Source organism: Balaenoptera musculus, chromosome 1 (assembly GCF_009873245.2).
Source record: "Balaenoptera musculus isolate JJ_BM4_2016_0621 chromosome 1, mBalMus1.pri.v3, whole genome shotgun sequence".
Classification (NCBI taxonomy): domain Eukaryota; kingdom Metazoa; phylum Chordata; class Mammalia; order Artiodactyla; family Balaenopteridae; genus Balaenoptera; species Balaenoptera musculus.
The window spans coordinates 137944380-137997326 of NC_045785.1; the positions used below are offsets into that span (position 1 = coordinate 137944380).

At 36.0% G+C, this 52947-nt stretch overlaps 1 protein-coding gene across 1 annotated transcript; it reads right to left on the reverse strand.

Annotated features, from left to right (window-relative positions):
• Positions 1-4820: 4820 nt before the first annotated feature.
• Positions 4821-49170, reverse strand: SHCBP1L (SHC binding and spindle associated 1 like). Its single transcript, XM_036870833.1, has 10 exons — positions 48726-49170; positions 47036-47185; positions 38762-38976; positions 37752-37838; positions 37456-37674; positions 27136-27241; positions 8732-8885; positions 7256-7506; positions 6278-6400; positions 4821-5113 (listed from the first exon to the last, which is right to left on the reverse strand). The coding sequence occupies exons 1-10, from the start codon at positions 49131-49133 to the stop codon at positions 4862-4864; spliced, it is 1965 nt and encodes a 654-aa protein (XP_036726728.1). The 5' UTR covers positions 49134-49170; the 3' UTR covers positions 4821-4861.
• Between the last annotated feature and the right edge of the window lie 3777 nt (positions 49171-52947).

A 52947-nucleotide genomic window follows, 5' to 3' on the forward strand; every position in this document is an offset into this window, starting at 1 on the left:
ATAATTTAACTTTTAAGAATCTATTTCCTAGGAACTAATTAGGGTGACCAGATGTTCCCAGTTTACCCAGACTGGTTTTCTGAGACATGGGAAATGCTAAAACAAAGAAAGTTGTAGGCAAACTAGGATGAGTTGGTCACATTAACCTTAATGGGGGAATCCTTCAGAAATTTCAAGACTTTGAAATTGCATATTTCTTTCAAACATAGAAATAAATTTAGGGTAAAGGCAACAAAGGATTTGGCTACAAATCCAGTATTTTAATGTTTCTCAACTGGTAAACCTGTATAATACTTTTCATGTTAACCTGTAAAAATGTGAAATATATACTTGGTGGTTATTTTTAATACTATAGTAATTTTAACTTAAATAATTGAAAATTTTAGCTCTTTTTAAAATAACAGGAAGCATAAGAGGCTTAGGTTAACCTGCTGAGCTAAACAAAATCTAAGTTTTAGGGCATTAGTAGTTGTTCTAAGCATTTCCAAATTAACCTAGTATTCTAATGATACCTGCCAATGGCTTCAGAATTTTATTAGGAAATAAAGTAAATTTATCTGTGCAACTGCAAAATCTGAAAAATATCAAATTACAAAAAAACACATGGCATAATGTTTAGTATTAAAATAATGATATAAAGTTGCCTGAATTTTCTACAGAACAAATCAGAGTATTCTGTAGACAAAGCAACACATTTTGTTAAAAGCTGTTTTAGGCCTCAATTGAATAGTAATAAAGAATATGTAAAAGGAAACTTAAATACTATCTAGTTCAGTTGGCTTAAGCTTTTGGGGACTGAGAGCCTCCTTTGAGAGTGTGAACGTTACGGACTCTCTCCAGCAAAGGGCATGTACACAAAGTTTTTTACTTAAAATTTCAGGTAGTTCACAGACTCTTGGAGCCTGTACTTCAGTTTAAGAATGGCTGATTTGATTCAATCACTGAAAATATAGTATATTTGTATGATTTTCTCATTTTCTACTTTAATACTTTGGAAGAATTAGACCCCTGTCATCAAGTTTATTGCTTTCTGATTATAACGTTAAATCTATAAGATAACATGCATCTTGGGTGTCTCACAAAGAATAGTAACTTGCTCCTATTTTTTTTTTTTTTTTGGCCATGCCGGGCAGCATGTGGGATCTTAGTTCCCTGACCAGGGATTGAACCCATGCCCCCTGCAGTGGAAGCACAGATTCTTAACCACTGAACCACCAGGGAAGTGCTCCTATTATATTAGCAACTTCTCTGTACCTTGTGCTGCTGAGGAGTGCCTCAGTCCCTTGGTTTGTAGCCACCTGCCACTTTCACTGCTTCTAATAAACTGACAAGAGGCTCTAGCATTATAGTTCCCATTCTTTTCTTCAGTTGAGACTTTACCATAGCTGCTACTGGCATTGCAGTGGAGCAAAGGAAATCTCCACTCCTACTGCCAGTTCCTTACAAAAAGGCAGAAAGGGGTTCTAATTCATCCCTTTTCATTCCACACCAAGGCCACTCTTCTAATCTTGATTTGTCCAGTCCTCACCTCCAGAATCCTAACATTTCCATCCCCAGCAACTGTGATGAAATATCCTTAAAAGTCCTAGATTGTAAATCTCATTTCAGTCTTTTGCATAAGCAGAGACCCATTGGTCTCTTTTAAAACTGTCAGCAGTTACTACTTGGAATGCACAGTACAGTGGGGAATATAATGGTTACTAAGACCCAATGCCTATACTATAAAATTACTGTCCAGTAGGCAAGCCAGATATGGGCACAAATGGGAAGGACAGAGCAGAAATACAGACCCACCTCTTCTTTAGATTCTAAATTAGAATCTCTTATTTTATTTTTATACATCTTTATTAGAGTATAATTGCCTCACAATGCTGCGTTAGTTTCTGTTGTACAACAAAGCGAATCAGCCATATGTATACATATATCCCCATATCCCCTCTCTCTTGAGCCTCCCTCCCACCCTCCCTATCCCACCCCTCTAGGTCGTTGCAAAGCACCAAGCTGATCTCCCTGTGCTGTGCCGCTGCTTCCCACCAACTATCTATTTTGCATGTGGTAGTGTATATATGTCCATGCCACTCTCTCACTTCGTCCCAGCTCCCCACTCGCCCCCCCCGCCCCCTCACCCCGTCCTCAAGTACATTCTCTATGTCTGTGTCTTTATTCCTGCCCTGCCACCAGGTTCATCAGTACCACTTTTTTTTAATTCCATATATATGCATTAGCATACAGTATTTGTTTTTCTGACTTACTTCACTCTGTATGACAGAGGTCCATCCACCTCACTACAAATAACTCCATTTCATTTCTTTTTATGGCTGAGTAATATTCCATTGTACATATATGCCACATCTTCTTTATCCATTCATCTGTCGATGGGACATTTAGGTTGCTTCCGTGTCCTGGCTATTGTAAATAGTGCTGCAGTGAACATTGTGGTGCATGTTTCTTTTTGAATTATGGTTTTCTCAGGGCATATGCCATTGTTCTAAATTAGAATCTCTTTTAAATGTATAAAAGCTATGCATTGGTTGGTCCTGGTGGAGGTAACTTCTTAAATCCCATTTGAGGAGTAGAATTAGGATTTGTCTTCCCTTGACCTAGAAAATTGGTTAAGACAAGTGGTAAGCAGAATAATGGCTCCTCAAAGATGTCCACATGCTAATTCCCAGAGCCTGTGAATGCATATCTTACATGGCAAAAGGGACTCTGCAGATGTAATTCAAGTTAAGGACCTTGAGATGGGGAAATTATCCTGGATTATCCAAGTGGGCTCAATCTAATCATGAGTCCCTAAAAGTGGAAGGGAGGGGGCAGAAGAGTTGGCTCAGAGAGATAAGACTGAAGACGAGGCAGAAGAAATTAAAAGCAGAAAAAGGACTCAATCCATTGTTGCTGGCTTTGAAGATGGAGGAAGGAGGACGTAACCCAAATGCAGTTGGTCACCAGAAGCTGGGAACAGCCCTCAGCTGACAACCGTCAAGAAAACAGTCCTACAACTGCAAGGAACTGAATTCTGCCAACAACCCAAATGAGCAAGGAAACAAATCCTCCCCTAAAGCCTCCAGAAAGAAACAAACCCCTGTCAACACTGATTTTAGGCTGGTGGGACCCATGCCAAAACTGCAACCTACAGAACTGTTTGATGATAAATTGGTGATGTTTAAACCTCTAAATTTGTGGTAGTTCGTTATGATGGAGAGAAAAATATAAGGGTGGGAGGGTGAAGGAGGGAGAAAAATAACTTTATCAAAGTTCAGATTTCTTAGAAAATCTTAAAAATGCTTTGTGCATGCTTTAGAGATATGAGAATAGGAGAAAAAAAACAAAAAAAACAAAAAAAACCCTATATTCTGAATGGGCCTGGGGAAAAAAGTAATTGGTTGGAAACCAATGGCAGCAACAGAAAGGAGGCAAGTAACCAATGAATGAGAAGTTTGCTCATGTGAGGCTATTGCTTTCTGCTTACTCAAAAGAGCCTATCTTTGTCCATCACATACTCTTCCTAAAGCCAAAAACAGGGAAGTAGAGGAAGAGGATTGTGAAGGAAAATCCCCACTTTTACAGCTTATCAAATTCATTATAGGGAGATTGTTCTTGTTAAGGCCTCCTCCCTGGAATTATATGTCACCTGGCTAAGAAGACCTTGTGTTTAAAAAAAAAAAAGCTATTCAATGAAACACTGAAGAACAGCTACTATACTTTATTCAACTCTCAGCCTCAAGAGATTCTCTATAGCAACACAGGGTCACCTTTGCTAAGTTACAGATAACACAAAGTATTGAATAAAAGTCAAATTGTGGAAGGAAAGATTAGGGGCTGAAGCCTGAGTGCTTATTTCCTTTTACATCCTAAAGTCAATGTAAGCTAAGCTTTGTGAAAAAGACCAGTTTCTTACAAAACAAACACCCTATTTTAGAGGACACATGGCCATCCAATTTAAAGATTATATTTCCTAGCTTCATTTGCAGTTAGATGTAGCCATGTGATCAGATTCTAGCTGGAGAGAGGCATGAAACTTGAAATAATGTGTGTGACTTTGAGGGAGAAATACATTTCTTTGTTTTTTGCCTCTCTTATTTTGAATTTTCTTGTTTCCTATAGTTAAGCCTAAACATAGTGCTATCTTATCTTATTCCAGTTACCTGCACAGATAAATGGGAATGAATCAGATATTGGCCATAAACTTTTTTTTTTTTTCAATTCTCTACATAAAACACCTAAAGCTTCTTATTGGACTAAGACTACATAAAACAATATTTAAAACCACATTTGTTGGGGCTTCCCTGGTGGCGCAGTGGTTGAGAATCTGCCTGCCAATGCAGGGGACACGGGTTCGAGCCCTGGTCTGGGAAGATCCCACATGCTGCGGAGCAACTAGGCCCATGAGCCACAATTACTGAGCCTGCGCGTCTGGAGCCTGTGCTCCGCAACAAGAGAGGCCGCGACAGTGAGAGGCCCGCACACCGCGATGAAGAGTGGCCCCCACTCGCCACAACTAGAGAAAGCCCTTGCACAGAAACGAAGACCCAACACAGCCATAAATTAATTAATTAATTAATTAAAAAAAAATAAAACCACATTTGTTTTTGGAATTAGTGATGATGGTGTTACCATATACTAAAAATATACTAAATACCACTGAATTATATACTTTAAAAGTGTGAATTTTATGATATGTGAATTATATCTCAAACTTATTTAAAAAAACATGTTAAAATGAATCATTCAGTGAAAGAGCATTAAATATTTAAATTTTTAAATTAAGTTTCAAATTTAATTAAAACTACCATTTCTGTGGGATACAAGAATTATTTATTAAATATCTGAAACATAAAACTTTAACATAGATCCAGATGCTTTAACTTGTTACTATTCTGATATCCCCCTTTAAGTTTGCTTCTATTTTATTATTATTCATTTCCAGATTCAGATTTTGCATTACTTTGGAGAGCATATTATCATCTTTTTTATCTCCTGAAGCAGCCCCTTTGCTGAGGGCTTCTTCTGCTACAATAAAAAACTGTTCAGTTGGTTGAAGAATGCTTACTCCATAGCCATTGTTGTTGTAAATATGATTATTGGTCATCTTCAACTTGGGTGCTGGAAGAACCTGTTAAATTATTCAAGGAAATTAGTTTTTCAATTTCTATAAAAATAAAATATGAACTAATGAACATCTCATAAACTCTAGAACTTATTCTTGAGTTTACACATTTCTTTAGAACAACTGAATCTCTCAGTTTTGAACAAGTATTATTTTCCTCACACTGGATTAATGTAATACTAACTACAAAAAGTTTTAATATTAAATGGAGTTTTCGGGCTTCCCTGGTGGCGCAGTGGTTGAGAATCTGCCTGCTAATGCAGGGGACATGGGTTCGAGCCCTGGTCTGGGAAGATACCACATGCCACGGAGCAACTAGGCCCGTGAGCCACAACTACTGAGCCTGCGCATCTGGAGCCTGTGCTCCGCAACAAGAGAGGCCGCGATAGTGAGAGGCCCGCGCACCACGATGAAGAGTGGCCCCCACTTGCCACAATTAGAGAAAGCCCTCGCACAGAAACGAAGACCCAACACAGCCATAAATAAATTAATTAATTTAAAAAAAATTTTTTTTAAAAAATGGAGTTTTCAATTTTATCCATTATTGATAAAGACAACTGATTCTAGATGGGGATACAGCAATATCCCATGAAGCTGACTTTTAATATAACATGATAAATATGAAAATAATTTCAGATAATGAAAATGCTAAAGATGAAAATAATTTAATGATATGTAAATTAGTGTTCTAGGGAAAACTTCATTAACTATACGAGTCTAGAGAGGGACCTAGAAAGGTAGAATTTATAGAAGTAGAAAGGAATGGGAAGGCATTTCACTTATAAATTATTGCTATTAATGTTTTAATTGGTTAGCTTAAATTATTTTACAAAGTTTGAAAGTAAGACTTAAAATATTTAATATATTTATCCTCTTAATTTGCTTTACCTTGGAAAATGTATTACAAGTCTGCTCAATGAAAAAACATTTATAAGAGAACTTCCCTACTTTCTCATATTCAAAGTTATTTACTAAGAATTTAAGTTGAAATTATTAAATAAGACTAAACTTGTTTCCTATCAACCATCATTTAAACCATATTTTAATTACTTGTACCATACTTTTCCAAATCAACAATAACATTTAGACTAAAATTTAAGACTGAAGGTATCTTTCTAATAATTATTTATAATTCTTACAACAATTCTATGTTAAAAAATATGAAAATACCTTCATATTAACTCCACCTAAGGTGCTTTTTGAACTGTCAGTTGTTCTGAGGTTATTACAGTGATGAATTTCATTCCTTTCCAAAATAGCTATGCTTCCAGGATACAGTTCAACACCAGCACCCTGTAAATTAAAAGCAAATAAAACAATCTATAAAACACATGCACCTCCCCAAAATTTTCTTTAGATTTGAAAACTGTAATTCTATATTAGCAATCTAAACACACTAAGTTATATGAAAATACATGATAGTGCAAACAACAATTTTGTGGAGATAATGTTTAAAACAAACTGTGTCAGAGAATCATTAGGCCTAGAAGGAAGGTTGAAGTCATATGGCGTATAACATTGCTCTCCTACCCAAATCAAGTCTTAGAAGGGAGTCAAAGATCTCTTTAAGCAATTATTTTCAATAGTTATAAAAATTCATTTATATATACTCTAAATCCCTCATAATTCTGCTTAAGTATTTCCTCATTTTAGTGGGAACTAAGAAAAAGTCATTCTATAAAAAGGTCTTATTTTTCTGCTTCCTTTAATCTTTTTTTCATTCAATTTTCTAGTCCTTTAATGGTCTTTGTGATTGTTGTCTTTAGACTCAAGCTGTCAGAACTAATCACAATACCTTACAGCAATGTCTGATAGCTTATAAGTACTTATATCTTTTTAAGTAAACCATCAAGTAACTGACTCATGATCTGTTTTACAGCCACTGATTCCTAGATTTTTAAAAAAATCACACATAAACCAAAACTAGTAATTTCTTACTTTGGACTTAGGCAGATTACTTTTCCTAAGTGTACTAAGTGTATAATGACACACTTATACTTGTCCTCATTTTATTTACTTTTATCAGTTTCTAAGTTTAATTATAATTCAATTCAAAGATAAAATAATTGTTACCCTTTGTTTCCAAATTAAGATCACTCAAAGTTATCAATAGCCAAATAAACCCATAAGTTTTATAAAATAAAATACCTGGGCACCAGTTATTTCACTGTCTGTAATTGTCAAAGCAGCTCCTGTAAGAACACACACTCCTGTTCCTTCACATTTTAATACACAGTTTTCTAGGGTCATGTGACCAGACTCCACCACCACAATACCATCAACTGTCCCTTGTTGTATCAAAGATAGATGCATTAATTTCACATTATCAGCTTTGGACACCACAAAACTGTCGTAAGAAGGTTCAGAAGTAATCATAATTTCCTCTCGCTTTCCAATTCCTGATGTATAAAGACAAAAATACATAATTAAATCAGTACTCCCAAAGCTTAAAGCCCTTTAGTCATTCAATAATATTTGCTCTTACTAAGTTTTTTTCACACATTTTTAATAAGTAACATCTGTAATTATTCAGTCAACTAATTAGATACTTAACTATAATGTAGTCTTTTGTCCTTATTTGATGCCATGATGCAAGAATCTGGGTTTATAATCAATCTAAATGTACCTATGGTACTTATTCAACATACTCCTTCCACTTTATACTTCCCTATATTATATAGTGAGCAGTCATCTACAAAATGTGTAAGATACAAAAAGTATCTTACCAAAACCTGGTTTCAAAACCATTACAAATTACCATAACGAAAAAGACAGGCAGAGACTTGAATTAGGTTACAAGATTAATGTAATCATATCCATAATTTTGTTCTAGAGTAGTCTGAGCAATCATCTAAACTTAACATCAGTCCAAAAATAAGGGGTTGGATCTTTAAGAAGTCTACCAATTTTTAAAATTACAAATATGATCCTTATTACACATATAGTTCAGCAAAATATAACTGATTACAGTCATCAAAATCTAGTGAAAATTTTGCTCAATTTTTGAATTGATAGCAAAGTTTAAGTCATCTGTCTTTTCTTTTGGCTAGACAAGGGGAATAACCTTACTTTAATGTAAAAGGGCAAAATTAAAGTCACTAAATATGTTCAGAACCTAAAAGAAATTTAGTAAACTCTGCTTTTTACTTCTATTTTAGTGAGTTTGCATGTGAATTAAACTTTTTGAGAAAATGCTGAGGATATTTTAATATAGCCTCACATTTAGGTTTTCCTAGTAGAGTGCTATGAAGTGCTATGGAGACAGAGGAGAAAAAAGTAGTTTAGATAAAAATATAGAGCTAATAGAAGATACTGTGAACTGATTTTTTTTTCTGATTTTGATTATTTATTTAGAATCTCTGCTTGTAGTGCTACATTATCATGGGGAAAAAGTGGTCTCATTGATTGATTTGCTCTGGTACAGTATGTCCAAACGAGGTCACCTGTACAGATAATATACTACTGAACAGGTGAGAAAATCTTAATTGTAAAAGGCACATAAGGGATTTTCGTGAAACATAAAACCCTGTTCTAATTTCTAGTAATCTGATTAACCATGTTTATAATATACAGTTTGTCCAGCATACATTGCTGTTAAAAAATTGCAAAGGATGCCTTGCTAACCCTTTATAACGATGTCATCAGTCAATAAAGCAAGATTTACAGCTTGATATTCTCCTGGAAAAATAACTACTGTATCTCCACTATAACAACTATCCAAAGCCAAATCCAAATCATCATGCTGTTGGAGAAGTGTGTCTGAAGATAAGTCCTTTACCTGAAAAAAAGAAATAAAACAATAGGTCAAACTGAAACAGGTCATTTTAATCAGTTAACTCATTGGTAACATGTGCTTTTCCCAAAGACTTACTTTTTATAGGTAGTGCTCTGTAAATACTGTATGTATTTATGTTCATTAAATGCTCAAAGTATCAGTCCATCAATTAAGGAATGATGAAAGGGGATTTTCTCATTACAATTATATTCACTAGTGAATGATTACAATCACTAGGAATTTTACAGCTATTAAATACAGCCAGAAGTCATATTTTGACCTTTACATATTACCTCCTAAGCCTCACAACAGTTCTTTGAGGTAAAGTATTATTATACCCTTGTAATGTTAAGAAATTGAAACTCGGTGAGAGTAAATGATTTGCCCACGGACACGGAGTTAGTGGGTGGTGAAGCTAAGTTTTAGATCTAGGTCTTGATAACACCAGATCTCTTTCCTACTGGAAACTACTACTTTGTTTTAACTCAAACTGACCCTAAAATTTTGGTAAACCAACAAAAATTTATATATTAAAGATTCTAGAACTAAAATCAAAAAATTACCAGAAATTTGCACTGGGAGTAGGAAAGGGGAGAGAACTTCATTATTAGTGCCATGAAGAATGAGGAACTTTAAAAATAAAATCTGGTAACTAAAAATATACTCTGAAAAAATGCCTATTCTTTTATCCCAATAGAAATGGCATCATCATTCATATATTTTTTTCTTATTATATAAGAGGCACTTATTATGAAAAACAGAAAATGAAACAAAGCATAACAAGAATGGAAATTTTAACCTAAATAAAATATATTTATATAGATATTTTCTTCTTGTCTTTTTCCCATGTGTATATTCATTTATTCATAATACCAATGTATCATACCATAGATGCATATGGTTTTGAATCCTGATTTTTCTCATTACATTATATCACATTTCCCCATGTCTTTAAATATTTTTTCAAAGCCTAAATTTTTTTTTTTAATTGGGGGTGTAGTTGTTTTACAATGTTGTGTTAGTTTCTACTGTACAGCGAAGTGAGGTGGAGTTCCCTGTGCCACATAGCAGGTTCTCATTAGTTATCTATTTTATACATATTAGTGTATATATGTCAATCCCAATCTCCCAGTTCATCCCACCCACCCCCTTCCCCCCTTGGTGTCCATATGTTTGTTCTCTACGTCTGTGTCTCCAAAGCCTAATTTTTATGAGTTACATAATAATACATCATACAGATGTGTCATAATTTATATTATGATCTTCTTACCCTCATTTAGACAGCTTACAATTTTTTTCAATATTACAAAAATAATACCACAAATAAATCATTATGCACATCTCTAGTTATTTCTTTAGGATAAACTAGATTGAGAATTACTAAGTCAAAAGGTATAAAACATTTTAAGCCTCTTGGATACATATTGCTAAACCACCCTCCAAGAAAGTTTAACCAATTGAAACTTGGTCTGAGAACTCACTTTTCTGCAAGCTCATCATGGGGTATCTTTTAAATGTATAAAAATATTTGCCATTTTAATAGGCTCACTGCTTCATTTTAATTTTCTTTGATAAGCAGGAATGAACATTTTTTTCCAGATATAGATATGAAACTCTTATAATCCTCACTAAATCAGCAAACCAATACAGTCATTTGTGCTTGTATTACATCTTACATACTCTAACTACTTCTGTAGCAGACAGTACAAGGACTACCTCTGTAAATACTTTGGAAGAACTCTAGAATACATCTCATTTATATATATATATATATATATATATATATATATATATATATATAATTTTTTTTTGCCGTGCCATGTGTGCGGCTTGCGGGATATTTGTTCCCTGACCAGGGATCGAACCCATGCCCCCTGCAGTGGAAGCGCAGAGTCCTAACCACTGGACTGCCAGGGAATTCCCATCATTTATATTTGCCTTATTCACTGAAACAGGAAACACGAGAAAAATGTTTCATGGGGGAAGATAATGAGTTTAATTTTGGTGCCAGTTAAATTGAGGTACCAGTGGAGTCACTCAGAGATATCCAGTAGACCATCTATATAAGGATCTAGAATACAGGACTGAAATCTGACAAGGTATAAAGATCCTAGAATTGGTTACTCGTATGATAATTCAAGCATGGGAATGGGTGAGATTAGCTATAAGAATGTATAAAAAGGAAAAGGTAGCACCCTTGTACAGAACACTGAGGAATAACATTTAAAGGACAGGCAAAAACAAGATGTTACAAAGAAAACTGAGGAGTGGCCAAAGAGGTGGTAAGAAAATCAGATCAAGATGTCATGAAAGGAGGAAGTAGTTGATCATGTCAAATGCTGCTGAAAGATTAAAAGAGATGGTAATTCCTACTACATTTTGCCACAGCTTGGTCCCACATGACCACAAGAGCATTTTCACTGGTATTCTGGAGGCAGAAACCAGATCACAGTGAGTAGAGGCATGAATAGGAAAGAAGGGAAGACAAGTACAGCCAAATATTTCAAGAAGTTTGGCTCTGCAAGGGAAGAGACAAAGATGTGGTATTTAGGGTAGATATTGTTTTGTTATTTAAGATAAAACAGAATTGAGCATCTCTCAATGCATTCAGGAAGGACAGAGCAGAGAGAAAGATACAAGAAAGAGGTGACATCCTGGAAATAGTGGAGTAAAGAGCTCCAAGAATTAGTTCTTCTTCTAAAGCAAACAAATTGGCAAAAATTGACAGAATCAATGTTTTTTGTAACTCTGAAATCTAATTAAACATAGCAGCCAAGGAAGTGCTAGATGAAGAGGTTGTTAAAATTCAGTAAGAAAGTGTTCTGGTGTTTTTACTTACTTGCCTAACCATACCCCATTCTCCAGACTGGCAGCAGTTGAGTGAATAGCAACAGCCCATATTTCTGATGTGGCTTGCTGGCACTGGGATGGGTGAGGGGTGGGGGAAATAGGAACCTTATTCTCAAAAAATTGTGACTGTGCATTTTGACCTGTCTGATGATCAGTATCTCAGGAGAGGGACTGGCAAAGAAACTGACCTTTGTTTCACCTCCCTCAGGATGGAGCAGCTTTATAAGTAGCATCTGATGAAAGCATTTAAAGACATACTCTACCCAAAGCTACCTGGGACAAAGGATGAAGGAAGGGCAAGGAAAAGCCTACAAATGAGGAAGCTGAGGAGGAAGATTCTTGGGGGAATAAGAGCTACGTTATATACTGGGGAATCTACAGTAAAATGCACAATCTCAGGGATGGATGCATACTCAGAAGAGATCTGTAAAGACCTTAGGCTTGTGCTTCTGGCTGATCACTGGGCCCTGTGCAAGCAGGAGGTGAAAACTAAGGCAGAGTTGTAGGCAGCCTGGCTTAGTTTGAAGGAGTGCCTCAACTCAGAGCTAATCTGCAAAGACAAGGAGTTTTTTGGGTTTTTTTTTTTCTTTTTAGCTGCAGGTGTTTAGGGAAATTTCTGTCAGGTCACTGACTAACTGCTGAGATAACAGAGACTTCAGCAGCCACACACGAAAAAGAATAGAGCCTTTGCAAAAACAGTTTGGAAAATTCACTAAACATATGGACAACTGCAGTCCTAAACAACCAATACAGCAAACCCTGGGGATGGGGTAGAATCCAATTTCCAGAGTTACCACATTATAATATTAAAAATACCCAGTTTTCAACAAAAATTATAAGACATACAAAGAAACAGGAAACTATGGCCCATTCACAGGCAAAAAAGAAATTGACAGAAACCATCTCTGAGGAAGTCCAGTAAAGACTTTGGACTTACCAGACAAAACTTTGAATCAACTGTCTTAAATAGCCTCAAAGAGCTCAAGGAAACCATGGATAAATAATTAAAGGAAACCAAGAGAACAACAGATGAATAAATAGAGCATATCCATAAAGGGATAAAACTTATAAAATGGAACCAAATAGAAATTCTATAGCTGTACAGTAAAAGTACAAAAAAGTACAATAGTTGAAATGAAAAACTCACTAGAGAGGTTCAATATCAGATCTGAGCAGGCAGAAGAATAACAAACTTGAAGATAGAACAATTGCAATTATCGAATCTAAGGAGCAGGAAGAAAAATGAACAAAGTTGAAAGGACCAGTGGTATTCCATCAAGAACACCGATATTATAGGAATCCCAGAAGAAGAGAGAAAGAAAAGAGCAGAAAGAATATTTGAAAAAAATAATGGTTGGAAACTTTCCAAATTTGTTGAAAGATGTAAATCAACACATTCAAGAAGCTTAATGGATGCAGAATAAATACAAAGAGATCCACACCAACATACATTATAATCAAACTGTTGAAAGCCAAAACAGAGAATCTTGAAAGCAGCAAGAGAGAAGCAATTCAATATGAACAAAGGATTGGCAGTAATATTAACATGATTTCTCATCAGAAACCATGGAAGCCAGAAACCAATGAGATGACATATTTAAAGTGCTGAAAGGGGAAAAAAAAAAACTATCAACCAAGAATTCTATATCTGGCAAAACTATCCTTCAAAATAAAGAAAAACTTAAGACATTACCAGATAAACAAAGGCTGGATCTTCCCTGTGCTAAAGGGAGTCCTTCAGACTGAAGGAAAAGAACACTAGATAGTAACTCAAAGCCATATGAAGAAGTAACTCCAGCAAAGGCAGCAAATACATGGGTAAATATAAAGCCAGTACTATTATAATCTTGGTTTGTAACTCCTTTTCTTTGTTTCCTGTACGATTTAAAAGAGCAATGCATAAAACAATTATAAATCCATGTTAATGGGCAGACAATGTATAAAGATGTAATTTGTGACAATAGCAACATAAAGTAGGAATGGAGCTGTAAAAGAGCAGAGTGTTTATGTGCTATTGAAGCTAAGTTGGTATCAATCCAGACTAGATTGTTATAAATTTAGAATGTTAATTGTAATCTCCATGGTAACCACTAAGACGATAACTAAAAATAAACGGAAAGGAAATGAGGAGTGAGTCAAACAAAACACTAGAAAAAACTCATCAAATACAAAAGAATATGACATATAGAAATCAAATGGCAAATGGCAGAAGTCCTTTCTTATCAGTAATCACTTCAAATGTAAATGGATTAAGATCACCAATTAAAAGATAGAGACTGGTAGAATGGATAAACATGATCCAATTATATAATGTCTACAACGGACTCACTTTAGATCCAAAGACACAAATAAATTAATAGTAAAAGGATAGAAAAAGACATTCCATACAAATAGTAACCAGAAGAGAACTGCAGTGACTATACTAATATTAAACAAAATAAACTTTAAGTCAAAAGTTTTTACCAGAGACAAAGAAGGACATTATATATTGACCAAAAAGAATTTATTCATCAAGAAGATATAATAAGCACGTATGCAGGAAACAATGAGGCCCCAGGATATATGAAGCAAACACTGGCAGAGCTGAGGGGAGAACTAGACAGTTCTACAATAATATAATAGTTGAAGACTTCCATACTCCATTTGCAATAATGACTAGTACATCTACAAAGATCAATAAGGAAACAGGATTTGAACAACACTATAATTCAGCTAGACCTAATACACACAGAACTCAACACAGAAGAATACATATTCTTCTTAATTGCACATGGAACATTCTCCAGGATACACCATATGATAAGCTACAAAACAAGTTTCAATAAATGTATCCTCTCTGACCACAATGGAATTGATTTAAAAAATAATAACAGCAGGAAAAACTGGAAAATTTACAAATATGTGGAAATTAAACAACATTCTTAAACAACAAATGGGTCAAAGGAAACCCAAAGAAAAAATGAGAAAATGCTTTGAGGTGAATGAAAACAAAAACACAACATACCAAAACTTATGGGATGCTCAAAGCACAGTTTAGAGTGAAATTTATAGTTATAAATGCTTACATTAAAAAAGAAAGATCTTGGGGACTTCCTTGTTGGTGCAGTGGTTGGGAATCCACCTGCCATTGCAGGGGACACAGGTTCGAGCCCTGGTCTGGGAAGATCCCACATGCCACGGACCAACAAGGCCCGTGCACCACAGCTGCTGAGCCTGCGCTCTAGAGCCTGCGAGCCACAACTACTGAGCCCGTGTGCCACAACTACTGAAGCCCTCGTGCCTAGAGCCCGTGCTCTGCAACAAGAGAAGCCACCGCAATGAGAAGCCCGCGCACCACAATGAAGAGTAGCCCCCACTCACCACAACTAGAGAAAGCCCGCGCGCAGCAATGAAGACCCAATGCAGCCAAAAATAAAATAAATAAATTTTAAAAAGAAAGATCTCAAATCAGTAACCTAACTTTATATCTTATGGAACTAGAAAAAGAAGAACAAACTAAATCCAAAGTCACCAGAAGAAAGAAAATAATAAAGATTAGAGCAGAGATAAATGAAATGGAGAACAGAAAAACAATAGAATTAATGAAATCAAAAGTTGATTCTTTGAAATGATCTATGAAATTGACAAACCTTTAGCTAAACTAAGAAAAAAGGGAGAAGGCAAAAAATAACTAACATCAGAAATGAAAGTGGAGGCATTACTACTGAACTTCTAGAAATAAAAAGGATTATAAGAGAATATTATGAACAAATGTACACCAACAAATGCTCCAGTCTCATACCAACAAAATGAAGTGTACAAATTTCTAGAAATACACAAATTACCAAAACTGAGTCAAGAAGAAATAGAAAATCTGAACAGACCTAGAACAAGTAAAGAGATTGAATCAGTAATCAAAAACCTCAGAACAAAGAAAAATCTAGGACCAGATGGCTCCATTAGTAACGACTACAAAACATTTAAAGAATTAACACCAATTCTTCTCTCCAATTCTTCCAAAAACAGGAGAGAACAACTCCTAACTCCTTCTATGATGCCAGCATCCTCTGATAACAAAGCCAAAGACACCAGAAGAAAACTACAGACCAATTTCCCTTATGAATATAAATGCAAAAATCCTCAACATATTCTAGCAAACCAAACCCAACAGTATTTTAGGAGTTATACACCATGACCAAGTGGGATTTATCCCAGGAATTCAGGGGTAGTTTAACATATAAAAACCAATCAATGCTACATTAATAAAATAAAGGGGGGAAAGAAACTACAGGATCATCTCAATTGATGTATAAAAAGCATTTGACAAAATCCAATACCTTTTCATTATAAAAACCACTCAAAAATTAGGAATAGAGGGGAACTTCCTCAACACAATAAACGTAATTTACAAAAAGCTCACAGTTAACATCATACTCAATCATAAAAGACTGAAAACTTTCTCCCTGTATTAGTTTCCTAGGGTAACAAAATACCACAAACTTAGTTAGCTAAACAACAGAAATTTATTTTCTCACAGTCTGGAGGCTGCAAATCCTAGATCAAGGTGTTAGTAAGTTTGGTTTCTTTTGAGACCTCTCTCCTTGGCTTGCAGATGGCCACCCTCTTGCTTCCTCTTCACATGGTTGTCCCTCTGTGCATGTGCACCCTGGTATCTCTTTGTGTGTCCAAATTTTGTCTTCTTATAAGGACATCAGGCAGTTTGGGTTAGGACCCACCATAAGGACTTCATTTTAACTTAATCATTTCTTTAAATACCCATCTCCAAATACATGTAGTTATATTTTGAGGTATGGGGATTAAGACTTCAACATATGAATTCTGGAGAGACACAGTTCATCCTGTAACACTTCCCTATGATCAGGAACAAAACAGACACCCATTTTTACCACTGCTATTCAACACTGTACTAGCTAGAAGAAGTTCTAGCCTGAGCAACTAGGTAAAAATAAATAAAAGGCATCTAGACTGGAAAGGAAGAAGTAAAACTATTTCTATTTGCAGACAACATGATTCTACATATCATATACATAGAAAATCCCAAAAGAATTCACCAAAAAAGTATGATAGCTAATAAATTCAGCAAAGTTGCAGGACACAAGATCAACACACAAGTCAGTTTTGTTTCTATATACCGGCAATGAACAATCTGAAAAGAAAATTAAGGAAATAATTCTATTTACAAGAGCATCCAAAATAATAAAATATCTAGGAATAATTTTTACATACATATAAGGTGAAAGCCTTTATGTAAAAACTACAAAACTTTGCTGAAAGAAATTAAAGAACGCCTAAGTAAATTGAAAGTCTCCATGTTTATGGATTGGAAGATTTTCATATTGCTAAGATGGCAATACTACCCTAATTGATCTACAGATTCAATGTAATTCCTGTCAAAATTCCAATAGCCTTTTTAGCAAAAATGGAAGATCTTATCCTCAAATTTATATGGAATTGCAAGGGACCCTGAATATCCAAGACAGTATTGAAAAAAAAGTTGGAGAACTCACACCTCTGATTTCAAAACTTACTACAAAGCTATAGTAATTGAACTGTGTGATACTGTCACAAGGATAGACACTATCTGAAACAGAACTGAAAGCCCAGAAATAAACCCATACAACCAAGGCCAACTGATTTTCAACAAGGGTGCCAAGACTATTCAGTGGAGGAAAGAACAGTCTCTTAAACAATGGTGTTGGGACAACTGGATATCTACATGCAAAGAAATAGAAATGGACTCCTCACTCACACCATATACAAAAATTAACTCAAAATGGATCAATGACCTAAATATAAGAGCTAAAACTATAAAACTCTTAAAAGAAAACATAAGGTTAAATTTTTATGACCTTGGATTTGGCAATGGATTCTTTGGTATGATACCAAAAGCATGAGTAATAAAAGAAGAAATAGATAAATTGAACTTCACCAAACTTTAAAACTTCTGTGCATCAAAGAACATTATTAAGAAAGTGAAAAGACAACTATGAAATGGGAGAAAACATATGTAAACATACATCTAATATGAATCTAGTATCCAGAATATACAAGGAATTCATAATCAATAACAAAAAGACAAACAACCCAATCAAAAATGGGCATAGGACTTGAAGAGATATCTCTCCAAACCAGAGATACAAATGGCCAACAAGCACATGAAAAGACGAAATGAAAATCAAAATTACAATAAGATACCACTTCATATCCACTAGGATGACTGTAATAAAAGAGACAGATAAGTGTTGATAAAGACGTGGAGAAATCAGAACCCTCAAACATTGCTGGTGGGAATGTAAAATGGTTCAGCCACTGTGGAAAACAGTTTAGTGGTTCTTTAAAAAGTTAAACATATATGGTTTAACATATGTAGTTGACTGGAAGGATATTTAGCACATTAACTCAATAGAGAATACAGGAGGACTAGGGACGGGATATGTACAAAAAATTAATAAGTTCAGGTCGAGGAACCACCATGGCAGAGTAGAAGGAGGTGCTCTCACTCCCTCTTGAGAGAACACCAGAATCACAACAAGCTGCTGGACAATCATCGACAGGAAGACACTGGAACTCACCAAAAAAGATACCCCACATACAAAGACAAAGGAGAAGCCACAATGAGATGGTAGGAGGGGCACAATCACAGTAAAATCAAATCCCATAACTGCTGGGTGGGTGACTCACAGACTGGAGAACACTTATACCACAGAAGTCCACCCACTGGAGTGAAGGTTCTGAGCCCCACTTCAGGCTTCCCAACCTGCGAGTCCGGCAATGGGAGGAGGAATTCCTAGAGAATCAGACTTTGAAGCCTAGTGGGAATTGATTGCAGGACTTCGACAGGACTGGGGGAAACAGAGACTCCACTCTTGAAGGACACACACACACAGTAGTGTGTGCAGTGGGACCCAGGGGGAAGGAGCAGTGACCCCAGGGGAGACTGAACCAGACCTACCTGCTAGTGTTGGAGGGTCTCCTGCAGAGGCAGGGGGCAGCTGTGGCTCACTGCGGGGACAGGGACACTGGCAGCAGAAGTTCTGGGAAGTACTCCTTGGCGTGAGCCCTCCCAGAGTCTGTCATTAGCCCCACCAAAGAGCTCAGGTAGGCTCCAGTGTTGGGTTGCCTCAGGCCAAACAACCAACAGGGAGGGAACCCAGCCCCACCCATCAACAGTCAAGCAGATTAAACTTTTACTGAGCTCTGCCCACCAGAGCAACAGTCAGCTCTACCCACCACCAGTCCTCCCATCAGGAAACTTACACAAGCCTCTTAGATAGCCTCATCCACCAGAGGGCAGACAGCAGAAGCAAGAAGAACTACAGTCCTGCAGCCTGTGGAACAAAAACCACATTCACAGACAGATAGACAAGACAAAAAGGCAGAGGGCTATGTACCAGATGAAGGAACAAGACAAAGCCCCAGAAAAACAACTAAATGAAGTGGAGATAGGCAACCTTCCAGAAAAAGAATTCAGAATAATGATAGTGAAGATGATCCAGGACCTCAGAAAAAGAATGGAGGCAAAGATGGAGAAGATGCAAGAAATGTTTAACAAAGACCTAGAAGAATTAAAGAACAAACAAACAGAGATGAACAATACAATAACTGAAATGAAAACTACACTAGAAGGAATCAATAGCAGAATAACTGAGGCAGAAGAACAGATAAGTGAAAGACAGAATGGTGGAATTCACTGCTACGGAACAGAATAAACAAAAAAGAATGAAAAGAAATGAAGACAGCCTAAGAGACCTCTGGGACAACATTAAACGCAACAACATTCGCATTATAGGGGTCCCAGAAGGAGAAGAGAGAGAGAAAGGACCAGAGAAAATATTTGAAGAGATTATAGTGGAAAACTTCCCTAACATGGGAAAGGAAATAGCCACCCAACTCCAGGAAGTGCAGCGAGTCCCATACAGGATAAACCCAAGGAGAAACACGCCGAGACACATAGTAATCAAATTGGCAAAAATTAAAGACAAAGCAAAATTACTGAAAGCAGCAAGGGAAAAATGACAAATAACATACAAGGGAAGTCCCATAAGGTTAACAGCTGATTTCTCAGCAGAAACTCTACAAGCCAGAAGGGAGTGGAATGACATAGTTAAAGTGATGAAAGGGAAGAACCTATAACCAAGATTACTCTACCTGGCAAGGATCTCATTCAGATTCGATGGAGAAATCAAAAGCTTTACAGACAAGCAAAAGCTAAGAGAATTCAGCACCACCAAACCAGCTCTACAACAAATGCTAAAGGAACTTCTCTAAGTGAAAAACACAAGAGAAGAAAAGGACCTACAAAAACAAACCCAAAACAATTAAGAGAATGGTCATAGGAACATACATATAGATAATTACCTTAAACGTGAATGGATTAAATGCTCCAACCAAAAGACACAGGCTTGCCGAATGGATACAAAAACAAGACCCATCTATATGCTGTCTACAAGAGACCCACTTCAGACCAAGGGACACATACAGACTGAAAGAGAGGGGATGGAAAAAGATATTCCATGCAAAGGTAAATCAAAAGAAAGCTGGAGTAGCTATACTCATATCAGATAAAATAGACTTTAAAATAAAGAATGTCACAAGAGACAAGGAAGGACACTACATAAGGATCAAGGGATCAACCCAAGAAGAAGATATAACAATTATAAATATATATGCACCCAACATAGGAGCACCTCAATACATAAGGCAACTGCTAACAGCTATAAAAGAGGAAATCGACAGTAACACAATAATAGTGGGGGACTTTAACACCTCACTTACACCAATGGACAGATCATCCAAACAGAAAATTAATAAGGAAACACAAGCTTTAAATGACACAATAGACCAGATAGATTTAATTGATATTTATAGGACATTCCATCCAAAAACAGCACATTACACTGTCTTCTCAAGTGCAAACGGAACATTCTCCAGGATAGATCACATCTTGGGTCACAAATCAAGCCTCAGTAAATTTAAGAAAATTGAAATCATATCAAGCGTCTTTCCAACCACAACGCTGTGAGATTAGAAATGAATTACAGGGAAAAAAACATAAAAAACACAAACACATGGAGGCTAAACAATACGTTACTAAATAACCAAGAGATCACTGAAGAAATCAAAGGGAAAATCAAAAAATACCTAGAGACAAATGACAACGAAAACACGACGATCCAAAACCTATGGGATGCAGCAAAAGCAGTTCTAAGAGGGAAGTTTATAGCTATATAAGCCTACCTCAAGAAACAAGAAAAATCTCAAATAAACAATCTAACCTTACACCTAAAGGAACTAGAGAAAGAAGAACAAACAAAACCCAAAGTTAGCAGAAGGAAAGAAATCATAAAGATCAGAGCAGAAATCAATGAAATAGAAACAAAGAACACAATAGCAAAGATCAATAAAACTAAAAGCTGGTTCTTTGAGAAGATAAACAAAATTGATAAACCTTTAGCCAGACTCATCAAGAAAAAGAGGGAGAAGACTCAAATCAATAAAATTAGAAATGAAAAAGGAGAAGTTACAACAGACACCACAGAAATACAAAGCATCCTAAGAGACTACTACGAGTAACTCTATGCCAACAAAATGGACAACCTGGAAGAAATGGACAAATTCTTAGAAAGGTATAACCTTCCAAGACTGAACAAGGAAGAAATAGAAAATATGAACAGACCAATCACAAGTAATGAAATTGAAACTGTGATTAAAAATCTTGAACAAACAAAAGTCCAGGACCAGATGGCTTCACAGGTGAATTCCATCAACCATTTAGAGAAGGGATAACACCCATCCTTCTCAAACTCTTCCAAAAAATTGCAAAGGAAGGAACACTCCCAAACTCATTCTATGAGGCCACCATCACCCTGATACCAAAACCAGACAAAGATACTACAAAAAAAGAAAATTACAAACCAATATCACTGATGAATATAGATGCAAAAATCCTCAACAAAATACTAGCAAACAGAATCCAACAACACATTAAAAGGATCATACACCATGATCAAGTGGGATTTATCCCAGGGATGCAAGGATTCTTCAATATATGCAAATCAATCAATGTGATACACCATATTAACAAATTGAAGAATAAAAACCATATGATCATCTCAATAGATGTAGAAAAAGCTTTTGACAAAATTCAACACCCATTTATGATAAAAACTCTCCAAAAGGGGGCATAGAGGGAACCTACCTCAACATAATAAAGGCCATATATGACAAACCCACAGCAAACATCATTCTCAATGGTGAAAAACTGAAAGCATTTCCTCTAAGATCAGGAACAAGACAAGGATGTCCACTCTCACCACTCTTATTCAACATAGTTTTGGAAGTCCTAGCCATGGCAATCAGAGAAGAAAAAGAAATAAAAGGAATACAAATTGGAAAAGAAGAAGTAAAACTGTCACTGTTTGCAGATGACATGATACTATACATAGAGAATCCTAAAAATGCCCCCAGAAAACTACTAGAGCTAATCAATGAATTTGGTAAAGTTGCAGGATACAAAATTAATGCACAGAAATCTCTTGCATTCCTATACACTAATGATGAAAAATCTGAAAGAGAAATTAAGGAAACACTCCCATTTACCATTGCAACAAAAAGAATAAAATACCTAGGAATAAACCTACCTAGGGAGACAAAAGACCTGTATGCAGAAAACTATAGGACACTGATGAAAGAAATTAAAGATGATACCAACAGATGGAGAGATATACCATGTTCTTGGATTGGAAGAATCAGTACTGTGAAAATGACTATAGTACCCAAAGCAATCTACAGATTCAATGCAATCCCTATCAAATTACCAATGGCATTTTTTACGGAACTAGAACAGAAAATATTAAAATTTGTATGGAGACACAAAAGACCCTGAATAGCCAAAGCAGTCTTGAGGGAAAAAAACGGAGCTGGGGGAATCAGACTCCCTGACTTCAGACTATACTACAAAGCTACAGTAATCAAGACAATATGGTACTGGCACAAAAACAGAAACATAGATCAATGGAACGAGATAGAAAGCCCAGAGATAAACCCACGGACCTATGGTCAACTAATCTATGACAAAGGAGGCAAAGATATACAATGGAGAAACGACAGTCTCTTTAATAAGTGGTACTGGGAAAACTGGACAGCTACATGTAAAAGAATGAAATTAGATCACTCCCTAACACCATACACAAAAATAAACTCAAAATGGATTTGAGACCTAAATGTAAGACTGGACACTATAAAACTCTTAGAGGAAAACATAGGAAGAACACTCTTTGACATAAATCACAGCAAGATCTTTTTTGATCCACCCTCTAGAGTAATGGAAATAAAAACAAAAATAAACAAATGGGACCTAATGAAACTGAAAAGCTTTTGCACAGCAAAGGAAACCATTAACAAGATGAAAAGACAACCCTCAGAATGGGAGAAAATATTTGCAAATGAATCAACAGACAAAGGATTAATCTCCAAAATATATAAACAGCTCATGCAGCTCAATATTAAAGAAACAAACAACCCAATCCAAAAATGGGCAGAAGACCTAAATAGACATTTCTCCAAAGAAGACATACGGATGGCCAAGAAGCACATGAAAAGCTGCTCAACATCACTAACTATTAGAGAAATGCAAATCAAAACTACAATGAGGTATCACCTCACACCAGTTAGAATGGGCATCAACAGAAAATCTACAAACAACAAATGCTGGAGAGGATGTGGAGAAAAGGGAACCCTCTTGCACTGTTGGTGGGAATGTAAATTGATACAGCCACTATGGAGAACAGTATGGAGGTTCCTTACAAAACTAAAAATAGAATTACCATATGATCCAGCAATCCCACTACTGGGCATATACCCAGAAAAAAACGTAATTCAAAAAGACACATGCTCCTCAATGTTCATTGCAGCACTATTTACAATAGCCAGGTCATGGAAGCAACCTAAATGCCCATCGACAGATGAATGGATAAAGACATGGTACATATATACAATGGAATATTACCTAGCCATAAAAAGGAATGAAATTGAGTCATTTGTTGAGACGTGGATGGATCTAGAGACTGTCATACAGAGTGAAGTAAGTCAGAAAGAGAAAAACAAATGTATTTTAATGCATGTATGTGGAACCTAGAAAAATGGTACAGATGAACCCGTTTGCAGGGCAGAAGTTGAGACACAGATGTAGAGAACAAACGTATTGACACCAAGGGGGAAAAGCCGCGGGGGGATGGGGATGGTGGTGTGCTAAATTGGGTGATTGGGATTGACATGTATACACTGCTGTGTATAAAATTGATGACTAATAAGAACCGGCTGTATAAAAAAATAAATAAAATAAAATTCAAAAATTAAAAAAAAAATTAATAAGTTCAAATGTAGGATTGTTGTATGTTAGTGAGACATAAGGTAAAGATGCTGAGAAGAGCTTGTTGTAATGTTGGTCAGCAAAGAATACAAGCAAGAAGGGAAAGAGAAAAGGGAATGAATTTACTGAAAAACCACTGTGTGCCAGACACTGCTAGGTATTTTATACATAGCATCTCATTTCATCCTCAAAAAACCCTATAAGGTGTCAGTGGTGGTGGTAGCCGTAATAGTAGTAATAAAACATTTATTTAGTACTTACTATGTGCTGGCCATTATTCTAAGCACATCACAAATATGAACTCATTTAATCTTCATAGCTCTATAAATAAGGAACACTCATAGCTCTATAAATAAGGAAATGAGGTATTATCCCCATTTTACAAATGAGGAACTAAAGCACAAATGGGTAAATAACTTGTTGAAAATCACATAAGTAGTAAGTGCCAAAGCCAGAATCTGAATCCAGGCAGTTTGGCTCCAGAGATCATCCTCCTCATCAGCACAGTACACAGTTTTTTCTCTTTTTAAAGCACTCTGCAAATAGAAATTGAGGTTCAGAGGTTAGGCAGCTTGCCCAAGACAGGCTATTTACCTGACTACAAAGTCCATGCCTTTTTGCTATACTACTTGTGAAGATCACCAGCATAAAGATGATGGGCATGGGGCTTCCCTGGTGGCGCAGTGGTTGAGAGTCTGCCTGCCAATGCAAGGGACACGGGTTCGAGCCCTGGTCTGGGAAGATCCCACATGCCGCGGAGCAGATGGGCCCGTGAGCCACAACTACTGAGCCTGCGCGACTGGAGCCTGTGCTCCACAACAATAGAGGCCGCGATAGTGAGAGGCCCGCGCATCGCGATGAAGATTGGGCCCCGCTCGCCGCAACTAGAGAAAGCTCTCGCACAGAAACGAAGACCCAACACAGCCATAAATAAAAATAAATAAAAAATTAAAAAAAAAATAAAAATAAAAAAAAAATAAATAAATAAAGATGATGGGCATGGATAAAACTGTTTAAGGAGAGAGTATAGAGGAGGAAAAACACCAAGTAAAGAATCTTCAAAGTTGAGAAAATTGTTAAAGGCTTATGTACATAGCTGTGGCTACCGTCAAATTAAAATATTTTGTCAACCTCAAAGGTAAATCTAAAATCAAAGATCTAAGCAAAGTGGAAGTTGATGATACTGCCTTCTCAGAGTAGCCTTCCTCTCATTATCCTGTCCTCTGAAGTTCATGGATATTTACTTACACAAATGAAGACAGGGTTGCAAAGCACTGAATAAAAATCAAAGAAATTTCTTACTGCCATATAGGAAAATAAAGCCAAAAACAGATTTAAAACCAAAACAATGGTAAGTAAAAATAAAAATATTTTAAAAGGCTGGAGATAAAAGCAAAATCTATACCTTACTTTACAATGATGTTTTAAAAGATATTTACAAATATAATTGGTGGAATAATTAATGTTATTGAAAATCTGATCTAATAAGCAAATCAAAGGAAAGTTAAATTTTGTTGAAAATAATAAAAATGGGTAGAATAGCAGATAAGATCAGTCTAGTAGTCCAGCTTTATCTCTAACCACTCTCCTCCTAGGTATTTAACACCATCCTTGCTGGACTTCTTTTAGTTGTTCACATATACCCCATACTCTCTTGTCAAACATGCACTCATTTACGAATTCAACAAAAAATGCTCAGCACCTACCTCGTGCTAAGCATCATGCTACGTGATTGGATGAATGGTAAACATACACCCCTTGCTCTCAAGAAGCTCATATTCTAGTAAAAGAGACAGACATGCAATAGATAGCCACAAAAGTATTTAATACAGTCATGATAAGGAAAAGTGCCAATAAGGGAAAGTGCAGCGTACATGGGAATATGTAGTATAATGTATTCTGGAAGGTTGAGAAAGCCTTTTTCTACGGAAATGACATTTAAATTGAGACCTAAAGGATGTGCAGTAGCTCTCTGAAACAACATGGTGTACACCAGGATATGGTATTAATGAGGAATAAAAGAGGGTACATGAAGGTGATGAGGGATAGGATTAGGCTAACTCTCAGAAGATTGTAATTATCAACTGGGTAGATAGTGGTGCCATTTACTGAAACAGAGAACTCTAGAATATAAACAAGTCAATGGATAAGATCATGAATTTAATCGTGGACATCTGAGTTGAAGTACTCATGAGGTAATCAAGGGGTGATGAGTAATAGGCAGCTAGACATATAGGTTTGGGGCTCAGAACGAAAATGTGGGCTGTGGATACACATTTTAGATTATCAGTGTATATAACTGAAGTCATGGGAAGAGATCAGATAAATCACTTAGGGATATTATAGTGCAGAAAAAAGATAAGTTCCAAGCATTTAGAGGACAGAAGGATAAAAAAACTAGAGTGACTGAAACCAGCAAAGTATTGTAACAGAAGACAGTGAAAAAGAGTATTCCAAGGAGAGAGCTGTGAAATGCTACTGAGAGGTCAAATGAGATAGAAATATTTACTGTGACTTAGAACACTTTCCCCTCTTGGGCTGGTTAAATTTACACTCATCCTTCAGGTTTCATCTGGTTATTTCTTCCAGCCAGCACTGCCAGAATTCCTAACTCTGGCTTATGTACGCATATTATATGCCTTCTGTACATACTCCTATCATAGCATTTATCATTTTGTGTTGTAATTGTAATAGCCTATTTACTTGTCCATATCTCAACCATAATTCAAACTTGTCAAATGTATGGAAGAAACAAGACTGTGGGTCTGGTTCAAAACCGTATCTCCCTCAAATGCAGTATTTCTCATATTTGTCTCCCGTAGCTACTAGCATAGCACCTGGCAACAAGACTAGTACTCTGTAAATAGTTGCTGACATATATTTATTTAGTACCTATTAATTGCCAATCTCTGAGCTGGACGTAATGGAGGAAATAAGGCATTACTGTCAGATAAGAATCCAACCTTCAAAGAGCTTCTTTTCTGATTATATGCAGCTATATAAATGAACAAATAATAACAGTGTATTTCTTACCATGTCAGTAGTCATCACTTTTGCTACGATATGTGTTATAGTCTTTCCAAAGTCTCTTTTTCCTTTCCTACGCCTCAGAATTCTTGGAAAGAAAGGCCCATGAACTCTGAAGTTGAAAACATTTATTTATGATTAAATTAACATGAAAAAGACTCAACATATACTTACTTAGAAAATTAAAACTTGGTACTAAGCATCTTTGAGAAATAGGTTTCACTAATTTTAAGCTTCTTGAGAGCAATGAGCAACTTGAGAGCAATGGAACAATTGAAATCTTTTAGATAACTGAGTGTTTAAACCTTTGAATTGTAAAATCTTTTCATTTTAATGAAAATCTGCATGCAACTCACTACAGTCATCTCAACTTTTCAATACAGTAGAAATTTTCTTGATTGTACTTTCATAATCCACTGAATTGTAGACACTTGAAGCAGCGATAGGTTATGTCTGTGATACTGAGGTATAAGAATGTTTGGGGACATGCCTAATTTGAGATACTATGTTCATTTAACAGATTGTTTTTGTTTCAAAGGTTAAGTTCTCCATAGATATAGTTGGCTGCTGGCCTCCCAGCAGAACAATTCTAGCTTCCCTCTTCATTGCTTTTTAACTGTTTGATGTTCAGCACTTTTAGTTAATTCCATTCTTTCTCTTCTTTCTGCTTTTCTTTACAGTTCCTGTTTCCTATCAATCATTTAAGTGTCATCAAAAGAAAGAAAAAAAAATTGAGTATAACTTTTACCATTACTGTCAGCCAAAAGGGATACTCCTTTTTCAACATATTTACCAGTAGTCTCCTTAGGTGTAATCTTTTGGGTTCTCTGCAGCACTTTGATTATTGCTTGATGCTAATGGGATGCAGCATTAATACCAATATTTTTCAGCTTATATTTCAATTGTTAATATTTTTGTAAAGCTTAAAATTTCAGAAAACTGTTTCTAAGAATTTATGACACCAATTATTAAATTTTGAATTTTAAGATACTAGCAATGTCCTCCAAAGCAAAAGTTTCATTTAACATTTCAAAATCAAACCCATTCAGCATTTTTATACCTATTTAAGCAATTGGTTTTGATTTTGAGAGAACTACTCATACATTTTTTTCACCGTATAGCTAATTACTAGTTGCTCAAAGAGTAAAGCATCTTACATGCAGGAAATAAGTAGTTCATCATACAATCTTAGTTTTGAAATTAAAGGTATATGTGATTTTTTAAATTATACCTTTATTAAGGTATAATTTACATAACAGACACTCATTTTAAATGAACCATTCTATGAGGTTTCACAAATGTATACACCCATTTAACTCAATCATAATAAAGATACAGAACATTCCCATCATACTGATAAGTTCCTTCATGCATCTTTGCAGTCAATCCTCCACACCCACTCCCAGAAAACCACTGATCTGCTTTCTGTCATAGATTTCCCTTTCTTGGAATTTTTTAATGGAATTTTAAAATGGAATATGCTATGTACTCTCTTGTGTCTGGCTTTTTTCAGTCAGACTATTTTGAGATCCATCATGTTATTTTGTGTATCAGCAATTTATTTCTTTATAGCATGGAACAGTATTTCATTATAGGATTTTCTATATACAAGCATGTCATCTGCAAGTACAGATAATTTTACTTTTCCCTTTCTGATCTGGATGACTTTTATTTCTTTTTCTTGCCTACCGCTCTGGCTAGAAACTCTAGTATGATTGAATACAAGAATGGACATCCTTGTCTTGTTCCTGATCTTAGGTGGGGAAATATCCATTCTTTCATCAGTGAGTATGATGTTAATTATAGGTTTTTCATAGATGGTCTCAAACAGGTTGAGAAAGATCCATGCTATTCCAAGCTTTTTGAGAATTTTTATCGTGAAAGAGTGTTGAATTTTGTCAAATGATTTTTCTATAACAATTGAGATGATAATATGGCTTTTTTGTGTATTACATTGATTTATTTTCATATGTTAAACCAACCTTGCACTCCTGGGATAAACTCCACTTGTCATAATGTATGATCCTTTTTATATGTTGCTAGACTCAGTTTGTTAAAGTATTACTGAGGATTTTGCATCTATATTTATATGGGATAGTTTATGTAGTTTTCTTGTTATGTCTTTCTATAGTTTTAGTATCAGGGTGATTGATAGTGGCCTCATAGAATGAGTTGGGGAGGTGTTCCCTTCTCTTTTTATTTTCTGGAAGAGTTTGTAAAAAAAAAAAAAAGTGGTGTTAATTCTTCTTTAAATGTTTGGTAGAATTCACCCGTGAAGATATCTGGTCCTTGGCTTTTCTTTGTGGATAGTTTTTAAATTTGCTAATTCAATCTCCCTACTTGCTATAGGTCCATTCAAATTTTCTGTTTCTGTTTGAGTCAGTTTTGGTAGATTGTGTCCATTTGATCTAGGTTATCTAATTTGTTGGCATATAATTGCTCATACTATTCCTTAATAATCCTTTTTATTTCTGTTCATATTTTCAACTTATTTGGGTAAATACCAACGGTTTGAATAAGTTTAGCTTTTAAGAAACTATCAAACCATCTTCAAAAGAGGCTGTACTACTCTGTATTCCCATAAATAATGAGAGTTCCTATTGCTCCACATCCTTGTCAGCAATTGGTATTGTCAGGTTTTTGCTCTGTTTTGTTTATTTAGCCATTCTAATAGGTTATAATGAGATCTCATTTTAATTTGTAACTCCCTAATGACAAATGATGTTGAGCATCTTTTTTTTAATTTATTGATTTATTGATTTTTGGCTGTGTTGGGTCTTCATTGCTGCGTGTGGGCTTTCTCTAGTTGTGGCGAGCGGGGTCTACTCTTTGCTGCGGTGCACGGGCTTCTCATGGTGGCTTCTCTTGTTGTGGAGCATGGGCTCTGGGTGTGCAAGCTTCAGTAGTTGTGGCACGCGGGCTCAGTATTTGTGGCTCACAGGCTCTAGAGTGCAGGATCAGTAGTTGTGGCACACGGGCTTAGTTGCTCCGTGGCATGTGAGATCGTCCCGGACCAGGGATTGAACCTGTGTCCCCTGCATTTGCAGGCAGATTCTTAACCACTGCGCCACCAGGGAAGTCCCTTGAGCATCTTTTTATATGCGTATTTACCATTCACCATCTATATATTTTCTTTGGTAAGGTGTCTGTTTAAGTCCTTTTCCCATTTTTAATTGGGTTATTTGCTACTTATGAATGAATTTTAAGAGATCTATCTATATCTATCTATCTATATATTAGATATGTCTCTTTTTTTTTTGGCCACACCACACACCATGCAGGATCTTAGTTCCTGACCAGGTATTAAACCCGTGCCCACTGCAGTGGAAGCACAGAGTCCTAACCACTGGACTGCCAGGGAATTCCCCTAGATACAAATCTTTTATAAGATATGTGTTTTGCAAATATTTTCTCCAAATCTATGGCTAATCTTTTCATTCCCTTAACAGTGTCTTTCACAGAGCAGAAGTTTTTCATTTTAATGAAGTCTAATTCATCATCTTTTTCTCTCATGGATCATACTTTTGGTGTTGTATATAAAAACTCATTGCCAAACCCAAAGTCACATAGATTTTCTCCTGTTTTATTCTAGAAGTCTTAGTTTGTTTACATTTAGGTCTACGGATCACTGTGAGTTAATTTTTTGTGAAAGGTGTAAGGTCTGTGTCTAAGTTCATGTTTTTGCACAAGGACATTCAATTATTCTAACACCATTTGTTGAAAAGAATATCCTTTCTCTATTTAATTTCCTTTGTCAAAAATCAGTCAACTATATTTGTGTAGATCCATTTATGGACTCTCTATTCTGTTCCATTGATCTATATGTCTATTCCTTCACCAATACCATGCTCCTCTGATTACTGTAGCTTTATAGTAAACCTTAAAATTGGGTAGTATGAGTACTCCCACTTTATTCTTCTTTGGTACTGTGTTGGCTATCTTAGGCTGTTGCCTTTCCATACAAATTTTAGAAGTAGTTGGTATCTACAAAATAGCTTGCTGGGATTTTCATTAGGATTGCATTGAATCTATAGATCAGGTTGGAAAGAATTGACATCTTAACAACACTGAGTCTTCCAATCCATGAACATGGAATATCTCTTCATTTATTTACATCACCTTTTCTTTTCTGTCATCATAGTTTTATAGTTTTTCACATATAGATCCTATACATATTTTGTTAGATTTATACCTAAGTATTCCATTTTTTTGGCTCTACTGTAAGTGGTATTTTTTAGAATTCTAAATTGTTCCTGGTATATAAGGAAGCAATTGACTTCTTCATTGAGGTTTATTGATTTACAATATTATATTAGTTTCAGGTGTACAACATGATTCAAAATTTTTATAGATTATACTTCACTTATAGTTATTATAAGATATTGGCTATATTCCCTGTGCTGTACAATATATCCTTGTAGCTTATTTATTTTATACATAGTAGTGTGTACCTCTTAATCCCCTACCCCTATCTTGTGTCTCCCCCTTTTCCTCTCCCCACTGGTAACCACTAGTTTGCTCTCTATATCTGTAGGTTTGTTTTCTTTTTTGTTATAGTCACCAGTTTGTTTTATTTTTTATATTCCACACACAAGTGATAACAGACAGTATTTGTTTTTCTCTGTCTGACTTATTTCACTAAGCATAATACCCCCAGGTCCATCCATATTGTTGCAAATTGCAAAATTTCATTCTTTATACGGCTGAGTACTATTCCATTGAATCTATATGGACTTAGGTTGCTTACATATCTTGGCTATTATAAATAATGTTGCTATGAACATTGGGGTGGAAGAAATTGACTTTTGAATATTAACCTTGCATCCTGTGAACTTGCTATACTCATTTTTTGTTCCAGACTTTTTTGTTATTGTGGTTGTTATTTAGGATTTTCTATGTAGACAGCCATGTCATCTGTAAAGAGTTTTATTTATTCCTTCCCAGCCTGTATACCTTTCATTTATATTTCTTGTCCTATTGCACTATCTAAGACTTCTAGTATGATGGTGAATAGAAGTGATTAGAGAAAATATTCTTGCCTTATTCCTAGAAGGAAAGCATACAGTTTCTCACCAGTGAGTATGATGTTAGCTGTAGAGTTTTTGTAATGTTCTTTTTCAATAAGAGGAATTCTCCTCTAGATCTATTATTATTATTGCTTGATCTATCAACTATTGAAAAAGGAATGCTGAAGTCTCCAACTATAATAGTGAATTTGTCTATTTGTCCTTGCATTTCTATCAGTTTTTGCCTCACATACTTTGATTCTCTGTTGTTGGGTGCATACACACATTAAGGATTGCCATGTCTTCTTGGAAAATCAAACCATTTATCATTATGCAATTCCTGATAATTTTACTGGTTCTGAAAGCCTACTTTGTCTGAAATTAATATAGCTACTCCAGCTTTTTAATGGTTGTGTTAGCATGAAGTATCTTTCTCTAACCTTTTCCTTTGAACATTTCTAGCCTTTATGTTTAAAGTGGGTTTCTTGTAGATGACATATGGTTGAATCTTGTCTTTTTATCCACTTTGACAATCTCTTATCTTTTGATTTATGTATTTAGATCATTCACATTTAGAGTAATTATTGAGGGACTTCCCTGGTAATCCAGTGGCTAAGACTCCATGCTCCCAATGCCGGGGGCCTGGGTTCAATGCTAGGTCAGGGAACTAGATCCCACACGCTGCAACTAAGAGGTCGCATGCCGCAACTAAAGACCCCGTGTGCCACAACTAAAAAGATCCCGCGTGCCACAACTAAGACGCAGCGCAGCCAAATAAATAAAAATAAATATTTTTAAAAATAAAGTAATTATTGATATCGTTAAATTAATATCTACTACACTTGCAACAGTTTTCTATTTGTTGTACCTCCTTTTTTGCCTCCTCTAGTTTTAGTTGAGCATTTAGTGATTCCATTTTATCTTCCCTCTTAACATATCAATTATTTTAAAAAGTTTTTTTAGTGTTTGCCCTATAGATGGCAATATACATTTTAAACTAAGTCCACCATCAAATAACACTATACTACTTCATGTACAGTACAGGTACCTTTTAACAGAGTATTCCCATTTCTCCCCTCCCATCCCTTATGATATTACTGTCACTTATTTAACCAATCCATACACAATTACCACCCAATACCATCATGAATACTATTACTTTAAATAGTTATCTTTTAGATTGATAGAGATCTATTGAGAATAAGAAAAAGAAAAGATTTTACCTTCATTTATTCCTCCTCCAAAGCTCTTCTTTTGTATAAGTAGATCTGAGTTTCTGACCTTTAATAATTTTTCTTCTCCCTGAAGAACTTCCTTTAGCCTTTCTTGCAAGGTCAATCTATTGGTGACAAATTCCTTTAGTTTTTGTTAGTTTGCTCTTCTTTTTTTTTTTTTTTTTTGGTCTAAGGAAGCTATTCCCCTTCACTTTTGAAGGATAATTTCACCAGACACAGAATTCTAGGATGGTGGTTTTCTTTCAACACTTTGAATATTTCACTCCACTATTATCTTGTTTACATGGTTTCTTATAAGGAGCCCATTGTATTTCTCATTCTTGTTCACCTATAGGTAGGGTTTCCTTACCCCCCTAGGCTTCTTTCAAGATTTTTTCTTTATCTGTGGTTTTCTTCAGTTTAAATATAATATGCCTATTTATACAGTTTTGGGGTATTTATCCTGCTTGGTGTTCTCTAATCTTCCTGAATCTGTGGTTTGGCGTCTGCATTTAATTTGGAAAAACTTCACCATTATTAATTAAAATTTTTTTTCTGCTGCATTTCCTTTTTCTCTTCTGGTATTCCAATTACACATATGCTACATTCTTTGAAACTGTTCCACAGTTTTTGGATGTTTTGTTGTTTTTTCATTATTTTTTCTCTTTGCATTTCAGTTTGAGACAATGCAATTGACATATCTTCAAGCTTTCTGATTCTTTCCTCAGTTGTGTCCCACTACTGGTGAGCCCTTCAAAGGTATTCTTCATTTCTATTTACAGTGTCTTTGATTTCTAGCATGATCTTTTAATTTGTTCTTACAGATTCCATCTTCTGCTTACATTATCCATCTGTTCTTGCAGGTTGTGTACTTTTTTCCATTAAAGTCCTTAACATATTAATCATAGCTTTTTTTTTTTTTTTTTGGCTGTACTGCATGGCATGTGGGATCTTAGTTCCCTGACCAGGGATTGAACCTGTGCCCCCTGCAGTGGAAGCACACAGTCCTAACCACTGGACCGCCAGGGAAGTCCCAATCATAGCTATTTTAAATTTCCTGTTTGGTTAATTCCAAAATCATACTTGAGTCTGGTTCTGATGCTTGCTTTCCTTCTTCAGACTTAGTTTTTTCTTGCCTTTTAGCATAAGTTATAATTTTTTGTTGAAACCTACGCATGATGTATTGGCTAATAGGAAGTGAGGTAGATAGGCTTTTAGTGTGAGGTTTTATATTAATCTAACCAGGAGGTAGCCTGTGTTTGTTTGTTGTAGCTTTAGGTGTCAGAGGCTTCAAATTCCTATAGTTTCCATATTTCTGTCTCCTCTATATATCTTTGGGCTTCCTTTAAAACTACTCTTGGAAGAGTCTGTGTCTTACAGCTCTTTTAACTATAATCCAGTTATTATACTGGAATACTGTTGGTATGGTTTCAAGTTTCGGCAGAGAGGAAGTGTTCTATATTCTTATGATTGATTATCAGGCTTTTACTGAGTCTATATCGCCAAACTGTGACCTTCACAAGTGTTTCTTAGTCCCCTCTTTCCCCAGACAAGAAGGCTAGATGGGGCTAGAGTCAGGGAAATGCCCTTCCTCTCGGTGGGAAAAAGCTCTGGTAAAGTCTTTTCCCCTGGAGAATAGATCTTTGTTATGGAGAATGCTTGGGGTATATTTCACAATGGTTACTTTTCCCTTCACCCTGCCACAGTCATAATGGGATCTTTCTTGGCTCTTCACCTGAGAACATAGTGAGACTCCTGGAGGTAAAACCCCACAAAGGTATGAGGTCTCCCTAAGAGCTGCAGCTCCCCAGGAGTTTCTCTCATACTCGTTAACATTCAGCCTCCAGCAATCTATCAAAATCACCATTTAAGTCTTTTACAATTTATGGCTCTAGTGGGTTCTGTTCAAGGTAAGCAGATCTTAGCTGTGACTCTTACCTTTCTCCAGATTTCAGGGTGGCAGTTTGTCCTGTGACCTCAGTTCTCTGATGGTTCCAAGAAAGTAATTTTCAAGTTTGTTCAGCTTTTTTCTTGTTGTAAGGATAGGAATGATAACTCACAAGCTCTTTACATGTCAGAGCTGAATCTGGAAATCCTTGGTTCTATTTTATAGTTTTCATTTCTCTGTTGAGATTCTCTGTATACTTATTAACGCTATGCTTTCGTTTAGTTCTCTGATATAGTTATAACAGCTGCTTTGAAGTCTTTGTCTGACAAATCTAACATCTGGGCCCACCCAAAATCAGACTCTATTAACTTCTTTTTTTCCTGAGGATAGATCTAAATTTCTGGTTTCTTTGCATATCTATTAATTTTGGGTTGAACACTGGAGATTTTGGATAATATATTCTGGTAACTCTGTGTTATGTTCTTCTGAGGATTGTTAGTCTTGTATTTTAGCAGGCAGTTAACTTGCCTGGCCTCAAAATGCAAAACGTTTTCCTTGAGGTATGTAGCAGCTGACATCTCTGCTCAGTTCTCTCAACTTCCATGTTTCGCTCTTATACTTCCTTATTTAGCAGGGTTCCCAGATTTCTCTCCCCTGCCATTGCTAGCAAAGTTTAGTGGACAGCCAATGATCTGAGCAGAGTTTATGCTCAAATTTTGGGTCTCACTCCTTTTGCAGCTCTCTCACTTTCAGACTATCCCAACTAAATTTCCAGCTTCTCTGCCAGCACTGTCTTTTGTCACCTTGAAAGTAAGATGCCATTTTTTTTGCTGCCTGGGCTATGAGAACTGGTGATGACCCTCAGACCAGAATGCCACAAGTTCCCATTTCTTACCCATTCCAAGGATAAACTTTTCTGGTTGCTGCTGCTTTTGGTCATTTCATAGTGCCTTAAAATATTTGGAGACTTTTAATATATTTTGCCAGATATTATAATTGCTATCTATGGAAGGGTTTGACCAATTAACTCACTCCACCACCCCTGGAATAAGATTCTCTGTGATTATAACTTTTAAGATGAGAGGACTCTGTGTTGCCCTATACCATTAGAATATAAAGTCTAGTGATGATAACTTGTATTAAAATTCAACTTTCATTGAATCTGGATTTCTAGATAAGTGGATTTCAAAAATCTTATCTATATTGATTCCCCAAAGTAATCCTAAGGTTTTGTTACACAGGAATCCCAATAACAACGAAACATCAAAAATGGGCACTAGAATGAGATTCTTAGTGATTTTTAAAAAGGGCAAACTTGGGGACTTCCCTGGTGGTGCAGTGGTTAAGACTCCACGCTCCCAATGCAGGGGCCTGGGTTCAATCCCTGGTCAGGGAACTAGATCCCACATGTGCACTACAACTAAGAGTTCGCATGCCGCAACTAAGACCCGGCACAACCAAATAAATAATTTTTTTTTTTTAAAAAGGTCAAACTTGAAAGAAAATAGAAAAAGAAAATATTTAGGCTAATAATTAATTGTTAGACAAGTAAAATATGGCTCAGAATTCCTAAGGCAAAGAATGAGTAAAGGTGGAACACAAAGGAAGGAGCTTAACAACTTAGTATGAAATAGCCAAAAGTCCTTTGGCTCCAATCAAGATTTTCCATTAATTTTGGGGTCATGAGCAAGAATTCCTCTTTCCCCTCTATTTCAAACAAAGACAGAAATATATACTTTACTGCACAGTAATGTAAAAACATTTTAATACATTCTGAAGTATTCTGGAGAATGATGCTGGTTAAATCTGCATTATTTTATTTAACATCAAAAAAACTTATCAACTTATTTTGGATAGAAAAGAAATTATGAGGCAGCCAAATTAGTCAACTCTCTCTCTACTTTTCATTTTATATGTGGATGGCATCTACTTACTCTTTTCTTATGCTTTGGCCAAAATTAAGAAGGTAAAGAAGAAAGGTAAGGAAAGGACTAGATTTATGAGATTTTTTTCATCTAAAAAACCCAAAACAATGATTTCAGTGAATTCAGCTAATATAAAAATAATTTTCCAATATTGGTAGTTGCACCTGTGCTTATAAATTGGACATCTACTTTTATAATCTATTTCAATTAGGGTAACATATATGACAAGTGATATGATAAAAGAATGACCATGCAATCTTTTTGTTTCCATTTAAAATAGAACAAATTATTACCTGAGGCGTAAATCTTCCCACATTTTCAATAATCCGCAGAGCATTACTATCTCATAGTACTTTTTCCAGCATTCAACAGCCTCTGCTGCAGATGGATCTTCTGTAATATTGCTCTGATACTCAATGAGCTCAATTCGCTTGTTTTTATACTTCTCCAAAGTTTTTTTGAAACGTTGTGCAATAGGACCAGGTATTGTTCCATCTTGTATATCACACCACCTGAAAAGTATCGGTATAGTTACAATGTTTATCTTACATAATGTGATGAATGTTTTTAACTATTTAACTATACTTACAAATTAATTCTTTCTTCAATCAAAGCAGTATAATTCTCACAACTTTCTTCATCATCCCAGTCCCTCCAAAGAAAGTCATAAAAAAACCTATGATAAATCAAATTGAGATGACAGTGATCAAAATCAGCCAGTACATGTTTAGAATTAAAAAGACATTCTGATGTCAGATATCTTTATATGAATCTTAATTGTTAAGAAAAATATTTCAAAATGATCTTTCAGTGAACTAATATTAAAAGTAAAACTTTATACATTAGATGATCTGCATTCTATTTCAAGTTACTACAGATAAGATAATGTTTCTTGAAGTGGGATTGTAAAATTCATGTTCCACATTTCACAGATTGTGGCTATGATTTTGTTTACCAAAGAAATAATACTTGAGATATCATCATATTTTTATATTGGGGGGAGCATTAGGAAAACAAAAACATGCCCCCAATATTCTGTATTATGCTTATGTATAGCTTCTCTCAAATTGTATCAACTTGTAAGAAGCAGTCACAATGGGGATGATGACATCAGGTATTTGTAATGCCTTTAAATGTGAAAAATGAAATCTAATATATTTAAGATGCTTAAATATGAACAGAATTTAGTTTTGTTTTTTGGATTTTGGTTTTTTTTTGGCTGCGCCGTGCAGCTGCCCCAATCTTAGTTCCCCGACCAGGGATTGAACCTGGGCCCCAGCAATGAAAGCACTGAGTCCTAACCACTCAACTGCCAGGGAATTCCCTAGAATTTAGCATTACTTATCTCTAGAACTGTTTAAAATTCAATTTTTGTAAAATGCAAGATCAAAAAACAGCAAACTTACTGCCCATATATATTACTTCCACAACAGAGAATGTTTTAAGTAAAAGTTACAAGTATGTTCATTAAAAATAGAAAAATTGAATTCAGCAGTGAGTAAAAGTTAAATAAAGTGCCTATATGAACAAGACTTACATATTAAATTAACTTTTTGAATATGAGAACTTGAACTTTCAGAAGAAAAAAACCTCTAATACCTTACAACTTCCAAGGCCAAAGCAATATCATGTAAATCAGAATCTTGGCCTTCAACAGGGTACACTTCCAACAGAGGCACACTATGCTCTAGTTCTTCCAAAATCTCATCGACCAAATCCCTTGGAATATTTGCAATGTTAGAAGAAAAGGGCTCAGCAACAGAAACAGTAACTTTGAAACAAGATGATGAGCTTTGGCGTAGTTTACAAGTTACCTAAGATAAATATTATAAAATTTGTAATTATAAATGAAAGTAAACCACAAGAATTCTTTCTCAAATATGACCTACTCATAAAATTTCTTCTTTTAAATTTTTATGACTTCTCTAACAATCAACATACATAATAATAATAGATCAATAGTGAATAAAATGTCAACACAATTTTTCAAACTAATTCTTAAACAACATTAATTTTAAGGTTCATGAGAGGAATTGCCTATCTCCCACATTATTTCTAAGTTTGAGTTGCCAGACTTTGGGATTTTATAAAACAGTAGTATTAAAAAAAGTTTTTGGACTAATTTTGCCATAAAAGTATGTTTTTAAAAATCCTACTATCTATATTACATTATTTTTAAAAGAAAGGCTAATAAAGTACCAAAAAAAGTAGAATGGACATAATCAAAAAATGAAGTCCTGAAAAAAAAAGGTAAAGTCCTTAGGTTGAATAAATTTAGCTTCATAAACAACACACTATATTGTGCTTACTTGTCTCATTTCACCACAATAGAGTGATAACCTCCAGCACGTCTGAAAATCAGTGCTTGAGAACCACTGAGTTGACAGTAGCTTTAAAAATTAATAAATTATGCTAAGTATTAACACAAAATTTAAAATTACACAAGTTGGTAAAAGGGTACAAACTTTCAGCTATAAGGTGAATAAGGTCTGAGGATCTAATATATAGCATAGTGACTATAATTGACAACACTGTAGTATATATTTGAAATTTCCTAAGAGAGAACTTAAATGTTTTCACCAAATAAGGGGGGGTGGTAAATATGTGAGGTGATGGATATGTTAATTAACTTGATGAAGGGAATCCTTTCACAATGTATATGGGTATATATACATATATATATATAAAATCATCATGTTATACACCCTATCCTACAATTTTGTTAGTTATACCTCAATAAAGCTGAAAAAAAATACACTTCCAATAATCAATTTTAAACATTTTCAAGTACATCTCCAATAAAATTGTTTATTTTTAAGTAGATTTTATTTACCTAATGCTACTTATAGCAGCTTTATTCATAACTGCCAAAACTTGGAAACAACCAAGATGCCCTTCAGTAGATGAATGGATAAATAAACTGTGGTACATCCAGGAAATGGAATATTATTCAGTGCTAAAAAGGAATGAGCCATCAAGCCATGAAAGGACATGGAGGAACCTTAAATGCATATTACTAAGTGAAAGAAACCAACCTGAAAAGGCTGTATACTATATGACATCCTTGAAAAGAGAAAATTTTTTCTACTCTTTTACTTAACTGATAGTGTGACTGGGTATAGAATTCTAGGTTAGGATATCACTTTTGTTGACAATATACTTACATAGCCTTTTAAAGTTAAGAACTTACTTTTGAGAAGTCCAATGCTATTCTGCCTCTTGATCATTTATATGAACTTATTGTTTTTCTCTCTGTAATCCTGCTCAACCTTCTCTTCGGCCCTCGTGTTCTCAAATTTCACTATGTGCTAGACATTCAGTGGGCCTTTTCAATCTAGAAATTCATGTCCTTTTGTTCTAGGAAACTTTCACAACTTGACAATTTTCTTTCCTCTGTCTGTTGTTCTTGTTTTCTCCTCTTCCTATTTCTCTCTCTCTCTCCTTCTCCTCTTCCTTTCCTCCCTCCCTCCCTCCTTCCTTTTCTCTCTCTAGAACATTTAATTGGATGTTGGACCCAATCCCCTAATTAGTCTCCTCTCTTTCCTTTCCATTTCTTAGTCCTTCAGCTCTACTTTATGGGAGATTTTACTCCACTTTATCTTCCAATGCTTCTAATATTTCTATTCAGTTTTTCACTTGCTGTTGTATTTTTATTTTCCAAAAGCTCTCTTTCTTTCTTGGAATTTTCCCATCATACAGGATCCAGTTCTTGTTTCATGAATGCTTTAGCTTGTCTCTTCTTTCTGAGAATATTAATAGTTTTATATATGTGTGTGTGTTTTTCTTCTCCCTGTCATCTGTTTCTTCCAAATGTCTTCTTTTCTGCTGTTTTAACCACTGTTTTGATATTAAAGTTTCCTCAAATGTCTGGTGACCCTTGGCTGTCTGCTCATATTTAAGAGTTGAGCACTATAAAGGTAATTGGAAGGTCTGTGTGGAACAAGTCTACTATGGATCCACTGTAAGATGTTCTGCCCAGGCTCTTTCCACGGGAACTTCATATATCAGTATCTTTAGATCTTTTCTTTTGAACTGATCATAGAAGAATCTTTCAACTCTAATGCCTAGAGACATATGCCTTAGCTGCCTGTGTTATAGAAGGAGAATCAGGGTAGAAGGCAGAGGATCCTAACATTCAGTACCAATGAAGTATCACAATCTTTTTTTCAGTGGGATACTCCCATCTTTAACCATGCTTCTCAAGCCAGCTTCTTAAATCTGTAGGTTTATGTCTTTTGCTAAATTTGGGGAATTTCAGCCATTATTTCTTTGAATATTTTTTTCAGCCCAATCTTTTCTTCTAGGACTCTGAAGACATGAATTGTTATAGTCTAACATGGCCCTGAGGCTCCATTTTTTGTTTGTTTGTTTTTTGGTTTTAGGGGTTTTTTTCATCTATTTTCTCTCAGGTGTTCAGTTAGGTCATTTCTATTATTCTCCCTTCAAGTTTACTGATTGTTTCCTCTGTCTTCATTCTGTTGTTGAGCACATCCACTGAGTTTTTAATTGCAGTTACTATATATTTTTTAGTTTTAGTTCTAAAACTGTTTTGGTTTTCCTTTATATCTTTCATTTCATTTTCTTTATATCTTTCATTTACTTACTTTCTATTTCTTTGCCGAGACCTATTTTTTCATTTCGCATGTGTTCATAATTGCTCATTGATGCATTTTTATGATGGCTGCTTTAAAATCCTTGTCAGATCACTCTAACATCTGTGTCATCTTAGTGTTGATGTCTATTGGTTTATCTCATTCAAGTTGAGATCTTCCTGGGTCTTAGAAGTGATTGAGAGTGATGACAAGTAATTTTCTATTAAAACCTGGACATCTTATGTATTACATTGTGAGAGTATTGATTTTATTTAAATCTTTTATTTTATCAGTCCTCTTCTGACACCAACCTGGCATGGAAAAGGGGCTTTGTTACTGCCAGGTGGGGATGGAAGTCCAGATTCTCTGCTCAGCCTCTGTTGACACTGGAGGGTGAGGGGGTTGTTCATTACTGCTATTCAGGGGTGGGAGTTCAGGTTCTCTATTAGGCCTCCACTGATACCACCCTGGCTGAGAGAGAGGAGAGCACCTCATTACTGCTCCCTACATTGTCTCCACTAACATCATGGGGGTGGTAGTGAAAGTTCTGATTCTTCACTAGACCTTTTCTGACACCATCCTTGCAGGTAGTGGAAGGAGTCCCTTTACCAGTGGGGGTGGTAGTCTGGGCTTCCCATGTAGTCTACACTGACACCATGGGAGGCAGGGAAAGTTCCTTATCACCCAGCTCCCCATTTTCTTCCCACTAGATCTTCTCTAACACCACTCTGGGAGTGGGGTTAGTGTGCCTTGTTACAACTTGGCAAGGGTGGAAGTGTAGGTTCTTCACTTTGTCTTTTCTTGCAAGATGGGAGTGAAGAGCAGCAGTTTTTTTTCTGTATTGTTTGGCTGTCCCTTTCCTGACTTTGACTAGAGAAAGCAGGCTTTTGAGGGGAATTTTTTATTTTTTTTCCTACACCTGTTGGTGTTTCCAGATTTCCAGCTCCTCTGGTACACAGTCTAGGATATATGAAGCAAAGCCCAGGGAACTCATCATCATGTCGTTCCTTGTGTCACAAGGTCCCTAGACAATCTGCCTTCTCTCCAACTTTCAGAGTTTTATGTTTATTTATACATATAATCCAGGGTTTTTAGCTGTACTTGATAGGAAGAATAGGGAAAAGTTTGTCTACTCCATCTTCCTGGAAGGGAAGTCTCTGTTTCTTAAATAGCTTTCAAGCAATTCTTCTTGAATTCAAGCTCCATCTTCAACCCAGTTCAAGTTCTAAGTACAGTCAATTCCTAAGCCTTTGGAGTTATTCAGTGTAAATCATGTGTTTTTTTTTTTTTCTTCGGCTTTCCCTGCTGTAAACAGAATTCAACTTTCTTAGCTCTACTAAGTCAGTTTTCATTTATTTATATGTTTTACACCTTCTAAATTGTGTTGCTATTGTCTCCTTTTCTATCTCTTGTCCTTGGGTACCTTTTAAAAAATTCCTTTGCTATCATTTTGGTGGAGGGCTCTGGGGACAATACTATAAGAGAAGATACTACAAGTTTTCAGACAGAAAAAAATATATCATCTGGACTTCCCTAGTGGCACAGTGGTTAAGAGTCCGCCTGCCAATGCAGGGGACACGGGTTTGAGTGCTGGTCCAGGAAGATCCCACATGCCACAGAGCACCTAAGCCCATGTGCCACAACTACTGAGCCTGCACTCTAGAGCCCATGAGCCACAACTGCTGAGCCCATGCACTGCAACTACTGAAGCCCACGAGCCTAGAGCCTGTTGCTCCACAACAAGAGAAGCCACTGCAATGAGAAGCCTGTGCACCATAACGAAGAGTAGCCCCCGCTCACTGCAACTAGAGAAAGCCCACATGCAGCAATGAAGGCTCAACACAGCCACAAAAATATATACATATATTTTATATCTATATATATATTTATATATAGAGATATATATATATATCATCAAAGAATCAGTGACACTGGATTCTCAACCAGCAACACTGGAAGTTTGAAGACAATGGAATAGAATTTTACAAATTCTGGGCATGAAATCAAACCTAGATTTGTGTACCCAGTTAATCTGTCAAATAAACTTGAAGATCTGTAAAGATATTTTCAAGCACACAGTATCACAGAAATTTTATCTACTTTGTGTCCTTACCCATGAAGCTATTAGGATAAGATCCTTGGCCAAAATGAGAGAATAAACTAAGAAAAAAGGAATTTGGGGAAATAGGTTATTTACACAAGAGAATGATGAAAGAAATTTCTACGATGATGATGGAGGGAGATCCCAAAAACTGTCCAGCAGGTCTAGACATCACCAAGTTTTAAAACAGGCTTTAGAACCAACGAGCCTATTACTGGAGTTGGGAGTGTGTGGAAATAGCCACGATGCAAGCTGTGAATATTGAGCACAGCTCAAAGTTACTATTTCCTCTTTACAACTATGATATAGCAGAATCAGGTAAATAACCAATTTCCAGAATCCACTGAGAATTCCCTTAAACATCTGCAAATTAAAGATTCTCTAAGCCTTCATCAAGGGATATAAACAAAATTTTAAAGCATGTTGTCCAAGAAATCTTATTGATGGTGACTAGACGTGCTTTTTTTACAAAATTTTTAAAACTCAACCAAAATTCTGTCATCAGAGATAACCATTGTTAACCTTTTGCTCTTTATCTTCCAGTTTTATTCCTATGTACTTCGTTGGATCATACTGTATATTTAGTTTTGTGTCTTCTGTTTTACTTTATGTACACAATGAGCACGTTCTAAATCATTAAGAGTTTTTTGGTTATCATAAGTTTTATAACTACATGATATTCTATCTTATGAATATATTATCATTTATTTGATCCGTATCCTATTATTAAACTTTTACGGTCTTCCCAATTTTTAATTTTATAAATATCACTTGATTACCTTAAATACATAAATCTTTTTCTACATTTATGATTTCTATAGAATGAATTTCTAGAAATAAAATGAACATTTTAATTTTAATTTTTATTTATTTTTCTGTGCAGTGGGGTCTATTTATTTATTACTATTTTTATTTCTTCCAGCTTTATTGAGAAATAACTGACTTACAACAAATAAACTGTTTTAAAGTTCTTAATATATTTTACCAAATTGCTTTCTACAGAGGTTATAAAAAAGTTTCCTTAATATTTGGCCCACTTTGTAACAAAGATGAAGGATATGCTAGATTTCCTTCCAATCAAATATTATATTTCCAAGCTTTTTTTCTTTGTTGTATGGATCTGTATTAGGCAGAATAATGGCCCTCAAATGGTCCCCTAATACTTAGAACCTGTGAATATATTACTTTACAAGGCAACAGGGACTTTGCAGATGTAATTACGGTTAAGGAATTGAGATGGGGAAGTTCTCTTGGATTACCCAGTTGGGCTCATTCTAATCATGAGTCTTTTAAAATGGAAGCACCTTTCTAAACTGTAGGGAACCGGAGAGATAGTGTGAGAAGGACTTTGAAAATGGATAAAGGGGGCCACAAGTCATGGAATGCAGGTACCTTATAAAGGCTGGAAAAGACAAGGAAACAGATTTTCCCCTAGAGCTTCCAGAAAGGAATGAGCCCTGTCTACTCCTTGATTTTAGCCCAATTAGTCCCATGTCAGATTTCTTTCCTATAGAATTGTAAAATAACAAATTTATATTAAGCCACCAAATTTGTGGTAATTTGTTGCAGCAGCAATAGAAAACCTAATATAGCATCTAAAGCTAAAGCCAGAGATTGAGGTCCATAGGAATAAATTATTGTGACTTCAGAACAAGGAGCATTATATAGCACTGTTGATATTTCAATCCAAGTAAGACTAAAGAAGTAGAGGCAGACAAAACCACCAAATCTGAATTGTGCAGCACAATCTTAAGAGGTCCCAAGAGCTAGTCTCAATGCCTTGTAATGCAAAGAATTAGAATCTGCCAATACATTATTCTGCTTTTCTTCTGTTCTCGCTTTTCTTCCCACCTTTCTAATGTTTAAAGGACCTTAGCATTTCCTAGAGGATTTTAAAGCAATCTAATTATGTGTAATCTTGTTTGTTATTTTTGGAATAGGGAAGAGAGCAAATATATTGCATGTAAAATCTTAGAGCTTGACAGAATTTTTGGATAACCTAATCCAGTGAGTTTCCATGTAACTTTAGGGATCTTGAAAAGTTTTATGGAATGTAGGGGCTATCATGTGATGTTGAGAGAGAAGCCAAGCAATTGCTATGATACCATCCCTCATTTCAATCAGAAATGTTCCACTTTAATATGTTGTATATGTGGGACTTCCTCATAAAACTTGACTGAAAAAACCCAAACTTATACTGTTAAAAAAAATTTTTAAGATACTATAGAGTCCACCTCCTCTTATTTTATCCACATGAAAAAAGTCCAAAGAAGTTATGAAAGTTCTAGGCAAAATCTACTCAAAATCTGAAGTTGGTCAAACCTCAAAGAACCACTAAAAATAGAGTATTATTAGAAAATTAATCCCAAGACTTTCATATTCTTTTGTAGCATCTATGACTGAAAATATGCCATCCTTTACTGTAAAAATACCACTAATTTACTTTTCCATATAACACAGAATTGAACTGTTTTCAGGCAGTGTGCAATGTAATGAGTTTCAAAGACAAATTTTTCTTGTCACCGAAACCACAGATTTGAAATATCTATCTGAAACAGGGGTACCATTTGTGATTGTAAATATTGATTTCTATACAAGGATAATTAACCTTTAAGGGAATCGAATTTATAATGTCAAATATGCTACAATATTTAATGTATAGACCTATAAAAGCAAAATTGTATCAGCTGAAGGTTTGGAAGTGGATGTATTATACTAAAAGGGCACTTTTCACAGGAAAATATTTCAAATTTTACCAATAGTTTTCTGATCTATTTTTTTCTTTCCTAATGTAACTAAACCTCATAATTCAGATAAATGAAGATTAAAGAGAAATGACGGGGAAAAAAGGCCCAAGTTAATTAAAGCCTAAGTTACTAAATTTTAAGAAATGCACCTTAGTTATTTTTATGTTATTTGAGCAATTGAAACTAGGCTAATAAATATTATGTACTACTACTAGATTTGATTTAATGACAACTGTTTATAGGTAAATGGGTGCTAATATCCCTCCTTACCTTCTTTTTACACTATTAATTTGCTTAGAAACTTAAAATAGAAGTAAACTTTTGTCAACCTTTGTTTAAGTATCAAAGCCTCAAATTAATAAGGTTACATTTTGGTCTTAAAAAGAACTGATAATTTCACTCAAAGAACACGGATCAGGTGAAAATTATTTACCTCAACCAGTATACCAACAAAAGAAATAGAAGCTTCTTCATATTTCACAAAGAATAACTCAGGATTAGTTTTCCAGACTCCAAGCCATGTGCCTTTCAACTTTAATTTTTCTGATAGGTATTTACTCATAGCATCATCAGCATCTTCTGCCTAGCAAAAGAAAAAATAGATACATATAAATATATGAAATTATAGATTTATATATATTTTTACTGATTTCTATTTAAATATGAAACGAATATACCCTTAAATAATGAAAAACCTGGGAAATAATAGACTTTTAACTGAATCTATATTTAATGGAAAATAGAAACATTAAAAAATTAAAATAAATTTAAAAGAGATCTATTCATTCAATAGAGTAATTCAGAGACGAGACATCTACTTATTATGTTTTAAGTAATTTGTTTTATTAATCCACTGAGCAAAAAGTATACTGTTATTATACATATAAAAACATAGTTATTATCATGTTAAAAAACTTAGTAATGATTTTTTCTGAACTTTAAAGATTTATTGACTTTATTTAAAATTTATTCAGTACATAAAAATTTAAAATAGAAATCCACTCTATAAAACAAATGAGCATATTAAGCATTCAAGAAATATCTGCCCATTTGATTTTCTACATTTCAATTCAGCGACCTCAGGATGATAATCTAAACTATTTTGAAACTCAGTCATTAGACCCTGACTGATTAATGACACTGTGATTTATATAAATGTTTTTCAATTGCCTTTAAGAGGTCTAGCCTTCTCCAACCCTGAATATCAAATATAAGTTGGTCATTAAATACCATTCTAGTTTTATGGTAACAGTATTTTTAAATTTTTTCTTCTGATTATAAAATATGGTTAACCTACAGAAAATCTGCAAAGTACAGATAATATAAGGAAAACAAAAACCACCCCTAATCCTGACAGCCAGAATAACAATTGTTGATATTTTGGTGCATTGCCTTCCAGTCTTTTTTCTATGCATATCTTCATCCATACATATGAAGCATATGTTTTGTCTTCTGATTTTTTTTCCTTAACATTATAGCATAAGCATATCTATAGTTTCTGAAAACATAATTTTTACAGCTGCATGATTTTCCATTATATGAAGCCACCACAAATTCTTTACAGCCCCCATAGTTGGAAATTTAGTTTCTAGTTTTAAAATTTTATAAACATCGGTGCTATGAAATCCTTGTACACAAATTCTTCTGCTATAACTTAAAAAAAAAAAAAACAGGTTAGAAAAAACAATATTTGCTCTATTCATTGTTACCAGGTATGTATCTTCTTTACAAAACCTCATTCCACATCCTAGACTGATGGCTGGGAACCACCCTTAAAGTGTAAACGTTTTGAGTTATTGTAGTGTAAAAGTCAAGGCTAAGTAATCTTATCCTTATGCTTGGGCACAGACTGTTAACGAAAACACAAAGATGCACACCTGGGCACTGATAACCTCTCAGAAAACCAGAAAACACTGTGTGATCTGTTTGAAGGAAAATCGAATTGGAACTCCTTTAACAGGGCCTGGGAACCTCTAACAAGGTGGAAGCCCTGGAAGTGTGGAGTAAATTTACTTTTTGAAACGCAGGGTTTCTTTGTGCCCTCTGTACCCCCGTCAGCATAGGAGGAGGCCCCGAGTCCCTCGGTGCTGGATTCCCGTCCGTTTTCTTCTCCTTCTCCTCACCTTGCAGCCCTGCAGCACCTCGTCGCAATACAGCGCCACCTTCTCCTCCCGCCACATCCCCCTCATGGCGGACACGCAGACTGGGGGCAGTGGCTGCGCCTTCCCGTCATCCTCCTCCGGCACTGGGAGAAGGGGCTCCTCTTCCTCCTCCTCGGACCCCTGTCCCCGGCCCTCGGCCTGAGAGCCCGGCAGGAGCTGGAGCCGCCGCTGGGCCGCCTCCCGGCCGGCTTTGCCCTTCACGGGGCGAGGGGAGGCCACCACCGACCGCACGGCAGACGCGGCGCTCTTCAGGGTCCCCGCCTCCACCGAGTCCCTGGTGAGCGCGGAGACAGCCTTCTCGCCTCGCCGGCCGGGGCTGACGGTTCGGTCCGAGTCTTCAGGCACCGTGGCTCTGGATCCCGACGCCATCTCCTCAGCACCCTGCGGGCCAGCGGCAGCCGTTAGTCGCTTTTCCCGCCCGGATCGCGCGAGCCAATGGGTGAGCAACGAGCGCGGCGGCTCGAGGGGAGCCCGCCCGGAGGGAGTTGGGGGATGGGGTGGTGGGCGCGGGTCCGGGTGTCGCGGGTGGTTCTGGGGCTTGGAGGTGGGTAGGGATACTGTGGGGCGCGACGGGGCGGGGAGGGGGGGAAGGAAGGTTCTGGGCCAGCTCTTGGCGGGTGGGGGAGGGGCGCCACTAGATGATGCCCACTCCGCGGGCGCTGGCTCTAACGTCACCCTGCTCACCTCAGAACCATCCAGAGACAGAATTCTCTCCCCATGGAGGGTTTTCATAGGGTCCTCACACGTTTTCAGGGTGATTGTGCGTCACCCTCCAGGTCCTCATGACCTAACGAATGTAGGTGGGACCTAACCCTCTACACACACGTGTCTGCACAAACACAGCCTGGAGGAAAATTTATTTTTATACTGGGTGATGACGGTAACTACAACTTTCTGGTTATTACTAGAGGAAACTCCAGTGTCAAATCCAACGACCTAGGTTTCCTCCAACATATTCACAGGGTTCCCCAAATAAAATTTCTTTTACATTTTAAGCAAGACACTTTCTGCCAAGAAGGATAGGTTAGTCTATTTTCATGCCCCTATTGTGTTGCTTAAAATTCTCACGTGAAAGATTATATTATGTAACTGTTAAACTGGACGCAAATTTCCAGCTGGGAGTAATGTGCGCAAACTATAAACACTTTCACAATAAAAGTCTGCTCAAGATAATACTTTGGAGAACAGAGACCATTCGTTTCTGTGATTTTGCTATTGAATGTACGTTGAGCCAACTGGAATAACTTTTGTTTACAGTCTAGCTGTGAAATACTGTATTGGGGCTGACAGCTCCCACGGAGAGGAACACCATTGGGAAAACACCTGCCTGCCTTCCCCTGATCTGGAAGGACACTGTGTTAAACTTGGAGTTTATTTTGAGGAAAACATTAGTATTAATATCGTGTAACTATAGTTCAGGGAATAATTACAATATTCATCATGTTTAACTCTAAGTTTATTTCTTTTGTCAGAAGTCCTGGATTTTTTAAAAAAACGATCCCACACTGTAGATTTTACTCACCAAAAGTAAAATCAGTTACACAAGCATCTCTTGAAAAAGTTTGTTTTGAATAAAATTTGGGTTTTTTATTCTTAGGTTCAGAATAATAGAGACCACTTGACTTAGTCAGAAGTTCGAAAATAACAACCTCCCACCAAAAAAAGAGGAAGAAAACAAATATTTGTTAGGAACCTGCTATGTGCCAGGCAATGCATAAATGCCAAGTCATAGAAATAAAAGACAAAATTCTTATCATCATAATCCTAGTGAAGGGTGCACATAGGTGAATAGATGACTGTGTTTGGTAAGGACCATGATAAAAATATATATACATATATAAGTATACATATATATATGTATATACAAATATATGTATATATATATATTTTTTTCCACATTGTGAGAAAAAGGGACTTTTCTTCCCAGAAGTGATACTTAAGCTGAATCTTGATTATGAAAGCAATATCTGTTCCCTGAGCCAATTTTGCAGTACAGAAAAGCATAAGAAAGAAGAAAATTTAAATAACTTTTTCTTCTTATTGCAATGCCTGGCAATAACAGCTGCTAAATTTGGTAATATTTTCTTTCAGTATTGTTTCCTATCACATTATTACAAAGTTTTGGTCCTATTAACTTCATTTTGTTTTTTATTTAGTGTATCATAAGCATTTTCTTATCATTACAAATTATTTAAACACATCATTTTCAATAGCTACATACAATTTTTTTGTATGGATATAATTTCCTTAAACCTATACTTTCAGATATTTGGGTTACATTAATTTTTATAATAATAAATATGCCATTTTTAATATCTTTGTGCATAAATTTTTGAAAATTTCAGATCCCCTCCCACCACCCCCAGGGAAAAGCGGGATTCCTGAACCAATTTAAGGCTCTCAGTATTGCAAAATTGTTTCCCAAAAAGGATGCATTAATTTCTACTTCACTTAGCAGATAAGATTCCCAGATGGGCTGTTATGAAATAGAAGTAGACTATAGGCGCCTACGGCAGGGGTAGAATGGGGGATGGAGTAGGGTGAACATTCTAGGAAGAGAGAGTTGTTAATGGTTTTACAGAGGGGTAAAATAACTTGGCCTAACTAGGTTGGTATTGCTGGAATAGAGGGGACAAATTGAACAAAACCTCAGGTTGGAAAGACACACAAAAGCCATATCACAAAGGGTCACATATATGATGACTGTAAGGAGTTGAATTCTAACCATACTGATAAACTGTCCCTTATCCTACTTTATATTCCACTCTCTGATCCAGCACCCTCAGTATCCATTCCCATATAAACTTTCCCACCTCCTTCCATTACATATGGGCCACTCCTTCAGTGTCCTTGTCTTCCCTTAGCAGACCCAGTACTCCCCTGGCTGAGTTATGTTGTATCTTTTTTTTTTTTAATCACCCAAAAGATCTCCGATAAAATAAATTCTTAGGCAAAGAGATAGAATATGATTAAAGCACACAAACACACACACACACACACACACACATACACACATACACACACACACACACATCATAGAAAAAACAGTTAGGGACTTCCCTGGTGGTGCACTGGTTAAGAATCCGCCTGCCAATGCAGGGGACACGCGTTCGAGCCCTGGTCTGGGAAGATCCCACATGCCACGGAGCAACTAAGCCTGTGTGCTGCAACTACTGAGCCTGCGCTCTAGAGCCTGCGAGCCACAACTACTGAGCACACGTGCCAAAACTACTGAAGCCAGTGAGGATAGAGCCCGTGCTCTGCAACAAGAGAAGCCACCACAATGAGAAGCAGACGCACCACAATGAAGAGTAGCCCCTGCTCGCCACAACTAGAGAAAGCCCACATGCAGCAATGAAGACCCAACGCAGCCAAAAATAAAAAAATAAAAATTAATTAATTAATTAAAAAAAGAAAAACAGTTAATAGGAGTATACCTAGAGATGACCCAGATACTGGAATTAACATATAAAGTCTTTTTTTAAAATTTAATTTAATTTAATTTTTTTATACAGCAGGTTCTTATTAGTTATCTGTTTTATACATATTAGTGTATACATGTCAATCCCAATCTCCCAATTCATCCCACCACCACCCCCCACCCCCGCTTTCCCCCCTTGGTGTCCATACGTTTGTTCTCTACATCTGTGTCTCTATTTCTGCCTTGCAAACCAGTTCATCTATACCATTTTTCTAGATTCCACATATATGCATGAATATACGATACTTGTTTTTCTCTTTCTGACTTACTTCACTGTGTATGACATTCTCTAGGTCCACCCGCATCTCTACAAATGACCCAATTTCATGGCTGAGTAATAGTGCATTGTATATATGTACCACATCTTCTTTATCCATTTGTCTGTCGATGGGCATTTAGGTTGCTTCCATGACCTGGCTATTGTAAATAGTGCTGCAGTGAACACTGGGATGCATGCGTCTTTTTGAGTTATGGTCTTCTCAGGGTATATGCCCAGTAGTGGGATTGTTGGGTCATATGGTAATTCTATTTTTAGTTTTTTAAGCAACCTCTATACTGTTCTCCATAGTAGCTGTATCAATTTACATTCCCACCAACAGTGCAAGAGGTTTCCCTTTTCTCCACACCCTCTCCAGCATTTGTTGTTTGTAGATTTTCTGTTGATGCCCATTCTAACCGGTGTGTGGTGAGACCTCATTGTAG

Coding starts and splice junctions, on each gene's coding strand:
- SHCBP1L (XM_036870833.1), bottom strand. CDS start 49,133: ATGGCGTCGGGATCCAGAGCCACGGTGCCTGAAGACTCGGACCGAACC. Junction 7,507..8,731: donor TGATGACATCGTTATAAAGG/GTTAGCAAGGCA, acceptor TTTATACATCAG/GAATTGGAAAGCGAGAGGAA. Junction 6,401..7,255: donor GTGAAATAACTGGTGCCCAG/GTATTTTATTTT, acceptor TTTAATTTACAG/GGTGCTGGTGTTGAACTGTA.